This window comes from Somniosus microcephalus, chromosome 15, assembly GCF_052327205.1.
Source record: "Somniosus microcephalus isolate GS21.2 chromosome 15, FLI_Smic_1.0, whole genome shotgun sequence".
NCBI classification, from domain to species: domain Eukaryota; kingdom Metazoa; phylum Chordata; class Chondrichthyes; order Squaliformes; family Somniosidae; genus Somniosus; species Somniosus microcephalus.
Genome location: NC_141001.1, coordinates 45,990,867 through 46,042,556, shown reverse-complemented (window position 1 = coordinate 46,042,556; position 51,690 = coordinate 45,990,867). Strand labels below are relative to the sequence as shown.

General features: G+C 45.0%; 1 protein-coding gene across 2 annotated transcripts; it reads right to left on the bottom strand.

Annotated features, from left to right (window-relative positions):
- Nucleotides 1-2,353: 2,353 nt before the first annotated feature.
- On the bottom strand, nt 2,354-45,510 carry pgghg (protein-glucosylgalactosylhydroxylysine glucosidase). 2 transcript variants are annotated; one of them, XM_086007746.1, is made up of 14 exons: nt 44,154-45,510; nt 43,674-43,940; nt 42,608-42,818; nt 39,142-39,577; nt 35,722-35,841; nt 34,278-34,409; nt 32,099-32,210; nt 23,564-23,636; nt 20,749-20,885; nt 12,661-12,758; nt 8,268-8,363; nt 7,516-7,613; nt 5,924-6,135; nt 2,354-3,100 (listed from the first exon to the last, which is right to left on the bottom strand). In XM_086007746.1, exons 2-14 carry the CDS (start codon nt 43,924-43,926, stop codon nt 3,015-3,017), a joined length of 2,064 nt encoding a protein of 687 aa, XP_085863872.1. In that variant the 5' UTR covers nt 43,927-43,940; nt 44,154-45,510; the 3' UTR covers nt 2,354-3,014. The 2 variants fall into 2 exon arrangements, with proteins under 2 accessions (XP_085863872.1, XP_085863871.1); XM_086007745.1 differs by having other exon boundaries at nt 12,661-12,794; nt 44,154-45,508.
- Nucleotides 45,511-51,690: the final 6,180 nt, after the last annotated feature.

Here is a 51,690-nt window from a genome sequence, read left to right as displayed (position 1 = left end):
CAAGTGTCTCCACTACCTCCCCCTTTACTATGTCTGTGGCAGTATCTTCTTCCTTAGTGAAGACAGATGCAAAGTACTCATTTAGTACCTCAGCTGTACCCTCTGCCTCCATGCGTAGGTCTCCTTTTTTGTCTCTAATCGGCCCCACCCCTCCTCTTACTTCCCTTTTACTATTTACAGTATATGCCTATAGAAGACTTTTGGATTACCTTTTATGTTAGCTGCCATTCTATTCTCATACCCTCTCTTAGCCCCTCTTATTTTGGTGTTCAGAGGGACCTGGGTGTCCTTGTACATGAATCTCTGAAAGTTAACATGCAGGTACAGCAAGCAATTAGGAAAGCAAATGGTATGTTGGCCTTTATTACAAAAGGATTTGAGTATAAGAGTAAAGACATCTTACTGCAATTATGTAGGGCCCTGGTGAAACCACACCTGGAGTATTGTGTACAGTTTTAGTCTCCTTACTGAAGGAAGGATATACTTGCCATAGAGTGCAATGAAGGTTCACCAGACTGATTGCTGGGATGGGGGGATTGTCCTATGAGCAGAGATTGAGCAGACTAGGCCTATATTTTCTAGAGTTTAGAAGAATGAGAGGTGGTCTCATTGAAACATACAAAATTCTTACAGGGCTTGACAGGGCAGATGCAGGGAGGATGTTTCCCCTGGCTGGGGAGTCTAGAACCAGGGGTCACAGTCCCAGAATAAGGGTTGGCCATTTAGGACTGAGATGAGGAGAAATTTCACCACTCAGAGGGTGGTGACTCTTTGGAATTCTCGACCCCAGAGGGCTGTGGAGTATATTCAGTCGTTGAGTATATTCAAGATAGAGATCGATAGATTTTTGGATATTAAAAGGAATCAAGGGATATGGGGATAGTGCAGGAAAGCGGAGTTGAGGCAGAAGATCAGCCATGATCTTATTAAATGGCGGCACAGGCTCGAGGGGCCGAATGGCCTACTCCTGCTCCTATTTCTTATGTTCTTATGCACAGTTCTGGTCTCCATATTATTAAAAGGATATGGAGGCACTGGATAAGGTGCAAAAAGATTTACAAGGATGATACCAGAACTAAGAAGTTATACCCATCAGGAAATATTGAACAGGCTGGGGCTCTTTTTTTCTAGAAAATGGAAGGCTGGGGGGTGACCTGATAGAGGTACTTAAGATTATGAAAGGCTGCCAGGATCAGCAGAGACTGTAGGAAGTGAGGAGTTTCCGAATCTGAAGAGTGGATGGTTTCATTAACGATATCTGCAGCTGGGAAATGCTTTTTGTGACGACTTTTTTTCCTGCCGTTCTGATTTATACACACCTGCTTCTGACAAGACAAGACCACTGGGAGAGTTTTACTCTCCTCCCCTATCCAGTCAGGGATTCTCAGCAGCAGGTATGCCACTATCATGGAGGAGGAGGAGTACAAGATGGAGCAAAGAGTCAAGCAGCATTTGAGGATGAAGCCCACCAGATATTAGCCCTCTCCCATAGAATATACAGGCAACACAGGTTATATGATGGCCTTAGTGAAATTTGTATAAGAAGGCATTTGTATGAGAGGGCAGCCCTGTCCCTTAAGGACCTGCAGCCATGCACTGCTCTGTAACCATGAAAGACAGCACCTTAACTTTATGCCGCAGGCTCATTTCAGGCAGCCCTGTAATATCAGGCAGGCAGCTGTACGGGAATGTATTTGTCAGGTGACTGATTCACTTTACAGGATAGCTGGGGAATTCATCATTTTTGGCATCACAGCAGGGCAGCTGTGATAGGGCCATCCAGTTTTACGGAGTTGCTAGCTTTCCCCAAGGTCCAGGGTCCAAGCTGGACAGATTACCCCTCAATGTACCAATTGTGTAACAACATTCAAAGGATCCTATAAATCAATGCCACATGTTTTAGAAGTTGTCATGATGCATTCAGCCTTCAAATTTCAGCCCTCCCCGTCCTCTTCAGGGAACAAAATCATGTCAATGAATGGCTTCTGGGTTACAAAACTTACCCCTTGCTCCCATATATAATCACTCCACTAAGAACGTCCCGAACAACGGCAGAGGAGCCTGATAACGAGGCAAATGCCTCTACAAGGGTGATCATCGAGAGAACTATCGGCGTCTTAAAGGCACATTTTTGTTGTGACATACATTTTAATGCAGTTAGTTCTTCCCCAGGAGCTCAAAACTGGAACACATCCCGCAGTCATTTCTTCCAGCTACAATCTACAGGCATTCAAAATACAATCTCAGTTTCACCTAATAACCACTTCTTGACTTACCTCCTCTTCTCATATTCTTTGCAACCTTGGTGGTGTCTTGTACTATGATATAGGTTTTCTCAATAATTAATAAAAAGTAATTTTCACCTTAACAGGCATTTATTTTTTTATTGAACCATTTTATATTGGCTTTTAAAGACGGCTTTACATATGTTTGAGATATTCACATTCATCTGAATGAAAGAAATGTATGAATGCAACACATCTGACTCAGCAGCTCCCAATGAGCCAATGGGTAAATGGAGTACCTTGTGTGGGGGAATAGCCATGTACACCAGGAGAGGGGAGGCTGCAGATTCAGTCTGTACTGAGCTAGCTGATCTCACCAGTGCAGCTGCAAGGGTTCCATAGTTAACCCTAGTGATCCTGGGATAGGGAGGAAAACAATCAACCAGGGTTCCCACTCTTCTTCACTATCCAGCGCCTCTGCTCAAAAGTGTACATGCGAGGACAGCATCAGGTTCGACTGTGATGTCAAACATACTGCTGTCACTCACTGGCTAGGCTCACACATGAGGTGATCAGACAAAGTACTGGAGGGCTGTGAGTGCCCATGGAAACATGCCCCAGCAAAGGTCCGCATCTTCGGCAGAGGAAGAGAGGGAAGAAGACAAATAATTAATAATTCACTGAAAAGTGTACAATTCCAGTGGCATGTAGTGACTCTCAAAGCTTCAGGTCTAGCGAATGCACAGACCTATATGCTACAGATAGAAAAAATGGTTCAGCTCCTACAGGCTACGATTTGGTAGATAATTCAGAAGAACCAGCAGGACATCTGCTTTGAATCTTTCCTGGTCCCAGAAGGAAAGACACTGGTTGGCCTGTAAAAAGAAAGGAAACAGGGTGTTACAAGTTTAGGGTTTTGCATTAGATATTCTCAGGTACAGCATTGTTCATCACTTCAGTGAGCAGTCTGAGTGTCTTACATTTAGGGGTGTGCCCGTAGTGCTCAATATCTAACTATACAATAGCATAACCCAGGGCTGTAACCATTGCATCCCCTTGAGCTGAACTAGATATTCATGTCATCAGCATGTACCTCCATGTGTACCTCTACAACCTTTTTGTCAGCAGGTCAAGAAAACACTTGGCAGGATCAGGCCAAATAAAAATTAAGCTCCTTTATTTCACAGCAATGAACATGATTTGACTCACTTAGTTTGATCAGTACAGCTTGTGTTTACATAATAATACAAAATAATGAATGTACTATGCTTCCACACATTGGTGGGCCATCTTGCTTGACTTGAACAAAATAACTTCTAATTACCATACTGCATCCTAACCTTCTGGGCCCGGTGAAAGCTTGCCCTTTCAGTTTTCTGTATTAAAATCTCACTGTCCGTGAGTGTTCGTGTCTCTATTTATCTCCCAGTGTTCACAACCCATGGGGAGGGCCAGACAAACCCCGCTGAGCTTTCAGAACAATGGACTTCCCAACACAATAGAGAAGAGGGGCTCGATTTTGTCAATGGGGAGCTTTTGGAGGCAGGACTCCCACTTTGAGTTGTAGTCCCGCCTCCATCGACTTGTGGCCAACCCACGCTATTTTCCCTTGATTGACCTTGTTAAGCCCACCCAGCGGGCTCAGCAAGCCAATTAAGGGACACCTGGTTACTGGTGACGTCAGCGATTGACATTTCATATGTCAAGAGCTTTTGACAGATGAAAAATCAGCGTTTGACAGCTCTGTGAAGCGGTCAAACACGGACAATCTGTCTTCTAACTTGAGTCCTTCTACTCAGACTCAGTTAGAGATCTCTCCAGACCAGAAAGCAGAATGCTGCAGCTTTTGACAGTTCAGCGGCCATTCTGCTTTCTGTGCCGGTGAGCTGAGGGACTCCCGAGAACTGAAGGAAGGAAGCCTGCAAGAGAAAGTAAAGGTAAGTAAAAATTAAAACACTTTACACTTACCTCACACACTTACCTCTGCACACATGCACCCATCGCTCACCTGCACAACGGACATCTCGACCCCTCCAACCCCTGCAGACCGACGGTCCGCCTCGCTAACTTGGCGTGGTTCAGAGCCGTCGGACAGCCCACACTTCAGGGCTAAAAATAGGGATCAGGCAAAAAACTGCCTGTTAACAGGCAGTTAATTGGCACTAACCCCCTTCCTGCTCGGGGAGGCTGCTCCCAGCACAGGTCGGGTACCCGCCTCCTGGGACATTGGCATGGAGGCGGGTTGGGGGCGGGATGGATTCCTGCCCCCCGATTCTGCAATTTTCCCACCACTCCCGCCTCCAAACCCATCTCCTCGGGGCTTGGAAATCGAGCCTGAGGTGTGAGACAGATTAACAAACTGGTTCAATAGGAAAATACTGCGAATGCTGGAAATCTAACAAACTGGTTATTGTTTTCTGTCCTTGGGGAAACAACTTAAAAGGCTAGCTCGTTAGCATTTCAACCATCTTGGTGCTTTTTAAAAAACAAAAAATTTGTGTCGAATACACTTTGCTTTAAAACACAATCCTTAAATGTAACTCTTTGTTCCAAATCCTTATCGTGGGGCAAAATAAAAATTGGCAAAAATCCCATAAAGTGACACAGGGTTATCAGACACGATAAACAGACATAATATGACCAAATGGGAACCACATCAATATATATATGAAATAATAATTACTTCTGCCCTCCACATCCTCATTTTTTGTCCTTTTCTACCAATCAGGTCTCCTCTCCTGATGGCATCAAAGTTTGAAGGAAGAAATCCACATGCTGGGGATATTCTTGTTAATACTTTTTATACTTCACAATTAATACATCTTTTAATAAAAAGTAACACTTGGATTTTCAATACATAAACCAGGCTAACAATTGCCCAAAAGTTACCTGAACAGTCACGCTCCCACATCCAACTCCCACAGCCCCAATTAACAGAAGCACTGCACCCCAACCTGCTCTGAACCCTTTCACAGAGACAGTCTTCCTCCAAACCTGCCAGTAGATACTGGCATTTTTCTCCCACAATTTAAGGCGGCACTTTTCTTCCACTCTCAATTCAACCTGGCACTATTCGCCCCTTCAATTCAACCTGGCACTCTCCGCCACCACAGTTCATTCTGGCACTTCCACCTCCACTGCTGCTCAGCTGATGCTAGCACTTGCCTTCCTCCTCCACCTAAAGCAGTGCTCTTTAAGTTGAGACCTACCCAGATCAGGCCAGGGGGGCATAAAAGACACCATGCCACTATATGAAGTGTAGGGAAATCTCAAGTGTCATAGCCAACATTCATCCCTGAACTAACATCACCAAAACAGATTAATCATTTATCTAACTTGTTTGTGGGAGCTTGTTATGTGCAAATGGGCTGCTACATTTGCCTACAAAACTTCAGAAGTCAATGGCTGTGAAGCATTTTGTGATGTCCTGAGGACATGAAAGGTGCTATATATATATATAAAAAATCTTTATAGTATGCAGTGGCCAGGATCAATTCCATTAGCAAAAGGACTAGGTGCTAATTTTTGTCAGTAAATGCTGACACATAGATCTAGCCCCCAAAACGTGAAATGTTGGCACGCATCTGTTCTATGCTTCTCTCTTGGTTGACTTCTCTGCAACCAACCAGGGCATTCAACGCGCCAGCCAAAATCCGTATTGTCCCAATTGAATTACGGTATGAACTTCCCTATAATACCTTCATTTAAAACAAAACTCTTTCCTGAATCACTTAGAACAACTTCCAAGGCGGAGTGCTGAAACCCACAAGGCCTCATCAAAACAATGGTGACCTGCTCCTTAGAAAGTTGAAATTGTAGTTTGTTTCCAAGGTAATTAATTCCAGTAATCTGCAGTTCACCAATGTCCTCCGGGATTATGGGATCAAAGTGCAGACAGTTCTTCATGATCCTGCAAAACAGAAGTACAAAATACAGATTAGAAGACTGAGTTGCGGACACAGAGTGGGAGCTTCCTTTTGGCAGTAACTGGGAATGGTAATAACCACAGTAAACAGATTTTGCTCAACGGTAATTCATGGCTATGAAGGAAGGTTGATCCAGGCAAATTGTTTAGTATGGAAAAATGATTCAAATATCTGGAGACGGACACAAGTTAAAAATGAGAAAGTTAGGAGCAAGAAGGAAAGTCACACTTTTTTACATGATGGATGATAAAACTGTCTAATAAGTTATCCGAGAAACGCACTGATGCAGACAGTGTAGTGAGATGGGGTTGATCTGTCAAAAGGGCCTTGTTGGGCCAAAGGCCTTTTTGTGCTCCAAGACAGTCTCATGTTCTCACATAAATCGATGGTACTGCTGTGTTTACCATTTCTTCTAAATTCCAACTGCAGGTATCAAGCAAATCCTTCAGAGAAAGAGGCAAAGGCTGGCCTGTCCACCTGCCCAGCTCATTGCCAACCCAAGACCCGCCACTCTTTTATTAGTCAGAGCTACACCAATAATGGGTAGCCAGTCTGACCTCTGCCAGTGCAGGAGAAGTCTTCTCCACGTGCTGACACAGCTAATGATGACATCCCCACTCCTCAGTAGGACCATACTCAATGACCAGAGTGTGCAACAAAAAATTAATCTTTAACTAAATCCCCTACTGGTTTAGGGAGTAAAAACAGTGCCCACTGTGGTACAGAACCATATTGAGCGGTAGAGCTCCTCTGAAAAAGGATTGGCCAGGTCACATCATTAGATTACTAGATCTAGGAAAACTAGATAAAAAAATTGTCTGTTTGTTTTCCAAAAGTTCAGTGAGTTTATCCAATAAGCTGAGCCATATAGACCAGGAAACTCTCAGATTCAATCCCCAATCTGTGCTAAAGTCATCCATCTTAATTCAGAGGCAGGAGATGTGCTTAGCATTAAGGCGAGATAGCACAGCCAGAATTCCTGGTCCTGATAGGTATCCAGTGACCCTGTGTGGAAATTCTGTGTGTGTGGACTTAGGTTAGGGACAGGATCAGCCTCAACTGTGGTACTGTCCATGGCCAAGTAGCCCAATGATATTCACTGGCTAGGTACACACACAAAAAACAGCTACTTGCTTGAGATAGTGGTGGGCTGGCAGCGCCCATGGAATGGTATGCCACCAAGGAGTCAATGTCTTCAGAAGTGGGGGGGAGAAAATTAATGGAAAAAAGAGAGGCTGGAAGAAAATATGTAAGAGCCTTATCCTGGAGTACATCTGTAACCAAAGCAGATTTGTTGTGCATAATGGAATCAATTCTTGGATATCTCAGTAACGTGAATAAAACCTGGTTATATTGACACTGACCTGAAGCCAGTGTAGCCAAACAGCACGGTCTGCAAGAAGCCACCCATTCCTGTTAGAAAATTCACAGCTCCTGACCCATCTGCATTTTCGCTCCAAACCTAATGCAGGGAAAAAAATGGCAAAAGTTCAGCATCCAGGAAACTCTCAAAAAACATACAGTACTTAGTTTTTGATTCAGATTCCACACACAGCCCTGGTGATGGCCATGCCTGGAAGGACAAAAGTTCAATCCTTGGTCTAATCCAAATTAGTTTACCTCAGCAGGGGTAGCAGAAGGGATGCTCCAGTCCCTGGGATTGGGGGGGGCGGGGGGGGGGGAGCGGGGAGGAGAGGAAATTTGTCAAGGGTGTTTCTGCCACACATTCGGCAAAGTTGCAGTGGCAGAGTGGAAACACCTCCGAGGGAATTCTGGGCCATGGTCATGAATGAAAAGTTTTGTATCCTTACTAAATGAAGGGATAAAAATTACAGGTGGCTCTAAAGTTCTGAAAATGCATCAAATAAAGTACTAGAAAATCTAAATTTCCTGAGGGGACCAGGTCCCCAAACCCCTGCAAAAAATAAAACTCTTGCCTTCAGCCCTTACATCCCCCTTGAGTAAATTCTAAATCCACCACTGCTCTGAACTGAGCTCTTGTGTGCTTTTGTCTTTAAAAAGCTTTTGAAAAGCCCTTGGTCAGCTTTTGATAGCTTTATAGTTTGGGTGTATGCAACGGGACAGAGCCTCAAGATGTTTTCATGGCAACTATTACCTTGAATGGTTCCCGAATGTTGCTGTAACACTTGTTCAGTTGCTGCTGAGCCTGACTAGCATTCTTCAGCTCCAGCCAACCAATCGCAAACATGCTCTGAAACAGAAGCATACTTTTAAATAACATACACAGACATTGCTCATCTTGATCAAATTGTTAGCCAATGAAACAGGAAACTTCAAATACAGACATAGGCCAAAAGGAGTGTAGTCAGCGAGGACATGCTCCTATCACCTCTAGGAGCTGGATTTTAATCAAGTTTACTCTCTGTTGGATGTTAGGGTCCTAAGTCATTTCAATTTGTGGCAGTACCAATTTGATTGCAAGTGAATGTGAATTGATAGCACAAAGTAGCCCATAATTTGTCAGCCAGTGGCTCAGTGGGTAGCACCCTCGCCTCTTGAGTCAGAAGGTTGTGGGTTCAAGTCCCACTCCAAAGACTTGAGCACAAAAATCTAGGCTGACACTCCAGTGCAGTACTGAGGGAGTGCTGCACTGTCAGAGGTGCCGTCTTTCGGCTCTCCTGTCTGCTCTCTCAGGTGGACGTAAAAGATCCCATGGCACTATTCTGAAGAAGAACAGGGGAGTTATCCCCAGTGTCCTGGCCAATATTTATCCCTCAATCAACATCACAAACAGATTTTCTGGTCATTATCACATTGCTGTTTGTGGGAGCTTGCTGTGTGCAAATTGGCTGCCGTATTTCCTACATTGCAACAGTGACTACACTTCAAAAAGTACTTCATTGGCTGTAAAGTGCTTTGGGACGTCTGGTGGTCTTGAAAGGCACTATATAAATGCAAGTCTTTCTTTCTATAATTTAGCACAAATTGGCAATTGCAGGCTTACTAAAATATCATACTGGTGGAGAGGGATTAATTCAAATGGCAGACTATGCTCTGCATCCAGACCAGAACACTACTAAATCAGTACTGCAAAATCCCACATAAAAATCCTTACCTTCTGATCCATGAGTTGCCATGCACTGCCATTTCTGACTCCTTCCTGTCGCTTTGTTCAGGGATCCAACTCCACTTGAACTGGAGCCAGGAATTCCTGATCGTGCAAATAGTTTTGCAGCAGTATTGTGCAAGGCAATTTTAATCCACTTGTGTTTATTTGCAGCTCTGGAGTCACCATAATGTTTGGTCAGTGGCTCTCCAGGCAAACTAAGAGAGTACTCTTGGTGCAAGGGAACTTTACTGTGCTTCTAACCTATGCTGTAGCTGACCTGGGAGTGTTGAATGGGACAGGGGGTCCAAGCTACAGCCCATGGGCCATATCCTGCTCACACAATGATGATTGTGCCCAGATAATCTGTCCCACAAAGCCTAGACAACTCATGTCTATTTGCGCTTATATTTCTTATTCGTTAGTTTGTCTGGTTTGAATTCATTGAGTTAGATGAATGGAAAGGGCTGTTTTTAACCTTTTTGCCTCATTGGTGGATAAATCCTAGCTCAGAACACCGAAATCTGTTAGTGTCAGCAACTTGAGATATATGTAAATTAATAGAAACATGGACCTAAATTTTGCATGTGCCTCCCTAAGCTCCATGGTCCACACCTAAATGGCCCATGAAAACAAATAGCTTATACACTCCAGGTGGGCAGGGAGTTTACTCCACATCTAACCCATGCTTTCTCTGGTCTGGGAGTGCTCAATTGGATAGTGCAGAGGTAGCATTACTCTGCATCTAATCCATGCTGTATCTGGCCCAGGCGTGTTTGATGCTGGCTCTGTCAAAAATATCAAATTCCCCAGCTTGATAGAGAAACAAATTACAGAATACAGAGAACAGCCCTTTCACCTGACAAGATAAATGTTCTAGTTATTGAAAACTTCAGCTTCTGACTGTCCAAAGTTTAGCTCCTATCAAAGTCATAATACATAAGTTAAAATGAAGTTTGTTCTTACTCATGCGACTTAACAAAGGTTAAACTCTTCTGTAAAGAGCAGAGGAAAATGGCATTTTATTCTACCCAGTGATTGGAAACGTCACCAATATGGAGTCTCCTCTCACCATCAAGGAACATCAATAAAAATTCACATTTTATTCAAAAACTAGTTAATCTCCTATGGTGTTGCTCTCAGACAAAAAAGTTTTTTTTTTTTTTAATACTCTTCCTGTAATTGTTTTTCTGTGTATTTCCCATGCTCTAATTTATTTTCTCCCTATCTCCATCTTTCTGTTCGTCTTCCACTCTTTTTTAGATGAACTTCAAGTAGCCTGTAAGAAAGGCAATACAGAGCAGCCGAATGTTTTTTTTTTGGTTGTTGTCGTCCAATGTTCAAAGGATTTGAGACCAGAAAGAGGCAAGACAGACAGTGACATTGTAAATCTATACATGACCCCATGGAGCAGTAAACAGCACATTTTGGAAAAGGTTTGGAGGTACAATTCCTTGGAAAATATTTGCTAAGTGAACAAAATATACATATTGGATAGACAATTTCTCAGGGAAATTCCATTTACTAGAAACTGGAATTTCACTGTTCATTTGCCCTGTCTCAATACACAGGATACAGAAGCTAACCAACAGAGAAGGGCACTAATGACCCATAGGAGCAAGGGTCGGCCATTTAGCCCCTCGAGCCTGTTCTACCATTCAATGAGATCATGACTGATCTGTGACCTAACTCCATATACCCGCCTTTGCCCAATATCCCTTAATATCTTTTGTTAACAGAAATCTATCAATCTCAGATTTAAAATTAACAATTGACACATCAACCACCAAAGTTCCAAACTTCTCCCACCCTTTGTGTGTAGATAGGTTTCCGAACATCACTTCTGAAAGGCCTGGCTCTAATTTTGAGGCTATGTCCCCGAGTCCTAGATTCCCCAACCAGCGGAAATAGTTTCTCTCCATCTACCCTATCAGTTCCTCTTAATACCTTGAAAACTTTGAACAAATCACCCCTTAATCTTCTAAATTCCAGGGAATACAGCCCTAGTTTGTGTAATCTCTCCTCGTAACTTATCCCTTGGAGTCCAGGTATCATTCTAGTAAATCTATGCTGCACTCCCTCCAAGGCCAATACAGCCTTCCTAAGATGTGGTGCCCAGAACTGAACACAGTACTTCAGGTGTGGTCTAACCAGGGCTTTGTATAGCTGCAGCATGACTTCTAATCCCTTGTATTCTAGTCATCTAGATATAAAGGCTAGCATTCCATTAGCCTTTTTGATTATTTTTGTACCTATCCATGACATTTTAATGATCTATGCACATGGACCCCTATGTCTCTTTAGACTTCCACTGCTTCTAGCTTTTCACCATTTAGAAAGTATTCTGATCTATCCTTTTTATGTGGCTCTTTAACCGGTCATGTAAGTCATTCATAAATACAGTGAATAGTTGAGGCCAAAACACAGATCCCTGTGGGCTGCCACTAGTCACATCCTGCCAGTTAGAGTACCTGCCCATTATCCCTACTCTCTGTCTCCCGCCGCTCTGCCAATCTCGTAACCAGGTCAATAATTTTCCCTCAATTCCATGAGCTTTAACTTTAGCTAACAGTCTCTTACATAAAAACTTAAGAAATACAAGCAAGAGTAGGCCACTCGGCCCCTCGAGCTTGCTCTGCCATTCAGTAAGATCATGGCTGATCTTCTACCTCAAATCCACTTTCCTGCACTATTCTCATATCCCTTAATACCCTTAATATCCAAAAATCTAGCGATCTGTGTCTTAAATATACTCAATGACTGAGCCTCCTCAGCCCTCTGGGGTAGAGAATTCCAAAGAGTCACCATCCTCTGAGTGAAGAAATTTCTCCTCATCTCAGTCCTAAATGGCCGACCCCTTATTCTGAGACTGTGACCCATGGTTCTAGATTCCCCAGCCAGGGGAAACATCCTCCCTGCATCTATCCTGTCAAGCCCTGTAAGAATTTTGTATGTTTAAATGAAAACACCTCTCATTCGTCTAAACTCTAGAGAATATAGGACTAGTCCACTCAATCTCTCCTCATAGGACAATCCCCCCATCCCAGGAATCAGTCTGGTGAACCTTCGTTGTACTCCCTCTCTTATGAGGGACTTTACTGAATGCCTTCTGAAAGTCCATATAAATAACATCCATAGACATTCCCCTGTCCACTACTTTAGTCACATCTTCAAAAAATTCAATCAGGTTCATCAGGCATGAACTATCTTTCACAAATCCATGCTGATTCTCTCTGATCATCTGAAAATTTTCAAGGTGATCAGTCACTCCATCCTTACTTATAGACTTTAGTAATTTCCCGACAACAGATATTAGGCTACCCGGTTTATAATTCCTTATTACTTACCCATATTGCCACTAGTTTTACTGTTTGGCCACTTTTAAGACACCACCTTCCTGTGTCTGTCAAGATATGTAATTCAACTGTCACCTTTTACTAACCCAGGTCATGGCAGGTCCATCATGATCCGTCACAGCTTCGTATATCACCAGGTCATTCTTCCGCACCTGAGAACTCATGGGGTACATGAGTGGGTAACCTAGCAACACAACATCAGCCTGTTTCACTCCATCCCCTGTAGCACAGAAACAACATTCTTAAGTATACAGGCTGCCGTAATCAAAGTTTCAGCAGAACATAGAGTGTGGAAAACACAAAGTTAAAATTATTTTTAAACTCCTGATCAAAGAATGCAATTGCTCCAAAAGCAGGTGCAGCAGTGCGCAGCCCATAACTTGGGAGTTGCCAGAATAGGGTCCCCTGGGTGTTCGTCAGCCGATTCTGAAGGTTTTAAGGTGGGAGACCAGGTGATGGCCCGGCTCAATCGTCAAGAGGAGAAATGGAACCCAAAGGTCCTGACCCAATCATTGACAAATTAAATCCACAAGTATATAAAATACACTGTCAAGGGTCCAAGCAGAAAAATGCAGACCGGTAGGTTCATGTTAACCAGCTGAAACTGTATTAGGGTCCAGTACCTAAGGGACAAGTAGACAGTTTAAAAATTATCAAGCTGGATAATGTCGATGAATGGTGGCCACATGATGAACCAATGGCCATTACCGACAGGGAACTGTGGCCCCGTCCAATTATCCAGCCCGTGTGGGTACTGTCCAGTGACTATGTGGGACCCTCTCCCTCACACCAGTTATCCTCGCACTGGCCAAAACAGGACCGGAGGCAAAGCCAGAAGAAACAGCAAACAGACTGATAACTAACCAGATACTGAGTTTGATCACTTCCCAGGTATGGCGAGAATCACTGGGTGGATGCGTATGATAATCGAGTTGGGCATGCTTCAAATGTGTCACTCAGCAGTGGTTAAGGCTTGGTGCTGGAGTGGCCCTCAAGATGAACAGTATAAATATAATCTGACCAGAAAAGAAGGGTGAGAGAAATCGAGGAACGACTGAGTGGACGGTGGAACTGACCCTGGGAGGTGGCGAGCCCTGGTTAGGTGGAAGAACTGTTGTATGGGAATCGAACTATTGGTGCGCATGTGGAGGAAGGGAATGGGGTTCGGGTAAAATGTATTTGTAACGGTAATGGAACAGCGGTGGGGATCCGGTGGTGCTGGTTTCAAGACCAATTTGGCATGCTTTCCCCTCCTGTAGGGGTGCCCTATAAAAGGAAAATATCCCGACAACCTGATGGAAAGAATGGCCTGGTACTAATTCAGATGTTAAACTGACCCCAGTTCTGGAATAGGCACAGTGGTAATGTCCGTTGTGAACTGGGTGACGATAGTGCCGATGTCAGCTCTCATGTGAGGTTAGAGGCCATTGGGAAACGAGGTAAAAACGCTGCTGGAAGTCTGGGTCCCCCTTGTCCAATGTTACTCCCTAATCCACAAACAAATGGCTTAGAAGTGATGGAATCAGGCGATTTGTTTTCTAATGATATGCGCTTTGAAATTGTTCCGGTTGTTTGATTGTCTGACAGATTGGGCCACAGTAGCTACTTTAATTTGTCGAGCCTCATGTTAAATGAAGTGGTGGGGGACGCGCAGGCGAGGAACCAAAGGACAGATTGGAGGAGCCCTGACTCAGACATGGGTGAAGGGCCGAAGGCGAGACGCAAACGAGGTTTAGCCGAATGGGTGGGGATAGGAGCCACCGCCGGTGTGGCCAGCCTGAATCGTATAGATGTCGAATCCATGTGGGAACATGACGAAGTCATGCGGAGGCAACTGAAGGGGCTTTTAACCAAATTAAATGACCTAATCCATGAACAAGGTAAAACGCTGTTATCCACCCAAGAGATAGTGGCAGCCATGCAGTCCATCTCGAATAAGGTCAATGAGATTATTGGGGAAAACAACCAAGAGTACGCACAGCAGAACGTCTCCAAAGCAGTCACCTGTAGTACGTATGGAAACTTTGTGCTTACCTTACTACAAAAAGGATTGTCTGACCTCAAATCTAAACGTATTCCTGCCTTTGCCAAGAATCACCACTTGGCCACCTGGCTAGGAACCAATAAGACGGAAGAAGAATATAAATGCATCAGGTGGCACAACCTCGGGCCCACTCTCAGGCAGTGACGGCCAGGTCCCAGTGATATTGGCAGCCTCGATCATCGTGAACTCTACAGCCCCTCCTGTGCGGTTGTAGAAGGTAGAATTCATAGGAGTCATTGAACATTCCGGTGACGATACTATCTTTAAGGAATTTCGGGACCATCCGCGATGGTTGATTATCAAAAAGAGCACGTGGTTAGCCCCAGACTTGGAGTGTTTCTGACAAGTTGGAAAGGAGTGGGTGTGTAGGTGTGATATGTCCCAGCACACTACACCCGCGTGTGGGCTCACATTGGACGAGCATTCTCCAAACTGCATAGTCGCCGTAAGCCAATGGAGTCCTGGCCAGGCGAGAACTGCCTAAGTGGGCAGGGGAAGGTACTGCGTTACAACCAGTGCCTCACACCTACCTCACGGGGAAACCCTCTGCCCGCTTAATAGCCCTATGTTCTGTCTCTCCCCAGTTGAACCGGCCAAAGTCAGTGGTAAAATGTTATTACCAGTTCACCTGCACAACATTACAGAAATACAGTTGGAGCTGCCCCTTCAGGAGGAAGCCCTAAGGTTGGTGGTCCACTTCGGCCACCCGACTCCCCCCCTATCGCTTAGTTTGAAGTCAATCCTTCAACGTACAACTACCTCACAAGAACATTTGGTTCATATGCAACAGGATAATAAAGATATTGAGAAAGGAATCAATACCTTAGGAGACCACAAATGGTGGGAAATGGTATATAATGTGGGGCAATCCATCTGGGCTTGTATGCTCTCTTGTGCTTTCTTAGTCGTTCAATTTGTGTTGACCATCACTGTCATTATTACTTTGGTGTGGAGATGCCGGTGTTGGACTGGGGTGGACAAATGTAAGAAATCACACAACACCAGGTTATAGTCCAACAGCTTTATTTGAAATCACAAGCTTTCAGAGCGCTGCTCCTTCGTCAGGTGAAGTGGAGAGATGCATAAAAACACAGCTTATATAGTCAGAGAATAATGTCAGATGTTTACAGGTAATCTTTCTAACTGCCATTTATCACACCTCGGCAGAGAGATAATCACAGCAATCAAAGGTGTAAATGGTGTCCAAACAGGTCAGTCAGGAAAACATTACATCAAAGAACAATGAGGTGGGGTCACAAGGGGTCAAATGTTGCAGATGCTGGGGTCTGTATGAAAAACAAAAAGACTACACGATAACATCAACAAGTTCCATCCCACCATCAAACTCACCATGGACTACTCCTCAGAATCGGTTTCATTCTTGGACACACGAATCTCCATCAAAGACGGACACCTCAACACTTCACTCTACCGCAAGCCCACGGACAACCTCAGGATGCGCCACTTCTCCAGCTTCCACCCTAACCACGTTAAAGAAGCCATCCCCTATGGACAAGCCCTGCGAATACACAGGATCTGCTCAGACGAGGAGGAACGCGATGGACACCTACAGACGCTGAAAGACGCCCTCGTAAGAACGGGATATGACGCTCGACTCGTCGATCGACAGTTCCAACGGGCCACAGCGAAAAATCGCATAGACCTCCTCAGAAGACAAACACGGGACACAACCAACAGAGTACCCTTCGTTGTCCAGTACTTCCCCGGAGCGGAGAAACTACACCATGTTCTTCGCAGCCTTCAACATGTCATCGATGACGACGAACACCTCGCTAAGGCCATCCCCACACCTCCACTGCTCGCCTTCAAACAGCCGCCTAACCTCAAACAGACCATCGTTCGCAGCACATTACCCAGCTTTCAGGAGAACAGCGACCACGACACCACACAACCCTGCCACAGCAACCTCTGCAAGACATGCCAGATCATCAACACAGATACCATCATCACACGTGAGGACACCACCCACCAGGTACATGGTACATACTCATGTGACTCGGCCAACATGTCTACCTCATACGTTGCAGGAAAGGATGCCCCGGAGCATGGTACATCGGCGAGACCATGCAGACACTGCGACAACGGATGAACGGACACCGCGCAACAATCGCCAGGCAGGAGTGTTCCCTCCCAGTCGGGGAACATTTCAGCAGTCAAGGACATTCAGCCTCCGATCTTCAGGTAAGCATTCTCCAAGGCGGCCTTCGAGACACACGACAACGCAAAATGATCGAGCAGAAACTGATAGCCAAGTTCCGCACCCATGAGGATGGCCTCAACCGAGATCTTGGGTTCATGTCACGCTACATGTAACCCCACCTGACGTAGGGTCATCCAGACTCGAGTCGTCGTTGGCTTGTTCTCTCCACACAGATGCGGCCGGACCTGCTGTGATTTCCAGCAAAAAAAAAATTTTTTGTCTGTTTTTTTGTTTTTCATACAGACCCCAGCATCTGCAACATTTGACCCCTTGTGACCCCACCTCATTGTTCTTTGACGTAATGTTTTCCTGACTGACCTGTTTGGACACCATTTACACCTTTGATTGCTGTGATTATCTCTCTGCCGAGGTGTGATAAATGGCAGTTAGAAAGATTACCTGTAAACATCTGACATTATTCTCTGACTATATAAGCTGTGTTTTTATGCATCTCTCCACTTCACCTGACGAAGGAACAGCGCTCCGAAAGCTTGTGATTTCAAATAAAGCTGTTGGACTATAACCTGGTGTTATGTGATTTCTTACATTATTACTTTGATACATATACGTGACATGTGTCGCCAGTTGGACGATCAGCTGCAGGGCCGGCAGGCTCTGCCTATTTATGGGGCCTTTTGGAGGGTCCCCATGAGTATGCAAAGCTCATACGCAATTAGCAAAATCCACAAAATTATTAGTAAATAAGTTGGTACTGCGCAATTTGTAAGTTTGTAGATTCAAGCTGATCAGGCTGAAAGCCATTGTCTGATTAGGATATGCTAATATTGGAGATTAGTCGGGATAATGGAAGTAGCAACTAGCAGACATGTTGGCTACATCCCATGTGAGGTCATAGAGTCATACGGCACAGAAGAGAGAAACAGAGTTAACGTTTCTGACCCTTCGTCAGAATGAAGGGTCATCGACCTGAAACGTTAACTCTGTTTCTCTCTCCACAGATGCTGCCTGACCTGCTGAGTGTTTCCAGCATTTTCTGTTTTTATTTCAGATTTCCAGCATCCGCAGTATTTTGCTTTTGTACAAGATGGCTATTATGTCAAGTCTGGAGGTTTGGCAAGAAAGAACCTTGCTTCAATATACATTCTAGGCATCATGTGATATGACTCACATTAAAGGGGGAGGATACTTTAAGGATGCCTGGAAGGTTTTTGAACTTGTGATGACAAAAGAGGGATACAAAAGAGCCTTGTTGTAGTTACGAGCTCACGGGATGGTTGGAAGTCCAACACCTACGGAGGCCATGTTTGATCACCTTGGGTCTGCAGGAAACCAGCTTATATAAGTCTATTGTATAACCGTAATAGTTATTATACTATTGGTGCTTGAATAATAAACTTGCATTTGGACAATATGCTCGAGCCTGAATCACGAGGAATCATTTAATAAGAACATAAGAAATAGGAGCAGGAGTAGGCCAATCGGCCCCTCGAGCCTGCTCCACCATTCAATAAGATCATGGCTGATCTGATCCTAACCTCAAATCTTCTATCACTCTCCATCCACCCAAACCCATGTGATCTCCAGGGAGAGGCGAAAAACCAGATAAAAGACCCAATGGCCAATTTGGGAGAAAAAAATCTGGGAAATTCCTCGCCAACCCATCTAGGCGATCGAAATTCTTCCAGGAGATCACTCTGTCCCTATATTTTCTACAGTACTTACTTTCTGTAAAGGCGATCTCCACCCCAGCCAGGAACAGGAATAAAACCATCTCCTGAAATCTAACACAGAATTAGAACACAGTAGGAGCAGAACCAGGCTACACGGCCCCTGGGCCCACTCCACTACCCACAGGGCCATGACCATTCCGAACCTAGACTCATGTCCAATTTCCTGCCCGCTCCCCGTAATCCTTAATTCCCTTTACTTCTAGGAAACTATCTATTTCTGTTTTAAATTTATTTAATGATGATGTAGCTTCCACAGCTTTCTGGGGCAGCAAATTCCACAAACCTACCACCCTCTGAGTGAAGAAGTTTCTCCTCATCTCAGTTTTGAAAGGGCAGCCCCTTATTCTAAGATTATGCCCCCTAGTTCTAGTTTCACCCATCATTGGGAACATCCTCACCGCATCCACCCGATCAAGCCCCTTCACAATCTTATATGTTTCAATAAGATCGCCTCTCATTCTTCTGAACTCCAATGAGCGGAGTCCCAATCTACTCAACCTCTCCTATGACCACCCCCTCATCCCCGGGATTAACCGAGTGAACCTTCTTTGTACTGACTCGAGAGCAAGTATGTCTTTTCTTAAGTATGGACAGCAAAACTGTATGCAGTATTCCAGGTGCGGTCTCACCAATACCTTGTACAACTGCAGCAATACCTCCCTGTTTTTATATTCCATCCCCCTAGCAATAAAAGCCAACATTCCATTGGCCTTCTTGATCACTTGCTGCACCTGCATACTAACTTTTTGAGTTTTGTGCACCTGGACCCCCAGATCCCTTTGTACTGCAGTACTTTCCAGTTTCTTGCCATTAAGATAATAACTTGCTCTATGATTTTTCCTGCCAAAGTGCATAACCTCACACTTTCCAGTATTGTATTCCATCTGCCAAATCTCTGCCTACTTACTTAGCCTGTCTATGTCCCTTTGCAGATTTTTTATGTCCTCCTCACTCACTACTTTCCGTCCCATCTTTGTATCATCTGCAAACTTTGATAGGTTACATTCGGTCCCCTCCTCCAAATCGTTAATATAGATTGTAAAGAGTTGGGGACCCAGCACTGACCCCTGCGGAACACCACTATTTACTGGTTGCCAATCTGAGAACGAACCATTTATCCCAACTCTCTGCTTTCTGTTAGAGAGCCAATCCTCCACCCACGCCAGAATATTACCCCCAATCCCGTGATTTTTTATCTTGAGCAATAATCTTTTGTGTGGCACCTTGTCAAATGCCTTTTGGAAGTCTAAATACACTACGTCCACTGGTTCCCCTTTATCCACCCTGTATGTTACTTCCTCAAAAAACTCCAGCAAATTTGTCAAACATGACTTCCCCTTCATGAAACCATGCTGAGTTTGTCCTATTAAATTATGTTTATCCAAATGTCCCGTTACTGTCTCCTTAATAATGGACTCTAACATTTTACCAACCACAGATGTTAGGCTAACAGGTCTATAGTTTCCAGCCTTCTGTCTACTACCCTTTTTAAATAAGGGTGTTACATTAGCAGTTTTCCAATCTGCCGGGACCTTTGCTGAGTCCAGGGAGTTTTGGAAAATTACCAATGCATCCACAATCCCTACCGCCACTTCCCTCAAGACCCTAGGATGCAAGACATCAGGTCCAGGGGATTTATCTGCCTTGAGTCCCATTATTTTACCAAGTACCACTTCCTTAGTGATTTTAATCGTATTTAGTTCCTCCCCACCTGTTTGTCCAGTAATTGAGTTTAAGAGATTTCCTTACACCAACTTTTTCCCCTCCTCACCTGAAGGTGCTTTCTCTTGCTGGACAGTCCCACAAATACCAGTAATGCCTGGTCCAAGTGACCATTGTTCACTTGGGCTTAACATCACAGCTTCACTCACTGATGTGTACACAAAAGCACTTTCCCGCAGGATTACTGGATTGTGATCGAGAGTGGGAACCCTGACTGATTTTTTTTCTCCTTCCTAGTCAAGGAGTATTGAGGTCAGCTGAGCATTGGGGTAGTGCATCAGGTGGACAAAACATACAGGTATTGTCCATCTTGCCCCATCAAAAACACAGCTTGGGAGACAACAATCTATCTGCCATGGCAACATCTGCAGCCTGGGCTGTATCAGACTCTCGGTCAAAAGAGTGAGAGGACTTAGAGGGAATTCGGAAAAAAAACAGCGCGGGGGGGGGGGGTGCAAGAGTAAATTAAGGATGTCTGAAGTAAATCCTTCCGCACCTGACTTATACCCGTCAAACTCAGGGTGATACTGCTTCCCAGGGTCAAAAGGCACTTTGATTTTCTCAGCTATTTTCATCCATTCTGATGGAACTGGAACTTGTAAATGTGATGCCAACTCTGTAGCAAACTGGAGGCTGGAAAAAAATATTATATAAATTCTGTTAATTAACTGGAGAGTAACAGTAATTCTGATGTGTAGTACAATATGGAAAATAAGTGAAAGAATAATCTAGGGAGATTTGTTGATAATCACTCAGAAGTAAACACACCTCAAACCTAGCAATCAGGCAATGTCATGCACAGGTAGTCCAGCTTCATACTTTAAAACAGCTCGTTAAAAAAAAAAATGGTTGAATGTTGTCTCCTCCTCGAGTTCCACAAGAACAGGAATGTGCACATGGAGAACTATACATGCGTATCCAAATTTTGCCCCTCCGTGGCACAGTGCATCATTATTACAATGTTCTGTGCCAACAAAACCTACTGAAGGGCACATTTTTAGCCTCAATTTTCCCCTTTACTCCACATTTTCTGAAGGCGCGGATTCCTCTTTGGGCATTGTTCCACGAGTGCCGTGAGCCCACTGGTACCTTACCCTAAGTGGCCACTCCTCATGCCTGAACAGTGAACGTTGGCAGGTAATTTGATCTGTTCAGGCAGCACAGTCAAGCCTCATCATGTCCTTTGCTGATGTTTGCATGAATTTTCCAACAAGAGTCACTGGATAGTAATCAGAAATGGGAATCCTGGCTGCCTTCTCTCCTCCCTAGCCCAAGGTGTTGCAGCCAATCATTGCACCCCAACTGGTGCCTCAGCTGAGAACAGATAACTGAGCCTAGATTGGGGATCAAACCTGGGTTCTTCTAGTCTATATTACTCAGTTGTACACAATGTACAGGAAACGTTCTGGTATCCGGCACTGACGGGACCGAGCTGGTGCCGGTCGATCAACACTGCCGGAGAAACCAGCGCTAATGTTAAAACATACGGAGCTTCTGAGCTCCGTATCTAGCAACAAATCCTGTTGCTTAGCAACAGCTTCAAAACAGTCGGCGCAGCTTGCAAGCGTCTCTGTAGCTAAGCAACAGCTTCAGCTAGACGCTTGCAGAGCCAGGAATGGAGAAAAAAAGCAACGAAAAGTTTAAAAAGTTATCTGAACCGACTCCTGAATTTTGCCGGTGGATAGAGCATTCCGGAGATTTAACCTCCGTTTAACGAAAGTTTCCTGTAGTAGATTTAACTACTGAGCCATCCAGGGGAGTATTAAGAATAAATTCATTTCCATATATTTTAAGTTTTCCCATTCCTCTATTCTTTCCTCCTCCCTTAAAACTTTTATTAAGATTAATAGTTGCAACTCAAATCTAAACAACTGTGGTCAAGTAAAAAAGGAACAATTAGCCCAATGCATTCGTCCCTCAAAAGACAGTTTACAAATAAATGATTGAAAATGAATCAGGGATCAAACTCCTCTGTAAAATCTTCTTGGAGGGACCTTCCTTTGAACAAAACCTTCTTAAAACTTCCTTGATCCCTTATAAATTTTGTCTTATTTTGTAAGCCAAATTTTCAAACTGCACTTAATATTTCCATTAATCACCTCCTAAATGGTGAAATTCCAGTATCATTCTGGGCCCCGAGGTTCCTTTGCAAGTGACTAGGAGATCCAATAGGATGAGTTCATTTTAGAATCCTGCTCCCATACCATGGTGAAATCAGCCAAAACGTACAGCAGTGAGTTTTTTAAATTCATTCTCAGGATATGAACATCGCTGGCAAAACTATTATTTATTTCCAGTCCTAGTTGCCCTCGAGAAGGTGGTGGTGTGCCTTCTTCTACAACTGCTGCAGTTCCAGGGTGAAGGTGCTCTCACAATGCTATTTGGTAGGGAGCTCCAGGATTTTGACCCAGCGACAATGAAGGAACAGTGATATACGTTCAAGTCAGGATGGTGTTTGACTTGTTGTTGTTGAATGTTACTTGCTACTCATCAGCACAAGCCTGGATGTTGTCCAGGTCTTGCTGCATGTCGGCATGGACTGCTTCATTATCTGAGGAATTGTGAATGGAACTGAATACTGTGCAATCATCAACGAACAGCCCCACTTCTGACCTTATGATGGAGGGAAGGTCATTGATGAAGCAGCTGAAGATAGCCGGGCCTAGGACGCTGCCCTGAGGAACTCCTGCAGTGATGTCCAGGGGCACCTTTTAAATAATTATCTTTAAAAAGGTGGAAATGGATGATGCAGCATATCTGCACACTGGACTTTCATCTTTGCTACCTAGGTTCAAATCCAACTCATGTTGAAGGATAAAAATCTTTCTCTGCTATTATACAGGTTTATGTGGAACGTGTTTGTGCCGTTTTAATCCAGTTCTAGTGGGCACAGATCTACAACAACAAAAAAATGCCTCTAATTGGTATTCTTGAACCATAAGGGGGGCTGCTTTGGTTTGGAAAATGTCACATTGGTGCTTTTGGGAAGCCGCTTTTCTGAGGTTGGAGATGAGGTACATTGTTGGGGCAGAGCAGAGAGAGAGTTTTACGATGAACCTAAAGCAGTTATACTCACTTTGGAATGCTTGAATTCAAAATTCACAAAAAATAAACAACATTGCACAACACATTTCCAACAATCTGAAGTGTCCCTGATAGATTCTGCAGGACTGGTAACAAATCCAGTTTATTATTTGTCTTGTATTTTTATAATAGTTAACTCCATAGTTTCAGCCTGTTCTCATTCCTCAAACTAACGACTTTAGAAAATTAGTGCAAGGAAATTCCACCTCCCCCTATCCCATCCTCACCTGTACTTGGCGACCACGGCAGTGTAGGCAGAATTGGTAACATCAGATTGATATTCATCAGGTGGCATCACTCCTTGAAAAAATTACATGGAGTGAAATGATCAGTGCGTCACCAACACAAAATAGGGGTTCCCATCTTGATTGGGTTCTTTTCACAGATTGTCTGTTACCAATCAGAACAAAGTAACAAATACTGCAGATGAGAAAAGACCACTTGGTCCTTCAAAGCTCATTCCATTAATATATTAACTTGCCCATCGTAACATCTGATTTTATTCTGAATAATCTCAATCTTTTTGTCTTTATTACCTTGCTTGGTATTTTATTCCAAACAGTTACCACCATTTGAGTAAAGAAATTCTTCCCGAGCGCAGTCCCGATTTGGACAGGGACTCACAGCAGGTGTACTGCGTAAAATTCAGAACAATATGGCAATGAATTGGTAGGCTCACTCAAAGAGATCACGAGAATGCTACTCTTAGGAAATGTTGCACTGTTGCAGGAGGGGTGGTCTTCTGAGGCTGGGGTTCATAGACTCATAGAAACTTACAGCACAGAAGGCAGCCAATCGGCCCATCGTGCCAGTGTTGCCTCTCTGAAAGAGCGGTCGTGCATAGTCCCACATCCCCACTTTTTATCTGTTAAGGTATTGTTGGGGCAGAGTAGAGAAGATTTTTTTTCTGCATGTAACCTATTCTATATCTGACACGGAGTGCTTGATGCTGATGATGGATGACTAAATGTGGAAACTATTCCATTTCCAGTGTTGATGCTTCTCCGCTTTATTAACACAGTGGCTGTGATTTTGCTGACTTCGGCGGGTCTGTGGCGGGTGGCATCGGTGGCGGGTCGCGACCCCGCTGCTGGCTCCATCCCACTCTGTGAAATGACTTTCCCTTGATGGGGCTTGTTAAGCCCCGCCCAGCGCGTTTCCCAGCCAATTAGAGGAAGCGGGTCTCCTTAAAAAGAGACCAAGTCCAAATGTATTTTGCCATTTGCATTGAGGTGCTGCAAACACTGACAAACACTGCACAAAGGCACAGGGCTGCACCCAGGCTCTCCCATGACTCCCTCCATATACTTTTGGAGGGAGTCACAGCACGCAGGGAGGAAGAGACCTCCCTGGGAGATCAACACAGCCTGGTTGCACGTTGCACAGGAGAGCACAAGCAGAGATGTGATCAGGAGGACCTGGCAGCAGTGGCGCAAATGTTTCAATGATCTCAGTAGATCATGAAACGTTAGTACAAAGCCACACTCAACCTCATTCTGCTGTGCCTCTCATGACATTCCCATCACTCTGCCTTCCCTACCCTACTCCTGCACATCCTTACTCACACCAACTTACCTTGGACCTCCACCCATCCCTCTCTATCTATATTATCACATCCCCATCTCACTAGCCATCCCTCACACTCACCCTCATCCTAGTGCAATCATACCAACTAACAACACACAAGGGTAGGCACTTGGGAGTTTTATGCAATGTTCATGTAAAGTTTCTGTTAATGTGGTGTCAAACATTGAAACATAAGAACATAAGAAGTAGGAGCAGGAATAGGCCATACGGCCCCTCGGGCCTGCTCCGCCATTCGATAGGATCATGGCTGATCCAAATCTAGACTCACGTCCACTTCCCTGCCCTCTCCCCGTAACCCCTAATTCCCTTATCTGCTAGGACAATGTCTATCTCCATTTTAAATTTATTTAATGTTGCAGCTTCCACAGCTCTCTGGGGTAGCAAATTCCATAGATTTACTACCCTCTGAGTGAAGAAGTTTCTCCTCATCTCAGTTTTGAAAGGGCAGCCCCTTTTTCTAAGATTATGCCCCCTAGTTCTAGTCTCACCCATCAGTGGAAACATCCTCGCCGCATCCACCCGATCAAGCCCCCTCACAATCTTATATGTTTCGATAAGATCGCCTCTCATTCTTCTGAACTCCAATGAGTAGAGTCCCAACCTACTCAACCTTTCCTCATACGTCAACCCCCTCATCTGTGGAATCAACTGAGTGAACCTTCTCTGAACCGCCTCGAGAGCAAGTATATCTTTTCTTAAATATGGAAACCAAAACTGCACGCAGTATTCCAGGTGTGGCCTCACCAATACCCTGTATAACTGCAGCAAGACTTCCCTGTTTTTATACTCCATCCCCCTTGCAATAAAAGCCAAGATTCCATTGGCCTTCCTGATCACCTGCATACTAACTTTTTGTGTTTCATGCACCAGGACCCCCAGATCCCTTTGTACTGGAGCACTTTGCAGTTTCTCTCCATTTAGATAATAACTTGCTCTTTGATTTTTTCTGCCAAAGTGCATAACCTCACACTTTCCAACATTATATTGCATCTGCCAAATCTCTGCCCACTCACTTAGCCTGTCTATGTCCTTTTGCAGGTTTTTAATGTCCTCCTCACTCACTGCTTTCCCTCCCATCTTTGTATCGTCGGCAAACTTGGATATGTTGCACTCGGTCCCTTCCTCCAAATCGTTAATATAGATTGTAAAGAGTTGGGGTCCCAGCACTGACCCCTGCGGAACGCCACTAGTTACTGATTGCCAGCCCGAGAACAAACCATTTATCCCAACTCTTTGTTTTCTGTTAGATAGCCAATCTTCCACCCATGCCAGTATATTACCCCCAATCCCGTGATTTCTTATCTTGATCAGTAATCTTTTGTGTGGAACCTTGTCAAAGTCCAAATACACTACATCCACTGGTTCCCCTTTATGTATGTTACATCCTCAAAGAATTCGAGCAAATTTGTCAAACATGACTTCCCCTTCATAAAACCATGCTGACTCTGTCCTATTAAATTATGTTTATCCAAATGCTCGGTTACTGTTTCCTTAATAATGGACTCCAACATTTTGCCAACCACAGATGTTAGGCTAACTGGTCTATAGTTTCCAGCTTTTTGTCTACTTCCCTTCTTAAATAAGGGTGTTACATTAGCAGTTTTCCAATCTGCCGGGACCTTTCCTGAGTCCAGGGAGTTCTGGAAAATAATCACCAATGCATCCACAATCCCTACCGCCACTTCTCTCAAGACCCTAGGATGTAGGCCATCAGGTCCGGGGGATTTATCCGCCTTAAGTCCCATTATTTTACTGAGTACCATCTCCTTAGTGATTTTAATCGTCTTTAGCTCCTCCGCCCCCCCCCCATTGCCCCCTGTTTGTCCAGTGTTGGGATATTTTTAGTGTCCTCTACTGTAAAGACTGATACAAAATATTTGTTCAGCGTCTTTGCCATCTCCATGTTCCCCACCACTAGTTTCCCGGTCCCATCCTCTAAGGGACCAACGTTCACTTTAGCCACCCTTTTTCTTTTTATATAGTTGTAGAAACTCTTGCTATCTGTTTTTATATTTTTTGCTAGTTTACTTTCATAATCTATCTTCCCTTTCTTAATTAATCTTTTAGTAATAGTTTGTTGGCTTTTAAATGCTTCCCAATCTTCTATCCTCCCACTAGATTTGGCTACTTTATATGCCCTTGTTTTCAGTCGGATACTATCCTTTATTACTTTATTTACTAAGCCACGGATGGCTGTCTTTTCTTTTACTCCCCTTTTTCCTCAGTGGAATATATTTATCTTGAAAGATGTGAAATATCTCCTTGAATGTAGACCACTGCTCTTGTACCGTCTTATACTTTAATCTGTTTTCCCAGTCCACTTTAGTCAATTCTACTCTCATACCTTCATAGTCTCCTTTATTTAAGCTCAGTATGCTGGTTTGAGATCCAACTCTCTCACCCTCAAACTGAATTTGGAATTCAACTATATTATGGTCACTCATTCCAAGGGGATCCTTTACTGGGACATTTTTTATTAATCCTGTCTCATTACACAGGACCAATCTAAGATTGCCTGCCCCCTGGTTGGTTCAGTTACATACTGCTCAAGGAACCCGTCCCTAATACACTCTATGAACTCTTCCTCAAGGCTGCCATGCCCAATTTGATTAGTCCAGTCAATATGAAAGTTAAAATCCCCCATGATTATAGCTGTTCCCTTATTACAAGCCCCAACTATTTCCTGATTTATACTCCGACCAACAGAGTTGCAACTGTTAGGAGGCCTATAGACTACGCCCACTAGTGACTTTTTCCCCTTCTTATTCCTTATCTCCACCCAAACTATTTCACTATCCTGATCCTTTGATCCAATATCATTTCTGACTATTGCAGTGATTCCATCCTTGATTAACATAGCAACCCCACCTCCCTTTCCTTCCTGTCTGTCCTTCCTAATTGTCAGTAAACCCTTGTATGTTTAGTTCCCAGTCATGATTATCTTGCAGCCATGTTTCCGTAATGGCCACCAGATCATACCCATGTGTAGTTATTGGTACCGTCAACTCGTCAATTTTGTTACGAATGCTGCGTGCATTCAGATAAAGAACTTTCAAATATGTTTTCTGACAATTTATTCCTGCTTTTACCCCTTTTACTACTTTACCTTTATCATTATACATTCTGTCCCTTCCTGACACGCTCTGGTTTTTAATTCCCCCACTGCTACCTTGCTCTATTGCCTTCTCCGCTGTCATTTTTATTTTTCGCTCTCTTAAAACCTCCCCCCCACTAATTAGTTTAAAGCCCTCCCTACAGCCCTAGTTATTCGATTCGCCAGGACTCTAGTCCCAGCACTGGCCAAGTGAAGTCCATCCCAACAGAACAGCTCTCTCCTGTCCCAGTACTGATGCCAGTGTCCCAGGAAGCAAAACCCATTTCTCCCACACCAGGCTTTGAGCCCCGCATTTAACTCTCTAATTTTATTTACCCTAGCCAAATTTGCATGTGGCTCAGGTAGTAATCCAGAGATTATTACCCTTGTGGTTCTGCTTTTTAATTTGGCCCCTAGCTGCTCAAACTCCCTCAGCAGAACCTCCTTCCTTGTCCTATCTATGTCGTTGGTACCAACATGGACCACGACAACTGGATCCTCCCCCTCCCACTCCAAGTTTCTCTCCAGCCCAGAGGAGATGTCCTTAACCCTGGCACCGGGCAGGCAACACAGCCTTCGGGACTCTCGCTCTCGGCTGCAAAGACCTTTCATTTCAACACTTTGCGTTCTTGGACAGATTTGTGTGCATCTTTGGAAGTGGCTTAGTGAGTTGCAGTGAATGGTGAGACATAACGGTACCCCTCACAATTGCGATGAGTGTGAAAGGAATGGCTTGGGCATTGTAGGGATGCTTTATGGTGTTGGCGTGTGGTGGTGCCAACCTGGCGCATCATGTGGCAGCCAGAGTGTACAGCAGCAAGTGAAGTAAATCTGGCCATGGTGAGGTCATCCCTGGCATCCTGGGCAGCAATGTGGTCGGGTGCTGATGCCCTCTGTCCTGTGCAGCATCAGTTGATTGCAGAGAAGGTTGGTGTTGTTGGTGCTGCTGGTGTTGGGGCTGATCGTGATGGGATTCTGAGAACCAAGGTGAGAGAGTATAAAGGGCGCCCATGCTGATGGAATAGATGGCAGGTGAAGTAGAGATGACAGAAGCAATCTGCCAATGGTGAGAGAGGTAATGAGGTCAGACTGGATGAAGACTTGTGTAAAGACTTGCAGCATGGTGAATCTGTTGCGGAAATGCAGTGAGGAAGAGCTTGTGGCTGAGGGAAGATATCTCTGTAAGGTGGGAGCTTTTACTTTACATTTGAAGCGGTCAACTCATCAGCTGATTCAATGGCCACTGAACTCCCACGTCAGCTTAACAAACATGATCCCTGAGCAGAGAGGACCCTGTGGGCAAGCACGTAAAATCAAAAGGTGAGCTTAAATGTATTCTTAATGATCTCTAAACAAGGTCATAATTGCCTGAATTAGGTCCCCCGCCGCTGGGTGTTGGGTCTGCTCAGTGCTGACAGGCCCGACATCGGGGAAAGGCGTGTGGCGGTGGGTTCACAGCGTGGTCCCAACCCACTGGGGGAAAAAAAACTTTCCCACCTGACCAGCCACCAATTGCGCCCGCTGACCTCCCTGGAAAATCTCAGCCAATGTGTTTGCCCCCAGAATAAGTGCAAGAGAATAGTTCCAGCTGAGTTATTGCCCAGATCACTGTACATATGGGGCACATTCCTCTCTCTCTCCCAACCTTGGTGAAGGGCAGAAAGCACTTAAATAATAGTAGCATTTTTTTAATATTAAGAAACTTAAGTGAAGGCCACAACCAAAGTTGAAAACAGCTGGAGAGAAGAGTAGGTAAATCAAGAAATAATGGTTAGGTGTTCCTGAGCTTTTAAAAGTCTGGGGGGGGAAGTCTAAAGGAGGTAAGGCATTCCACAACTTTAAATTCATGGGAAACAATGAGTTAGAGTAGGACACAGTGATCAGTCTTAGAAAGAGCGAGCTTGCATTGATTCAGTGCCTAAACACATTCGCAGGAAGTCCCAAAGTGCTTTACATGCACTTAGGTACTGTTAAAGTATAGTGATGATTGTAGGCAAATCTAATTTCAGCACAGGAAGGATGAAGGAAGAGGAAGCAGTTGTAGGCCAGTGCAACGCAGGTTTGGAAAAAACGTGAGGAACTTTTGTTTAGAGGAACAATGACAATAGGTGGGATAGCAAAATACTGCGGATGCTGGAAATCCGAAATAACAGAAAATGCTGGAAAAACTCAGCAGGCCAGGAAACATCCATGTAAAGAGAAATAGAGTCAACGTTTCAGGTCGAAACCCTTACAATAGGTGAATGGATAAAAGAGAGCGAGAGAGAGGCATCAAAAATGGTAGTTGCTGGTTGGGCTTGAGAAAAACATGAAATTGTTTCTTTAGAATTGAAAAAAAAACAGGTTTTCCATTGCCTTAAAGAGCATGGAGAATGTCAGGATGCAATGATTCAGCCATTATAGTGTGAAAGGAATGAGCTGTAATGACTGAGGGTCTGTGATTTGAGGGACTTGGTGAAGGTATAGTGCAATGATGCTTAATGTTAACAGTAGAATTACAATATTAACAACTCTACCAGTAACACTAAGTCCAAAGGCGGAAGTCACACCCCCATCCACATCAATGGGGCGGAGGTGGAAAGGGTGGCCAGCTTTAAGTTCCTCGGAGTCCACATCACGGAAGACCTCTCCTGGTCCCTCAACACCTCCTCTCTGGTGAAGAAGGCCCAGCAGCGCCTATATTTCTTGAGGAGGCTGAAGGGATGTAATCTGTCACCCTCGATCCTCTCTAACTTCTACCGCTGCACTATAGAGAGCATCCTGACAAACTGTATCACGGTATGGTACGGCGGCTGTAGCTCCCATGACCGGAAAGCCCTGCAGCGGGTAGTCAAAACTGCCCAACGCATTACCGGCACCCGGCTACCGACCATAGAACATATATATCAGAAACGCTGCCTACAGAGGGCACGGACCATCATCAAAGACCCTACCCACCCCAGCCACAGTCTGTTCGCCCTCCTACCATCTGGAAGACGCTACAGATGCATTCGCACCCGTACGACCAGATTTAGGAACAGCTTCTTTCCCAGGGCTGTCATCCTGCTGAACTCCACAAATAAACACTAAAGCCTGCACATCTGCCGATGCACTTTATTCACTTTATTATGGTCATATTTATGCTAATATATATGTACAAATGTATGTTGAAATGTTTAAGTGTCCTAATCCAAATTGTACACTCTCGGGAGCCGCAAGCCTACATTTCGTTGTACTGCACTTGTGCACTAACAATGACAATAAAAGTTGATTTGATTTGATTTGATTTGATTTGAAGTTACTATGGCATTACTCTCCTTTAATAACTTCTGGTTGACCCAGACCTGCTTTTAATGAACATTTTGCATCTTGTGTCTTTGCACCAAATCTTCCGTTGGAATTAGCTGAAACACAGCCTCATTCCTGATAACTCCTGCGCTATTGTTGAAAGTTAAAATACCACAGACCATCCAACTTATCCTAATTTTTGAATGATACCCGTAATTATCACCCACATTTTTCAATACATACACACTTGTCTCATTACTTCATTTCCTGGTATATTTTGTATCAAATGGAATAAATTAAAGGTTTGTGACAATGTTCAGTTCTTTTAGTGTCAGTACAGCTGACAGTACAAATAACTGACTGCATACTCATGGGTCAAGTTAATGTGTTTTCCTTCCCCCAGTTACCTCATCGAGATTGAGATCACGGAGATTGAGAACACAAACATTTCAGAAACTTCTCAACACAATTGTACAGAGTTAAGGTACAGATGGCCAATTCACCAGTCAGCACGAGTAATGCGCTGAATGGGGGAATCGATTCAATCACCGAGGGTGGTCTTTGAGCACGTAAACAAGCTTTTAATGAAGGAGGCAAAAAGCAAGGTGCATTTCAGAATCTTAGATATACCTCAGATCATTTCTGATGTTGTCTCGACTCCAAAACTTCCACCTAAAGGAGCTCCTGATTCTCCAGCTAATTTTACTACATCTCATGCCTTCAGCACATAGTGGAGTCTTCACCCTCATAAAATGTTTCTCAGGTTGGAAGTGGTCACATGACCCAACTCTTTGCTTCAATTCATGTCCATTACCTTTGATTTCGTAGCATTCCTCGGAAGAGTTCCAAGTAACTCGGCTGCTCCAAAACTCAGCTATGCTGCTGACCACATCCCAACCCCCATCCTTCTGGAAAAACTCCAGGTCCTAAAACCAAAAGGAAATCATAAAACAAACACCCGGGAAATAACTGAGAAAAGATACTGTAACTACAGAAACTTGCAACAACCCAAATATACCCTCCTGAGAGAGCAGATCGAGAGTTAAAGCCTTGCTTGATTTTGTTCAGGGGAAATAGCGGAATGAATTGAGTTCCTTAAAGTAGAAAAATCAGGTAGGTGGTGGGCAGGGTGTCCATGGGGATAAACATTGGGGGGGGGGGGGTGCGGGGGGAGTTTACCTTAAAAAACCAGGTGGGTTGGGAGCATGGGGTAGTTAAAGAGTTAAAAGTGTGAATCCCGACCTGAACCCATCTCCAACCCGCCCACTTCCAGTTTTAACAAAGGCGAGTCGGGGACGGGCAGCGAATCTGCTGCCAGGAGGTGGGTCGTCTATTTAAATATTATAATGAGGCTGGAAGCCTCTTCTTTAACCTCCATTTTATGTTTAACTATAGCTGGTCGGGTTTTGCACACCTCGTGAAACCCGCTAACTACAGCCTTTACACTTCCCTCCTGAATCCAGGGTCCCTTCCTAACCTACCCCCCACGATCGGACACGCTCCATGAGGCCTCGATCACCCCCCCCCCACCCCTTCCCCCCCACCACAACGACCCAGGTCTCCGATTGCCCCCACCCACCGACCCTCCTGGTTCTGGCCAGTCCACCACCGTGTGGTCTGAACCCCACGCTCCTTCAGCCGGCCCGCGAAGGTCTGTACCACCCCCACCCCCTCCGGCCAATGACGTTGTGGAGCCAACCGCCCCAGCCATGCTGGTCCCGACCCCCCAGCCCCACTGGCCCCCAGCCCCACGCAATCCCTCCCTCCCTCCCTTCTCTGTGTGGCCTAGTGGCGCAGGCGTACCTCCCCTGAGTCAGCCAGCCTCTCAATCTGGTGGGCTGCAGTGGGAAACAGAGGCTTCCCATTCAAATTAGGCCCTGCTATTAAATTCGGCAGGGCCTGCGGGAACCCCTTTCTCTCGGGTTTCCCAACCTCCTCAAGAGCCCCAACCCGCCTTCCCCATTAAAGATCGGGATGGAGTGGGCTTGAAGGGCGGATGTTTATTTTTCTCTCTGGACTTTTTTAATGTTACCTACCTCAGAGACAGTTATAGCAGCTTGTGTTTGCAAATCGCAAGCTTACAAGTCTCCTGCAAAGTTACACCGTTTACATAAAGGCAAGCCAGGTAATGAAGCCATCATTAAACTTCTCTATAAACTCACTGTGTGAAAGCCCCAAACTCACTCTCTCCAGTTCTCCCAAATTCACAACTTACCCGTGCTCAAAACTCAGTCCTTCCACTAGCCCCAATCTCTTATTTTGTAGAATCTCTAACTTGCACACAATCGTGCTCCCAATCTTCAATCCTGCATGCCTCAAATTCACCATGTCCACAGTCCTAAATTCTCTCCTCGAAGCCACCAACATGTTTTCTTCTATCCCAAGCATACAGGAGCTCACAAATTTGAAGCTTTAGGAGTAGAAAATAGCCAAAGCTTAGAAGCAAACAATTAAAAAAAAAGAAAAACCAGGGTGAAGAGCCAAGACCCAAAGTGCAGGACACCAACAAGGTTGAAATGAGGTAGGTGCGATTCGGTACCACAAAACTTGGGTGTTAAAATCCTTCAGATGGCAGGAAGAAGGGACGAATGGAGGTAATAAGTTCCACAGTTTTGAGAGCCTGGGATACGATGAGTCAGAGGCGGTGTGTTGAGTCTTGATCTCAACAGTGAGGATGTAGGGAAGAGGAAGCACATGTAAGATGAAGCATTTACAACTTATGAGGAACAAATGGAAAGCTCAGAGGAGCAATCACCCTGGTAGTATTAATTAAATAGCAAGCAACAAGAAAGATTAGGATAAAGAAACAGGTTGGAGGCCAGAAATTACAGAGGGATCATACAGCATGTAACAACCTTTTTCTTGGATCCTGACCATAGAACTGATACAGTCCTCATCTAACTACTCCAAAGTGGAGCATCAGTAACACAGCAACACAACAAATAACAGACTGCTAGAACAAGGCCTGCAGAAGCAGAAAGTACAGTGCCCACCTGGGTGAAGTAAAAGTACTGCTGAAATGCAAATGAGATGTCACCATTGATGTGAATTTCTTTCAATCCGTAAATATCTTCATTACAGACCTCGAATCCGGTTACGGCACTCTCCCATGGGTATTTGGCACCCTTATAAAACGAGAGATATTAAACTTCATTCACAGCGTTCATTTAGGATTATGTATGAAACAGATATCAACATCACTAGCAAACAATGAACTATGGTGAGATTAATAGGAGCTGTAGTTCTGAACACTTATTATTTCAGTAACTAAAGAACATACTTCAAATGAAGTTCTAGATATTGATTTCCAAAACAAGTACATACAGTACACACCACGTACAAGGGAACAATTCACTCCTGTCTGGTATTGTACAGCTCATGAGTGTTACGGTGTTGGCTCCTGCATATGTACAGTACACAACAGGTGAAAGGGAGCAACCACTGCCATATGGGACTGTATGGCTCTTGTATGCCTCGGTACCAATTTTCCTGAATTGGCTAAGATTTGATCATAATGTAGCGCAGGTGGTGCTATCTGAGAATGGTGCTGTGTTCGTGGTCTAGGAGCATTTTCACTTATCCGATATTACAAATGAACAAAGGAAGCTCCTGTACAAATCAGGTTCACAACGGAACAAAGGTCATACCAGTGTCTAGTTTTATTCATTCTTTCACTCGGTTTAATCATTTTGGTTTTGCTCCAAGTTACACAACTTGGGCAATATGGAAGCCTATTCAAAACTTGGTGTGGTCTGCTCCCCGAGTTGCCGTCACAACTTGTCTACGCACAACCTTATTTTTACGCGTCTGACAAAATCTAAGTTATATAATAAATGTCACACTGATCTAATAGGGGGTTGTTCTTCTGAGGCAGACCGGAAGGAACTTTACTCTGTTCACCCCTGCGGGAAAGTGCATGTATGCAAAAATCAAGCAAGAAAAGCATCAAGCGCAGCTGTAATGTTCCGCCCACCACAGTCAAATAGTCTTCTGAAATTCACTTAATCAAGCATAACCGTAGCAGTCGTCTATCATTTCTAACATACATTTTTCCCTGATATATTGAAAATAAATCTGTTATCTTGGCAATTATTCATCAGGGGAGATTTCCCTAGGTTTGTGCTAAGGTGCACTGGATGACCTGGGTGCAGCGGACTATGGAAAATCGGGCGGGTCGGAACCTGTCTGACCTTCCTCCATTTAAATTAATGGAGGGTGCACACCTAGGTAAATCTCACCTATTACGTTCAATGCAAGGAAAAGTACGATTATTTACTCTTTTAAGAATAAAGGCATGGCAGGCGCCAGAGTCAGTATATTCAGGGGAGGATAGAAAAGGAGAGGGGGAGAAATCCTGTTACAAATAAACGCAGGTGTGGGGGGCAGTGAGTCTACAATGTGAAAAGGAGCTGGTCTTCCCTGATGCCACTCGCTTACCATGTATCCTTGTTGTCCTGCGATGCACTTGGCAGCAGAAAGTGTTCGGACGCGGTTCTTCAGGAGGGTACATGCCAGCTCCGGATAGAATGCAAGCACGTTTGGGTACATCCAGGTCTCCTGAAACAAGCGGTGTCAAATATTTTAAAGGGGTCCTGGCAGCTAATAATTGGCTTGCAAGACCACTAAATTAAAGAGAAATAAAAGACTTGCATTTATATAGCGCCTTTCACCACCGGACGTCCCAACGCGCTTTACAGTCAATGACGTACATTTTCAAGTGTAGTCACTGTTGTAATGTAAGAAATTAATTAACTAACAGGGGAATATGATGACGACGTCCCCATGGCATCGATCATAAATCGAGAGTCATTTTAAAATTGATAAAAGTAACAACTGAGGCTCTCTGATGTCTGTGTGGTTTTAATGGACCACGTGACGTGGTGCTGGACCGGAGGTTTGATCCCCAATCTGTGCCTAATTAGCTGCTCTCACCCAACAAAGTGCTACATAGGAACATAGAATGGTGTCTTTTTACTATATTTTTGATTTTTTTGCTCCACAGAAAGGATTTAGAAGAAGAGTAACACCATTGTTGTCCCTTACATTAGCCACTGGACACATGGCTAATTGGGAATCCAGATGTGGCTAATTGCATTGCTGATTGGTAATAAATAATAAATGAGTGATAGACACCTTTGTGGGCATGTGATCCGAATACTCATTTGCATGTGTGCTTTAATCTTTTTGTCCGCTTGTTGGTAAAACTGCAAGACGAGAAGCAGAGTTTATTGATCGTTGAGTGCTTTACTTCCTTGGTTACTGAATGGTGGTATGTGTTTGTTAACTAAATATACACAATGTGAAGTACATTTACCTGTATTGTGTAATGTATGCAAGGTGTTTCCTACTAAAATTAGTGCATGTGGTTAAAACGGTGTCACTGTAGCCACACTAGTAGCTAGTCAGCAATTTCAATTGTGGACAACACCGAGTTACATATAAGAGTTGTGCTTTGAAGCAAAGTGTAAAACAAAACGCACTGAGGAGCAAGGTGAGTAAAATGCTAATGAGCTAGGCTTTAAAGTTGTCTCCCCAAAGACTGATAAGTAATAGTTTTGTTAGCCTGTCTTGCCAATTGATAAACACTTCAAACCTATTAGGTTGGGAGGTCTCTGGTCCAGAGTGCTCGCAGGGGTATATTCACTTGCTAAGAAATAAAACAGCTTTAAGATAGGGTCTCATCTTACTAAGGCTTTTCGTGGTACGTCTTTCAAAAGATTGGAGAAGCACAGGCAAGGGCACATGCGACAGAAACAGGTCGAATTTTGGTACTCTACAGTGTAAAATGGGCTCAAAAAAGGACCAAGTCTGAGGCACAGCGTCCCACATCCAATCTGCACCAGCAGTACGGGCGCCACCATTTTGGCATGGGCGGCTGCCCAGGCGCCCCATGTGCCTGCCTGAAACAGGCGTTAGGGACCTGGCCAATGTAAATAAAGGGCCCAAAGCCTGTTTTAGGCCTGCTGCAAGAAACTGGGCAGTGCTGAGTGGTGCAGACACAGGACCTGCTCCACTCAGCTTTCCCCAGTGATTACTGCAGCCTAAGAAGTGGCCTCTACCAAAGAGAAGAATTTGTGGGGTGGGGTGGGGGGGGGGGAGGAGTTTAAGCCTTCCCGGATCCACAACACTGCCAACTGGCAATCATCCCACTCACACCAATACGGACAATCATATTCTAATAAAAGAAAGAAATTGCATTTATATAGTACCTTTCAAGTGTAGTCACTGTTATTTTATAGGCAAATGCAGCAACCAATTTGTGCACAGCAAGTCCCACAGATAGCAATGAGGTAAATGAATAGTTTGTCTATTTTGGTGATGTTGGTTTAGGGGTAAATGTCGGCTAGGACATCAGGTGAATTCTTCTGATCTTCTCCGAATAGTACCATGGGATCTGTTACATTCACCTCAGTTTAACATCTCATTGTCAGTAACTCCTACAATGCAGTGCTCCCTCAGTACTTCACCGAGGGTCAGCCTAGATTATGTGCTCAATTCCTGGAACCCACGACCTTCTGACTCAGGCAAGAGTGCTGCCACAGAGCCAATCTCACTCAGAAATTAAAGGGATTATATTATCTCACATATCCCCTGTCATTTGTACCCTAGAAATGCTGGGTTCTCAGGTTGCTATGGTGCCGGGCAGGAACTTTTAAAATATAAAGAGCCATCTTAAAATGGAATTGGAAATGTTTTTTTAAATTTGCACTCAGCCCCTTAGCACCAGCCACACTATTGCCGCGATTTTATTAATGGAGGCGGGTTGAGTGCGGTCAGCTAGTTTCCGGCTTCCAGTCCCGCCCCCAGCTGCTTCCGCTCCAGACGTGATTTTGCCTTGATTGACCTTGTTAAGCTCGCCCTGCGGGCTTGCCGGCCAATTAACAGGAAGCGGGTCAGATGACGTCATTTGATGATGCGTCATCTGCCGGTTTCCTTAAAGGGACCACGCACAATTTTATTTTGACAGTTGATTTCTCGGTGTTTGACAGCATTGAGGCGCTGAAAACACTGACGATCACTGCACAAAGGTGACCTCTTGCACCCAGGCTCTCCAATGACTCCCTCCATAGGCTGGAATAGATGGCAGCTGCAGGTGAGGTGACAGAAGTGATCTGTCACTGGTGAGAGAGGTTCTCCCAATGATGTGGCACTGGACATGGATTTAAAAACTTGTAAGCTAAGGAAATCTGTAAATGTATTAAAAATGCAGTACCCAACATTTTCTTTCCTCTGAGACTCACCATGTACAACATTGGATCCTTCACACCACTTCTGCAGCTGTCATCAATCCAGAAACATTACAGCAGACTCACAACACGCCACACTTACCTGGCATGGTGTCCGGACATCGGGGAACCCGAGCCAGAAGCGTCAAAATCCAAAAATAGGCTGACAACTACTGGCAAGTACCTGTTAATAGGCAGGTAATTGCCTTTAATCCGCTTCCCGCCGCTAGGTGTTGGGTCCATTCGCAAATCAGGGACCCAACACTTGGGAAAGCTGTTTGGAGGCAGGTTGATGGCGGGATCGGAACCCGCCGTCAATCAAAACAAATTTAACCTATGACCCGCCTCCAAACCCGCCCGCTGAGCGCTGGCAAAATCACGGCCTATGCGACTGCAAGTGCCAAGGCCTGCCACAGCCATTTTATATCTCCCCCACTGGTGGGCTCCTCAACAGAAGTGGTAATGCTGCCAACAATATTTAAGTTGCCCTGACACCAGAAAATCACCAGGATCAGATTCCACTCAGCCATTGGAATGGGCGGAACACTTGTCCAAGACAGTTGCATCAAGATTCCTCCAAAGCACAAAATCCGGCCATATGATCTGGCTCTTCATGACTAAAATCTCCTACCTGATCCCAGAAGATGTGGCCATAGTAATCTTCTCCATTACCCCCGTTGGAGAGACCCCCAGGACTTAGTCCAATATACTGGAAGTCTGTAGGTTTCAGAGGGGGGAGGGCGCTGAGCAGGTAATATAGACACCCATACATAGCCTGGTTTAGCCTCCTGCAGCCTCTCACACTGACGCAGCTCTGCTTCCACAGTGCAGCCCACGCTGCCACGTGCGAAGAGTACAGTTGGTTTAACTGGACCAGAGTCTGTCCTTCTACAAAACACTCCTTCACTCGCTCTTCAGTGTCAGCCACTGCGGTCAGGAATACCCAAGAACCTCTCTGCTCCTTAGGCAACAGGGTCAGAGACTCTGGAAGCGGCACTGAGATCATGTGGACACTTTGCCTTGCAGCGCCTTTGACCTCTGGGATAAGCGTCTGTCCATAGATGTACCTGAATTATAAAGATAGAGAAACATTTTTGGAAGAGTCCAAAGAAAGCTCTTAACTGATCTCAGCCAGTGACAGTTGAGGGCTACAATTCATGGGAAGAGAGGGAAAACAAAAGAGGGTCTAAAGTAGTTATTTTAGGAGAAGATTACTCAGTGGAGAAATGCTTGGGAAATGGATAACGCAACCCATGTCACTGAGAAAAGCAGATATACCGCACTGCCCCTACAGTCAAACCGACTGTCAACACAGTGGGGTTGAACTTCCATAGAGGGTTTCCTGCCCATCCGCTGTAACTTCAGCGGAGAAGTAACGCAAACCTCTTATAAATTTTTTTTTTAAAAACAGCCTAAACGGTATTTACACTGTTCCGCTGGGGTTTCTGCAACTCTTCTGGTAAATTTATGGTGAACAGGAGACCCCCCCCCCATGGAAATTCACTCCCAGTGCGTCTGAGCTATGGAGGGAGAAATAAAAATCAGCCAGAGTTTTCAGTCCTGATGACTATCCAATGACTCTTTCTGGAAAGTACACGTTGACATGGGGAGAGGACTGGATTAGGCTAAGCGGTGATGCCCATCACAGTTGACTAGCTCACCAATATTAGCGGCACACATGAAGAGTAGCTGCTTGGTTGAGTACCAATGGGCTACTGGTGCCTCAGGAAGAGTCAGCGTCTTCAGGAGCGAAGTAGAAAAAATTGGAGGGGTATCAAATTATATTTATCAGAATTATAATTATATTATTCTAATAAATATATATAAAACACAAACAACTGTTGGGGGCATTCTCTGTCGGGAATGATCAAATTACTGACTATTATTGTTAGTAATATCACATTAGTATTCAGAGTACTCATGCCAATCATCAATTCAACATATAGAACAATGGGAGCAAGACCCTGGAATTATTCAACAGTTGGATGGCGTGATGGAAGGGAAATGTCTGAGGATTCTCAAATGGAGAGAGAGAAAAAAAATGCAGAAAACAGAATCATGCTTTTAATGAGAGCAAAAATGTGAGGATCTCAGTGTTATAAAACAGGTAAAGCTCTAAAGGGGAGGGTGACAGTTTATAATAATAATTCACTGAGGTGACAACAGCAGAATGTTACACCACCAATGGGAGTTCATGTTATGGACGGTGATCATGGAACATTGTTAGAAAATTAAAGGGAAAAAATAAGCTAAGTAAGAGTGTTGAATGAGTTAAGTAAGGAGGAAGGGTGTTCAGTGGGGAAATACTCAAGAGATGGCTGTGTCAACATACATGCACAGCACTGCCCTTACAATCCAACAGCCCGCTGACACTTACTATCCACTCGAGTGAGGTACTGGAGGGTTGACAGTGCCCATAGAACGAGGCATCAGCCAACTCCACTAGAGGAAGAGAAGAGGAAAAAAGGGAATTTTATCTAAATAACACTATGGGGGAGAAATTCGGTTGTTAGCGCCACCGATTAACGCCTAAAGAGGCCGAGATGTGGGGCGCTAGCCAATTTCCGGGCAGGCGCAAGGTGCCTAGCGCCTCGCCCCATATTGAGCATGCATTTAGCGCCAGCGCTAAATCTTAGCGCCCGCTCATGGGCGCAGGCTGATTATGACGTCATTTGAGTGTGCAACGCCTTTTGGGCGCCTCGGACCGGAAATTCAGTGGCGACCCCCTCCGTAGCGCCTGGCGCTAATAGTGACAGCTTACTTGGACCTTACCAAGTCGCTCTCGGGCTGGAGGAGCGTTATTTAAAGGGGACTGGTGTGGTTTAAAAGCAGCAGCCATTTTTGGAGCACAACTTCCTCGAGAGCTACAAAGAATTGCTGAGCTGCACACTGAGAGCCATTTGACCACTGAGCCAGCGCAGGCAGACGATCTTCAGCCTTCTGACCATCACCTTGCTGTTGGTGAGCCTTGACAATGGGGAACCTTCCTGTGGGCACTTATTATGGGGGCTGCATTGGAGGGGAACGTCCTGCTGCTGAATCATCTGGAAAGGGCACTGAGACGCTGGGAGAGGGGGGCAGGCATGGCCAGACGGAGGAGGGCCAACAGACGTCGCCACAGCAGACCTTACGCTGGCAGGGTTTTCCGACAGCAGTTTTCCTACATGAACATGCCGGAGGAGCAGTGTGTCAGAAGGCTGCGATTTAGAAAGGAGGTGGTGACGGAGCTGTGCCAGCTGCTTCAGCCAGATCTGCAGCCTCAGATAAGGTGCAGGACATCTGTCGGTGGCTGAGAAGATGCCTGCTGGCCTGAACTTCTACGCTGATCAGAAGTAGCTTCTAGGCCCCTCTCACGGAATGCTTGCTGCCATTCCAAGAACAGGAATGGAACCGGTCTGATACCCCCAAGCCTGTGAAGGGCAAGATGCATGTAAATAGCAGGCATGGCCATTGTAAATGAAGAAAGTGTTTCATTAAACAAAATGTGGTTCCTTCAAACATGAGAAAGCTATGGCAACAGAAAGCAAAACTAATACACTGACACATAACTGCCTCTCACACCCGGGAGACTGTCCAAAACATAAATCACATTCCGACCATCTTCCTTGGCCTTGATTCCACTGCGCCAACCAAAGCATCCAATGCCCCATCAGTGAGTCGTTCCGCCCTCTGCCTCACCCTTTCCATGTCTTGCCTGTGGTGCGCCACAGGTAGGCTCCCACCGCTTTGAAGGCCTACAAGGCAGTGAGTGTGTCTGGTGATGCCAATTGACCTGCCCCTTTAAGAGCTGGCCGACGCCACTGTGTCTCAGGGAAAGTGATTATTGACAGCACCCTCGCTGCGCCCGCCGCCGCGAAATTGGGTTGCGCCGCCGGGTTAGCGCCTTAAGAGTAGCGTGCGGCACCTGATTTAGCGCCGCAATCACCTTTAGGGGCACTGCAACCCAATATCGCGCCAGGTGGCGCTAAATCGCAACTGGCACTAGGCTTTGCGCTTCGCCAGAACTAGCGCCCCAAACGGGGCTATACCCAATTTCTCCCCCTATGTGTGAAAACTTTGTTGCCATATTACAGCATGAATCATCCTCTGACCCTTACGTTGCTCCCATGAAGTCTGGCCTGCTCACAAAGTCAATATTCTGGCTGTGGGGTACAAACGATGATTTTATCTGCACTGTGAACTGCTCCTTGGAAATGGCCAACCGTTCCAAAGTTATGGTGAGAACCATGAGATGGACCTGAGTGCGATGGGCAAATATCTGCTGGGTCACCATGAAATCCTGCGTCTCTGTAATACAGCAAAACGTGCCTAGGCAAAGGAAAGCAGAAACCATTACTCAACTAGAGAAAGGAATTCCAGAAACTGGAATGCTGGCAAAGCATCACCATTCCTGCAGTTCTATTTTTAGGAGATATAGAAAGATAATGGGTTAATATGAATTTTTTTTTTTAAAAACAGCAGAAGTTGAACAACAGAATCTCATGCATTTGCCTTCTCTACTGGAATGCTAAAGCTGGCCTCCCATGACAAGATAAGCACCTGCATGCTTTTTATATCCCAGACTATAAAAGAACCTATACATGATAGTGTGATACCGTGCGAGACTTAAATGAGTGGATTCATCGACCTTGAATAAGGTATGGAAAAGTGAAGGGAAATAGCATCATGGGATGAGGTCATCTTACCCATAGTCAATCACTAGTATAACTTTACCCATTGGTCTATGATATATAAGTTGGCACTGAGGCCTAGATTTTCCACCCATTGATTATAAATGCGTTTTAAATCTAATTGTAAATTGGTAATCTCAAACAGACCATAAAGTAGCTGGTGCAGAAATGTAAAAATTCAATTAAGGTTGGGCTAAAACATATTGTTGGGGCAGCGTAGAGGAAGCTTTACTCTGTATCTAACCACTTTGCAACTGATCGGAGAGAGGTCGCTGCGGCTCCATTGGAAAGTTTCCATTTTGCAGTATTTACATCCCTCACCTGATGAGTACAAATATTTACCAAAAACATTGATAGGAGCGTCAGACATTGACTGTCCTATTCTGCCAAGTGAAGAAAAACTGCATCTAGTGATAAGCATCACCTTGAACAGAAAACCTGGAAAAAGTATAAGCAAATTAAAAAAAATTAAAGATAAACAGATCTGTTTTACCTGTCCTGGTGTTCAAGGTGAAGGTTTGTTTCGAAGCGTTCTCACCAGGTATGGTCAGTCTGGCATTAACAGTAGATGGTATATCTGCCCGACAGCAGTCACCCTTTTCACCATTATATACCCCGTTAACATGCATTATGTCACTATACACTCTAGTGCCAAGATATCCATTGGCAACTGTTGCCATGAAACGAAGGTCAGAGGGCAAGGTATCACTGGAAAACACCGCTGGGTCATCTTCGCATTCTGACATATTGTATGTGTCGTCTATCAAGGGAAGAAAACATTTTGGTAAAATGACTGTAGTACATGATTTGATGGTTTGCAGTTTGCTTTTTTATACTGTAAAATGAATTTGCATTACCGTACATTTGCCAGCAAAACGCAGCTGGTATTCTGACAGAATTTCCATTGCCCCATTGTAATTTTCTGTTAAACAGCTCATATATATGTATATATACATAAAAAAGGGAGGTTCACCTTAATCTTGTCATTGCTGGTGGGAAAGTAACTACCCGCTCCCACTATCAGCCACCCACAGAACCTAAACAAACAAGACTGCAAAATCCCAAACATCTGAAAGAAGCAGAAAGAGGTTAGCGACAGTCAGGCACTCTGCAGGTTTGGGAACCAAGCAGGCTGTATATCCATACCAACTGCTTCCTAATCCTGTTACCCAGGCACAGTGAAAGATGCAATAGACACAGGCCCAAACATCAGAGACAATTCTGAGGGGAGGAAGGTGGGAAAAGCGAAAATTACTTGTGTCAAAAGATTTGGTGGTGGTGACACATTCCCCCTGATTTCCACACACCCTTTGCCTGATACTTCTTTCATGTTCAATCCTCACTCCCTACAATCTGGAGTGTGATTTTCTGCATGCAACATCAGCTAACAGTGTTGCCTCTTTTGTGTTTATCTAGCCTTCAGATAAAGAAGAAACACTCTACCAGACCATGTGACTTAAGCTATGAACTACAAACCAGTTTATTAAAAGTAGACATTAATATCAAATCAAAAATAATAAATGGCACAACACTTTGCCAGGTCTCTCGGTAATCCGGACAATTGCCTCTAACGTACATTATATGAGAGATTTTATCCACCAAAATGGAGTTTACAACAGAAGGGCTGATGAACTGGGAACACACCTTCTGAAATATACCTCTTGTACCCTTTGAAGTTCAAATTAGGATACTCAAAATCAAAAAAGGGGTCTTCCACAGTTGGACAAAGTGTATCAGATTAAAGTGATGGCTTCCGGAGCTCAACCCAAATGCTAGATCCAAGCTCATTTGCATGTGTAGCCGAGCCCTTTTCCTTACATTGATTGATTTCAAGATAAAGCAGCCAGTGTTTAGTGATTTACACCTTTATTTTAATCAAAATGTATTTGGATACGAATAATGCCTTGCCTCTAAAATGAGTAGGAAAGGTCAAGGATATTGTCTGGTGACTACATGTACATTCAGCTCAAGCACCTGTTGCAGTAAACAAAATTTAAAGTGACCAGGTCTCAAAGAAATAAATACGAACAAGATAAAATTGTCTTATGATCTGAAATGTGACCGATCTCCCTATCTGTCCCAAGCACCCTCAGGAGAGGGAGAGGAAGTTAAAAACAATTATTTTTCTGAAAGGATTTTAAATGACTTATTATAAATGAGAGTGGAATGGGAAATCGTTACTGGTTTTGGGATGGGAAATTTCAATTACTCGTTTTTGGAAATGGCTTCACGGTATTCCAAGTGAGGATTTTGAATCATGGGTTTATAAAGAAGAATAAACCTAGATTTCTGAGGGAGGCGCTTTTTTTTTTTTACTATTCAGTGCATTCCCACCACATATCGTGAAAAAAAAGACATTTTAAAATTTCTCATCCAAAGGAGGTTCCACAGTGTTGGGTCCCCTCACTGCTGAGCTGCTCCATGACATCAAGCCCAGAACAGCTGTACTGGGGCTGTGACTGCCAACCCCTGGGAAATGCGATACCACCTGAGCACAATGCATACGTACAATAGAATAGTTAAAGAATAAATATTCTTCTAAATATAAAGGGGCAATTTTCTTCTGTTTTGCTGAACAATCGAGGGACGGGGTGGGGGGTAAAAGGGGCAGAGACCCATTACGCTGAATCTCCTCTCCTCTGCACTGCAGTTGTTTCCCTGACGACGGGCAAAAGTGCAGGCACACGCATTCAGAGGCCACGTAAATCAGGCAGGAAGGACAGCACAACACCACATTTTCCTGGGTTTCCACTTAGTGGAGGCCTACGCAGAGCAGTATGCATAACTAGTGGGCCTTGTCAACCCTCCCCCACCCCCACCCCTACCCCCAACCCCCTCAGATCACAGGAGCCAAGAGGGGGAGGCAACAAGGTCATGGAGAACTCAAAGCAGCAAGTGACCTTTTTTCAGGCCCTTTCAGGCTATAACAGCAGATATAGATGTGCTTCAGGTACATGGCCCTGCCAATGAGTTAGCCTGCACCTGGCGTACATCTTGCCTAGGGTAATGACGGAAACCTGCAAGTAGGGATGGGTTCTGTAGTGTATGTACCTTTATAAGAGAGAACTACTTTTACAGCTCCTGTATACTGTAGTACCGGCAGTGACCACACCTGTATATAAGCCCTGAGCAGGCATCTGTACTGTTCGTTTTTAGACTACCCTCATCCAGTAAACACCTGTTGTAAACATCTGCAGTCTCTGTCTATTTATTGAAGAACACCATACCTTAAGATTCACGGATTTAATAGTGGCGACGAGGTCGATTCGAACCTACCTGCAACTCTGCATTTCCTCCCAAGGATTCGCTCCTGGAGGACAGTGGAAGAAGTCGAGGCCAGAAACATGGGCGTCGACCACGAGCAACCGCCCAGTCATCCGGCAGAGAGTGAGCATCGCAGGGGAGGCTGTTGAGAGCTGGGCTTGGTTCTCCAGCCACGACGATCCAGCAACAGGCTGGCAACAGGTACAGCGCAGACCCTTCCCGGACAGCGGCGGCAGGAGCCAACCGACGGCACAGGAAAGGCCGAGCAGCGTCGACGGGGTAAGAGAGAGGGTAAAGCGCACAGGGCGCAGCCGGGGGTTGAAGACCGAGCGGCGTCGACGGAAAACAAAAAGAGAAAGAGGGTAAAGCACAGCCGGGGTTCAGGACCGAGCGGCGGCAACGAGAGAGGCACACAGGAAAACGCGCAGAGCGCAGCCAGGGCTCAAGGGCTGAGCAGCGAGCGCGGGAGACGCCATTTCTAAAGCCGCAGCGGAGAAGAAGGGCGAGCGCAGGAAGAAAGGGAAGCGCAGGAGACGCCATTTTGAGCCAGCGGAGAAGAAGGGAGAGCGCGGGAGACGCCATTTTAGCCAGTCTAACCACACCCAGGGATGCCGAAGAGTGGCAGTGTCACAGCGTTTGACAATGAAGTCGAAGATTGGGCGACATATGTGGAACGCATTGAGGTGTACTGCAAGGTGAATGAAGTGCCAGATGTCAGGAAAGCACTGGTTTTGTTGAATTCCATGGGTGCAAAAACGTATGGCTTACTGCGAAACCTAATAACCCCAGAGAAGCCAGTGGATAAGGATTTCGAAAGCATAGTGGAAATCCTACAGGACCACTTAAACCCCATACCGCTGCTGATAGCAGAAAGATTTAAGTTTCACAAAAGGAACCAGCATAAAGACAAAAGTAATGCTGAGTATTTAACGGAACTGCGCAAACTGCCAGTTTGGAATGGGACTAGCAGATACGTTAAGGGACAAGTTTGTGTGTGGGCTTCAAAGTGCAGGAACCCAGAAACGGCTTCTATCAGAAAAGGATCTTACGCTGGACAAGGTTTTCAGCATGGCAGTATCACACGAAGCAGCCGCATGGAGCGCTGCAGAGATACAACGGAGACCGCAAGAATATGGCACCAATGAAATGTCATATGGAGCAGGGAAGTGTTATCGCTGCGGCAGAACACATGATCAGAAGGATTGTTGGTTCAAGGACCAAGTGTGCAGACAGTGTGGAAAAGCAGGACACATAGCAAGAGTCTGCAGGTCGGGGAAGAAAACCAGCAGCAAGAAATCTCCACAGGAGAAGTACAAAAAGGTATATAAGGTGACGGAGAGTAGTTCAGACGAACAGGAAAGTGATACAGACTCCGGAAGCAAGGAGCTGGGTTGTCTGAAACTACATAATGTAATCAAAATGGAGGATCACCAGACTATCTGGGTCATGCTCAAGATAGACGGGGTCCAAGTGAAAATGGAATTGGACACAGGATCAGCCCTAACAGTCATAAACCGAAGGGACTACAAGCGGCTATTCTCACATATACCCTTGAAAGCTACAGAGATTGTCTTGAAGATGTACACGGGGCAAAAAGTCTACCCCAAAGGAAAAATAAGGGTGAACGTGTGTAATGAAATCTGTTTGTTCTTGCCTGTATTCGTTTTGCACTCATGTATATTACCCTCCCCCACACGGTGTATGGTTTCACTTCCTCTTTCCTGACTAACCTGTATGGCTCATTCCTGCGAGCCAGTCAGTGTGTTGAGATGTTAGCTCTGATCTTAGTGATTAAAAGCCAACTTGTTAAAGTCTAACGTCTATAACTTCTAGTTTTGTGGTTATTGAAGGCACATCAATAACGTGATATACAACGGCCAGGAAATACCAAAAATGGACCTATATGTATTGCCAGATGGAGGACCACCACTACTAGGATGTGAATGGATCCGGAAGATACAATTAGATTGGCATTCCACACAGGCACTGACGGTAGAGGCTAAAAAGGATGATGACGTCACACCTGGACGACTGTCAAAAATGCTAACTGACGCACAAGAAGTGTTCCAGGAGGGACTCGGAACACTAAAAGGCATAACAGCGACGATTAAAATAGAGGAAAATGCAAGCCCAAAGTTTTTTTTAAGGCCAGACCGGTGCCTTATGCGATCCGCCCAGCCGTCGAAGCAGAGCTGGAAGGTTTGGAACGTTTAGGAGTACTGTCCAAAGTGGACTGGAGCGAGTGGGCTACACCCATCGTTCCTGTAATGAAGAGGTCGTTGAGTAATACGCCTGGGGAACCAAAGAAGGTTCGCATCTGTGGGGCCTTTAAGGTGACAGTGAACCCAGTCCTTCACACGGTACAATATCCGCTTCCGCGGATTGAAGATATTTTTGCCTCGCTATCTGGAGGAAAACGCTTCACTAAGATTGATCTGGCCCAGGCGTACCTGCAAATGGAGGTAGAAGAAGCCTCGAAACAATACCTCACGATCAACATTCACAAAGGTCTCTACCAATAAAACCGGCTGGTGCTCGGGGTAGCATCGGCTCCGGCTATTTGGCAAAGGGCAATGGATCAAGTCCTGCAAGGGATTCCAGGGACCCAGTGTTATTTGGACGACATCCTGGTCACGGGCGAAAATGAGTGATCACCTCGCCAACCTGGAGAAGGTGCTCACTAGATTAAAGGGATATGGGCTACGAGCTAATCGCCACAAATGCGAGTTTTTCCAGAAGCAGATCTCGTATTGTGGCCACGTTATTGATGAAGAGGGGTTACATAAGTCCCCCGAAAAGATTGAGGCAGTAGTCAAGGCTCCAGCACCGGAAAATGTGTCACAACTGAGGTCGTTCCTCGGGCTGGTGAACTACTACCATAAGTTCTTACCAAATTTGTCTACAGTATTACACCCACTGAACACCCTACTGCAGACGGGGGTACCATGGAAGTGGAATGACGAATGTAAACGAGCTTTCCAGAACTGCAAAGAATTGATCACATCAAAAGAGGTGTTGGCCCATTTCAACCCAGCACTACCAATTCGGTTGGCGTGTGATGTATCACCCTATGGTATTGGAGCAGTGCTGTCGCACAAATTCCCAGACGGGTTGGAGAGGCCAGTAGCCTTTGCGTCTCGGTCACTAACCTCAGCCGAGCACAACTACGCCCAGATTGACAGGAAGGCCCTCAGCCTAGTATGGGGAGTAAAAAAGTTCAACCACTATCTGCACGGGCAGAAGTTCACCTTGCTGACTGACCACCAACCACTTGTCTCCATCTTTAATCCAAAGAAGGGCGTTCCGGTGATGACTGCGCAACGGCTACAAAGATGGTCCCTTTTTCTAGGGGCGAACCAATATGAAATAGAATATAAAGGCACGAAACAGCATGGAAACGCTGATGGGCTATCACGCCTGCCACTGCCTACTGTGGAGGAAGCACCAGCAGTGGACCCTATCGAAATATTTTATTCGTCAATAATTGAACGATTGCCAGTAACTAACGCAGATATAGAGAAGGAGACCCGCAATGATCCGACACTGTCTCGGGTATATGATTTGACGGTGAGGGGACGGCCAACACATGGCGACTCACTGTTGCCAGCATTCTCATCCAGAAGAGAACAGCTGTCAGTATGCCAGGGGACAGTGATGTGTGGATCCCGAGTGGTAATTCCACCCAAGTTAAGGGAGAGCATGCTCAATGAGCTTCACGAAGGTCATCTGGGAGGGGTGAAAATGAAAAGCCTTGCTAGGGCTTATGTGTGGTGGCCGGGGATCGATCAACAAATCGAGGACCTAACCAAAAGCTGCTCAGGATGCCAGAAGGTCCAAAATGCACCACCACATGCCCCTCTACACCCATGGGAGTGGCCCTCATCTCCATGGCAACGGGTGCATATTGATTTCGCTGGTCCATTCATGGACTCAATGTTCTTAATAGCAGTGGATGCTCACTTGAAATGGCCTGAGGTGATAAAAATGTCCTCAACCACTACAGAGAAAACGATTGCAGTCCTACGGACCATATTTGCCAGGAACGGCTTGCCAGAGCAGATTTGCTCTGATAATGGACCACTTTTTGTGTCCGAAGTGTTTCGGAAATTTATAAGAAGGAATGGGGTAAGGCATTACACATCCACCCCGTATCATCCAGCCACAAATGGATTGGCTGAGAGGTTCGTACAAACCTTTAAAAAGGCGATAAAGGCCATGTGCGATGATGAAATTCCACTACAGCATAAGGTGGACAATTTCCTGTTAGCCTACAGAAATGCGACACATGCAGTTACCAACCAGACCCCGGTCATGATGTTCTTTAACCGAAGGTTGAGATCTCGTCTGGATTTGCTCAGACCAAATGTGCGAAGAAATGTTGAGGATAAACAATTCCAGCACATCAATGAGAAGCCGACATGAGCTTCAATATAGGACAACCAGTCTTGGCCCGTGACTACCGAACAGAGAAATGGCAACCCGGAACGATATGCACACGGCAGGGGCCATTAATGTACACAGTGGATGTCGGGGAGATCTTAGCATCACAGGAACGAGCCAACCCCATGTCTCGCGTCCCTGGGGATGAACCCGACATACCGGTAGCATCTACCTCAGAAACAGTAGCAGTGGAAACTGATGAAATAACCGACGAAAAGGGGCTAGAAGCGCCTCCGCACCAAGAACAAGAACCTCAGGAAAGGTGCTATCCAGAAAGGATCAGGAAGCCGCCCCAAAGATTGAATCTATAAATGGACTATTTCAGTTTAATGTGCATGTTAAAGTGTTAATTGTTATTTGAACATTATGGGTACTGCTAATCTAAGAGGGGAGGAATTGTAGTGTATGTACCTTTAAGAGAGAACTACTTTTACAGCTCCTGTATACTGTATTACCGGCAGTGACCACACCTGTATATAAGCCGTGAGCATGCCTCTGTACTGTCAGTCTTTAGACTACCCTCCTCCAGTAAACACCTGTTAATTGTTAAGTTACAGCCTCCGTGTAGTTATTGGAAAACATCATACTTTAAGAATCACGGATTCAACAGAAGAGACCTCCCCAGGACACCAACGCAGCCCGGTTACACATTGCACAGGAGGACACAAGCAGGGATGTTGTCAGGAGGACCAGGCTGCAGTGGCGCAAACCTTTCAATGATCACAGTACATCACTAAACGTTACTGCAAAGCCACACTCAGCCTCAACCTCTGTGCCACTCATCATATCCCCATTACTGTGCCTTC

What these genes read in the sequence shown, in the direction of transcription:
- pgghg (XM_086007745.1), bottom strand. Translation starts at nt 43,926, where the DNA reads ATGTCAGAATGCGAAGATGACCCAGCGGTGTTTTCCAGTGATACCTTG. An exon ending in CACCTTGAACACCAGGACAG is followed by an intron (nt 42,819 to 43,673) that starts GTAAAACAGATC and finishes TCCTTTGCCTAG; the next exon opens with GCACGTTTTGCTGTATTACA. An exon ending in GCCGTGGTCGCCAAGTACAG is followed by an intron (nt 20,886 to 23,563) that starts GTGAGGATGGGA and finishes ATTTTTTTCCAG; the next exon opens with CCTCCAGTTTGCTACAGAGT.